This window comes from Ochotona princeps, chromosome 2 (assembly GCF_030435755.1).
Source record: "Ochotona princeps isolate mOchPri1 chromosome 2, mOchPri1.hap1, whole genome shotgun sequence".
NCBI lineage: Eukaryota > Metazoa > Chordata > Mammalia > Lagomorpha > Ochotonidae > Ochotona > Ochotona princeps.
Window position 1 is genome coordinate 33,499,568 of NC_080833.1, and position 68,927 is coordinate 33,568,494.

The 68,927-nt window shown below is 51.2% G+C and overlaps 4 protein-coding genes across 5 annotated transcripts in view; 3 read left to right on the forward strand and 1 right to left on the reverse strand.

The window, feature by feature from the left end:
- The first annotated feature begins 446 nt into the window (after positions 1–446).
- TIE1 (tyrosine kinase with immunoglobulin like and EGF like domains 1) lies at positions 447–16,582 on the forward strand. 2 transcript variants are annotated; one of them, XM_004591500.4, is made up of 23 exons: positions 447–673; positions 3,339–3,656; positions 3,781–3,891; positions 5,105–5,260; positions 5,416–5,547; positions 5,704–5,844; positions 6,022–6,150; positions 6,550–6,695; positions 6,934–7,078; positions 9,407–9,565; positions 9,679–9,816; positions 10,019–10,315; positions 10,772–11,062; positions 11,343–11,533; positions 12,345–12,555; positions 12,667–12,777; positions 12,896–13,086; positions 14,164–14,277; positions 14,378–14,448; positions 15,322–15,362; positions 15,438–15,534; positions 15,654–15,753; positions 16,371–16,582. In XM_004591500.4, the coding sequence occupies exons 1-23, from the start codon at positions 616–618 to the stop codon at positions 16,440–16,442; spliced, it is 3,420 nt and encodes a 1,139-aa protein (XP_004591557.2). In that variant the 5' UTR covers positions 447–615; the 3' UTR covers positions 16,443–16,582. The 2 variants fall into 2 exon arrangements, with proteins under 2 accessions (XP_004591557.2, XP_058535964.1); XM_058679981.1 differs by lacking the exons at positions 10,019–10,315; positions 10,772–11,062.
- A 24,040-nt stretch (positions 16,583–40,622) lies between these two features.
- On the forward strand, positions 40,623–55,963 carry MPL (MPL proto-oncogene, thrombopoietin receptor). The gene is made up of 12 exons (XM_004591499.2): positions 40,623–40,713; positions 40,887–41,019; positions 41,312–41,490; positions 41,987–42,285; positions 42,675–42,837; positions 43,092–43,218; positions 49,651–49,835; positions 50,001–50,143; positions 52,540–52,699; positions 52,889–52,985; positions 54,783–54,870; positions 55,042–55,963. The coding sequence occupies exons 1-12, from the start codon at positions 40,635–40,637 to the stop codon at positions 55,297–55,299; spliced, it is 1,911 nt and encodes a 636-aa protein (XP_004591556.2). The 5' UTR covers positions 40,623–40,634; the 3' UTR covers positions 55,300–55,963.
- Positions 55,964–64,622: 8,659 nt separating this feature from the next.
- CDC20 (cell division cycle 20) lies at positions 64,623–68,542 on the forward strand. Its single transcript, XM_004591498.2, has 11 exons — positions 64,623–64,728; positions 64,892–65,121; positions 65,236–65,384; positions 65,507–65,603; positions 65,762–65,890; positions 65,982–66,178; positions 66,259–66,353; positions 66,613–66,841; positions 67,002–67,127; positions 67,897–68,014; positions 68,301–68,542. Exons 2-11 carry the CDS (start codon positions 64,941–64,943, stop codon positions 68,477–68,479), a joined length of 1,500 nt encoding a protein of 499 aa, XP_004591555.2. The 5' UTR covers positions 64,623–64,728; positions 64,892–64,940; the 3' UTR covers positions 68,480–68,542.
- Positions 68,543–68,661: 119 nt separating this feature from the next.
- Positions 68,662–68,927, reverse strand: part of ELOVL1 (ELOVL fatty acid elongase 1) — a 4,903-nt gene continuing 4,637 nt past the window's right edge. The window contains 1 exon segment of the mRNA XM_058679993.1: positions 68,662–68,927. This exon segment is cut by the window's right edge and continues 447 nt beyond it. The gene's annotated coding sequence lies outside the window, so the exon portion shown is untranslated.

Below are 68,927 nucleotides of genomic sequence, written 5' to 3' on the forward strand. Positions count from 1 at the left end.
GCCCCCAAGCACCTACTTTCCAGTATGCAAAGCAGAAGAGGCCCACAGCAGAAACCACAAGGCTCTTGGTGGCTCTGAACTCCATGTCCATTGTCAGCCCCGCACCATCCTCCTCTTCAGGGTCCCCTGTCCCAGTCAGTGTCCTGGGCATATACCCGAGGAGTCAAGTGGGCTGTGGCATGTGTACACACAGGGAGGAGGGGAGGCCCCAGAACAATGTCCTCCCCCAATCCCTCCTCAATAGGCGGAAGCCACTGGCTTCCTCCATTTCCTGCCGGCCTGCTCCTGTGCGCCAGCCAGACACAGGATCCACAGGAGAGAGGGGATAGCAAACATCAGTCTCACAACGCTTGAAGCAGATCCCTCCCACCCTCCATTCCAGGGCTCTCCGGGCCACTCCCATCCCCAGCCTAGTGGGGGAAGGAGACTGGAGGGCCCAGAGGTTGGGCTGGGAGAGGACCTTCCCACCCTTCTCTCCTGCCTTCCCTCCCACCCAAGCCACCTCATTTCCTCTTCCTTTCCAACCCACTGGACAACACGGGCTGAGCACTCAGACCCACAACCACCGACCCCAGGCCCAGCTGGTCCTGGCTGGCCTGGGTCAGCCACCAGAGTATGATCTGGCTGGGGTCCCCTCTCCTGCTCGCCATCTTCTGTCTGACTTCTCATGTGGGTGAGTCTTCCCCGAGTGTTCCCACTGCTTTCTCAGGTCCCCAGGCCCTGATGTAGTCCCATGGTGGTTGCTGTGGCTGGAGTGGGAGGAGCCTGGTCTGATGGGGACAGAGTTTCCATTTTAACAGATGTAAAGGGTTTTGCAACATGATGGTGGCAACAGATGTACGGTAGTGTGCCTGAGTTTGGCAATCCTGAACTATATCTTTAAAAATGTTAAAACAGCAAATTCCATGGCATGGGTATTTTACTACAATAGAAACAACTGGGGACAGATAGAAACTCAACACTGCCATCGCTTTGTCCCATCAAAACCTGAAATCAGTGCCAGGAAAAGTCAGCCAGGAGCTAGAATTCAGTGGGGGAGGGGAGCTATCTGGGTCGTGTAGGATCTCAAGTGGGGTTGGGAGCAGCCAGGCTTGTGAGCCCGTGAAGTTTTTGGTGGGTGCCCTCAGGTATGGTGTGTTGGATTCATCCCGTCATCCACAGGACAAGAAGGTCTTGAGCACCAAGGACCTTGGCTACGTACTGGGCCCATTCCTTGAGAAGGCTGTCAGACTTCAGTGCTGGTGTTCCTGCGGCTCCTGCAGAGTTGAAGTGCAGTAACACAGGCAGCACACCCAGTGCAGTGCCCAGCACAGTGCCCAGCACAGTGCCCAGTGCAGTGCCCACCACAGTGCCCACCACAGTGCCCAGTGCAGTGCCCAGCACTCAAGAAGGGTTTCTGAGAAAGTGACAGCTGATTCTTCCATGCTTACAAGATTAAAACCCGAAGCTGTCTCTGAGGGGTTCAGGGTCCAGGGTGGCGCACAGGATCTGGGAGGAGAGCTGCAGATGGCGGGGAGGCACACTAGGGCAGGGGAGGAGCCGGCCTGCTCTGTCCTGAGTAGTCGTCTGAAAAGGAGTCAGAAAAGACCTCCTAGAGGAGTGCTCTTCATTCCAGGCAGCCAGAACTGTAAGTGTGAGTCTTGGAGGTGTGGGAGAGAAGGTCCCTGCGGGAGCAGCCTCCAAAAGGGTTCCATGCCTGTAGCTTACCCTGCAGGCAGCGGGCCGCAAGTGCTGGGGAAGGAGGAGCTGTGGCTTGCTAGGATGGCCAGGGTGAGTATGGATGCGGATGAAGTGAAGGAACTTTCAGGAAACAATTCACAGGATTTTGTGACTGGCTGGGACAGCCAGCCTACAAGTATGGATGCTTTAGAAACACACACACACACACACACACACCTGAGTGTCTGGCCTCAGGCAAACTGCTGAACTTTTCCAAGCCTTTATTCCCGCAGCAATAAAATAAGGATAATAATACCCACCTCCCATGATGGTTGATGGTCGGGAAGATCAAGTGAGAGGACATTGGGGAAGTACGCAAGGCATGACACCCAATAAACAGCGACTGTTGCGACAGGGGCGAGTCAGAGGTGGCAGGTGCTACCTGCTGAGTCAGGGAGCACAGGAGGGGACCGGTTGGGAAAAACTGATGGAAATACAGGTTGGAGCTGAAAGGCGGTCCACAGCTCCTGACTCAGACTGGACCAGCTGGCTCAGGGGAGCCTGGGAGACAATCCCAAGGACTGCCCCTGGCAATGCAAAGAGGGTTGACTTCCCTGCAGGTGGGAGGGGCTGCTGGCAAACAGGTGCGCCTCCTGTTCCAGTAGGCATCAGGAAAGTCTGGAGAAGGCTTTCCAAGCCTATTAACTGATAAGCTTAGTGCCATTTAAAGTAATTAATTACTGGATCATTGACAGGCAGGAACAGGGGAGGAAGGGCTGGGGGTGGGGATTGGCCTAGACTAGCCCCACCTAGTCTCATCCCCCCACCCCCACTCTCAACCTGGAAACCCTCCCTCCACACACCATCATCGTTTCCATTCTGTGCCTTACGCAGGCTGCTCTCTACCTAGCCCATCTCGCCTAGAGGGTCTCTCCCTTACCCCCAACCTGCACCCCAATGCCCTCATCCGGGGTCCTGGTTCAGCTTTAGAAACCCTCAGACTATATCTCCTAGGAACCACTTCTGTCTCCCCCGCGCTAGGCTGGGACCCCCCTTCCTCTGGGCTCCCACTCAAGGTGTCCTGCATTGCAGTGAGTTTTTTTGGAAGTGTGGGTCCTGGCCCTCTCTGTTTCCTGGCCTGGCCAGGACCTGCGTCTACTTCACACCCACAGGGCTGCAGAACCCAGCCTCCCCACCTGAGGTTCACCTCTATGGGCCACCTCTGTTGTCCACTGCTCTCCCTGCTGCCCGCTTCTGGTCTAAGCTGCACAAGGGAATCAGCTGTCCCTGCACAGAACAGCTTTAAGCACAAATGGGGAAGGGGCCTGATGGGGAATAATGGGAGGAAATAGGAACAGGGCACATAGCTCCCGCCAGCAGTAGGGGGAAGCCATCTGGTTAGAGAGGCGGGGCACTCAAAGGCCTAGAAGGATTTGTGTTTTTGTTTGTGCTCTTTGACGATGAAGACACTTGAGGGCAAGGGGCCAGTGCACGCGAAAGGGAAAGGAGGGGATGGAAATGCTGATAAAGCCCAGTGACACTGGGGCCTGAGGGACAGGGCAAGAGCGGGCATAAGACCGAAGGATGAGAAGCTGGTGGTGCAAAAACAAGACTGGGGCGGGGCGGGGGAGGCATGTGCTCCCTGGGTTATAATGGCGTCACTGGTGTACTGGCCCCAGGCGCGGCGGTGGACCTGACGCTGCTGGCCAACCTGCGCCTCACCGACCCCCAACGATTCTTCCTGACCTGCGTGTCCGGGGAGGCCGGGCCAGGCAGGGGCGCGGAAGCCTGGGGTCCCCCTTTGCTGCTGGAAAAGGACGACCGCATTGTGCGCACCCTCCCGCCGGGACAGCCGCTGCACCTGGCACGCAACGGCTCGCACCAGGTCACACTGCGGGGCTTCTCCAAGCCCTCAGACCTCGTGGGCGTCTTCTCCTGTGTGGGCGGCGCCGGGGCGAGGCGCACGCGCGTTGTCTACGTACACAACAGCCCAGGAGGTGAGGCTGGTCTGACGAGGGCCTTTGACGGGGTCGCGGTCCTAGAGGGAGGCTAGTAGGGTTAGCTGCAGGCTGCAGAAGAGGGTCGATGCCCTGGCCAGTGAAGGCTGTCTCCATCCCACAGCCCACCTGCTCCCTGACAAGGTCACACACACAGTGAACAAAGGCGACACTGCTGTGCTCTCGGCCCGCGTGCACAAGGAGAAGCAGACGGATGTCATCTGGAAGAGCAATGGTGAGATGCCCGTGGTTCTGGCCCCCGCCACCCCCAGCTCAGCCCTGGCCTCTTATGCGCCCATCACTGTAGCACACCTGTTACCCTCCTGGTCTCTAGTGTCCTTCCTTCATCACTCCAAGCCTTTCCGCAGTAATCAGAGAACCAGGAATCCATAGTCAACTACCTCCTCTATCACTCCCAAATAAGCTCTGTATTAAACCCCATTTTCCACTGTGCCCTGGGAGTTATCTGGCACTGCCAGTCACATAGCGCACCTGACAGAGAATCCCAGTCTCCATGGAGAAGAAAAACAAATGGTGACGAAGTGCACAAAACTGGCAAGGGGAAGTTCAAGCCTCTCCCAAAGATGTGCCCAGTCAGGATGCCAGGTTGGGCAAACCTATGGGATATCAGCCCCAGATGAGCCCCCCATGCCTTGACCTTCTTTGGTTTTTGGGAGGACTCATGGGAGGAAGCTTTTCCCTGTGTGGCTCCCAAGAGTCCTGCCCTGGCCTCAGAGCTGTAGGCTCTCACATGCCGAGCTCCTGAGGGAGAGGCTCTTTCTCTCAGACCTGGCGTCTGCTCAGGATTCCAGGGTCTCTGTGCAGCTCTGAGCCTTGAGGCAAAGAGGTGGGAGGGGGAGGGGGAATGGACCCTCCAGGGGAGCGGGAGAGAGAACTCAGAGCACAGGGCACCTGGAGTGAGCTCAGTAAGTGGGAAGGTCAAGAGGAGGGAGGGCATCCCAGGAGAGGGGCTGATGCGAGCCAAGGCAGGAAGGCCCGAAGCACCACGGTTTTGGAGAAGGGTAGCCAGCCGTTCTGGACTTCAGAGATATGAGGAGAGAGCCAGGGTGCGCAGATGGGGCTCGGGTGTGGCTCTGGTCAGCCTGGTGACAGTGATGACCTGAAGGGGAGTCTCAGAGCTGTCAGCAGTGGCAGGAGCATCACGCTGACTGCTGAGTGTGGGGCTAGAGGGAGACAACCTGCTGGAGAGGTTGGGGCTGGGATGCACGACGGTGGGTGTGGGAAGAAGTGGACGGATTGAGTGGGGCTTGGGGATCAACTGGGTGGTCAATGGAGCAGGGAGAAGAGGCTGTTCTGTGGTTCGTACCCCCACGTCTGATCCCAGCGTGTGGGGCACATTGATGTAACCTGGGCAGGGGTGGGCTGAGAGGGAGAGGTAACAGCAGTCCCCGTGTACTACTGAGCCCCCGATCCACTCATGTTCCCAGGATCCTATTTCTATACCCTGGACTGGCAAGAGGCTAAGGAGGGGCATTTCCTGCTGAAGTTGCCCAACGTGCAGCCCCCATCGAGTGGCATCTACAGTGCTACCTACCTGGAAGCCAGCCCCCTTGGCAGCGCCTTCTTCCGGCTCATTGTGCGGGGTGAGGAGCAGAGGGTAGCAGTCAGCAGCAGTCTGGGGTCATGTGGGTACTGGGCTGTGGTTCTCCCCAGTGCCCTGGCTCCCAAGAGCTATCCCGATCTTCAGCAGCAGAGGGTCGGGGGGTGAGGGTCAGTTGCTGAAGACACTTTCTGCCAGGCTGTGGGGCCAAGCACTGGGGGCCAGGCTGCACCAAGGACTGCCCAGGCTGCCTGCATGGAGGGGTCTGCCATGACCATGATGGCGAGTGTGTGTGCCCTCCCGGATTCACTGGAACCCGCTGTGAGCAAGGTAAGGAAGAGGCCAACTGGGACTCAGGCAGGATCACGCCCCTGGCCCTTAAAGACCCTTGATCCATGGGGCTGGAGCCTGGGGATGAGGGTACTTGGTGATTCCCGGACCCTAGTGCCTGATGGGCCCATGCACCCCATGTTCACCCGTTTCTAGCCTGCAGAGAGGGCCGCTTTGGGCAGAGCTGTCAGGAGCAGTGTCCGGGAACATCAGGCTGCCGGGGCCTCACCTTCTGCCTCCCTGACCCCTACGGCTGTTCCTGTGGGTCTGGCTGGAGAGGAAGCCAGTGCCAGGAAGGTAAGGACCAACCCTACTCATTATGGCCACACGCAGACTCAAACCCCTCATTCTTATTCTGACCTACGCACCAAGCACCCGCCGAAGCTCCTGTCCCCAACCTCTGGACAACTCATGTCCCATCTGTGTCCCTTGACCTTGTCCCCTTTCCCCCCACCCACCTCTTCTGTCCCCTAGCCTGCTCCCCTGGCCATTTTGGAGCCGACTGCCGCCTGCAGTGTCAATGTCAGAACGGTGGCACCTGTGATCGCTTCAGCGGCTGTGTCTGCCCCTCCGGGTGGCATGGAATGCACTGTGAGAAGTCAGGTGCGAGCCCCAGGGACTCCGCAGTGGGAACTCACCCTCCCCTCTCTGTGAACAGCCCAAATCCCGCCTCCAGGGTGCTCAAGGTCTGGCCCATCAGACCATGCCTGGTGGCAGCACCAAGTGCATGGAAGCCCAGAGGAGCCTCCTGGGGGCATCTGTAGCCAGAGACCTCACAATGAGTATCCTGGCTGTGAGGATGGTGAGGCACCTGCTGGCAGGCATTTTGTAGATGTTAAGCAATAGAAAGGGTGCTGGAGTCATGGATGGGACTTTGCAGGCTCCCAGGACTGTGTGACCGGGCAGATGGTGGCACGTCTGCTGAGATGCACAGCAGTGTGGGATGAGGGGCAGCTTGGCCTCCGGAGGGGCTCCAGGATGAGCATCCTTCCTGTCCCTTAGACCGAATCCCCCAGATCCTCAACATGGCCTCAGAGCTGGAGTTCAACTTGGAGACCACACCCCGGATCAACTGCGCAGCTGCTGGGAACCCCTTCCCAGTCCGGGGCAGCATGGAACTGCGCAAGCCCGATGGCACTGTGCTGCTGGTCAGTCCCCAGGAGCCCAGGCTCGCTGCCTCCACCCCCACTTGATCTCTCAGGCCCCACCCCCTCAAAAACTCCCCCTTGCTCTGCTGCTGGCCGGCCCGTGGCTCACATGCGAGTCAGGCGGATTCATGAGGGGCTGCCCCTGGGCCTCGGTCCCCTCAACGACCTTGACAGATACATGTGTATCTGCCTAGGGGATGTATACTCAATGTCTGACCCCTTCTCCCTTCTCTCACAGTCCACCAAGGCCATTGTGGAGCCAGATAAGACCACAGCTGAGTTCGAGGTGCCCCGCCTGGCTCTGGGAGACAGCGGGTTCTGGGAGTGTCGCGTTTCCACATCTGGTGGCCAAGACAGCCGGCGCTTCAAGGTTAATGTCAAAGGTCAGTGATAGCCTAGGACCGTGGAGGGTGGATGGTGAGCAGAGTGGGCACTACCTGATGCTGCCCAGACAGGCTCCTAGCAGGAAGGGCAAGGACATTCCAGGTCACAGGCTGACACCAGGAAAAGAAGAGGGCTTGTGGTCACCTGGAGGTGCAGGATGGGCAGTGGCAAGGCTGGAGCACAGCTGAGACCCCTCTGGAAGGATGTCTCATGCTCCAGAAGCTGGGAGAACCCCCGCTCCGACATCCTCACTCTGCCTGCTGCTGGGCCATGCTTCCCTTCTTTCTCTCCCTCTCTCTCTCTCTCTCTCACCCACACACACACACTCACTCACCTCTAGCTCACTTTTTAGAATGTTTCTTCCTGGCTGAGTCCCCCAGTGTGGGCCCTCAATTCTAGAGCAGGGTCATCCACAAAACAGTGGACCTCAGAAGGGACCTGCTTGGTTTCCCAAAGCTGACACCTGCCTGGAGTCTGCCAGTGCTCAGGCTTGCTTAGGGCAGGGCACCATCACCTGGGACTAAGTTCCTCATCACCTTCTCCCACCCCATCATTCCCCCTTTGGCTCCCGACCCTCTTGTCCTTTGGACAGCCCTCCCCCTGCCCTGCCCTTTCCTCACTGCTGCTTCCTGCCTCCTCCCAGCCCCGGTCCCACTGCTCCTCATCCCCCTCCACCACCAAGCTCCACCTCCCGCCTTTATCTCCGCCCACTCCCATGCTAGGCTTTGGACCTCTAGCCTGAGTCGGTGCTTTCTTCGCAGATTCCTAGCTCTTGTCACTTTAAGCAAGTTTCTTGGTCTTGTTTGGTTCTCCTTTCTGTCTCCTCTCAAACGTTAGCTCACTCAGAAGGCTGTGGAGATTAAATCAGGTGTACGCTCAGAGTGTGCTGAGCATACTTGTCGCTATTATTTGAAAGGCCATCTCGTCTCAGGGTTCCAGCTCTTTTCTGCAGGCCCCTTTGGTGGGGTCTCCTTGGAGTTGGGTGGCTTCTGTGCAGGTCTGTCTGTGAAGCCAGCAGACAGGTTCATGGCTCACTATCCCCTCAATGGGCCTTGAGCACCAGGAGCTCCCTGGGATCAGAACCCACCCAAATCAACACCTGCTCCTCACCTGCTCATTCCTGCCTGACAGCACCCTGCATCCTGCATCCTCTTTGACCCTTCCTTCCTCCTTTCCTCCCTCCCTCCCTCCCTGCATTCCTCTCATCCTCCTCCTCCTTCCTTCCCCTCATGCTTCTGTCCTTCCTCCCTTCTTCCCTCCCTTCCTTCATCTTAGAAAGTCAGTCTGGCAAATATTTGGAAGAGGCAAGAGACTTGAGTAGCATAACCTGGAGATCTATTCTGATGCCAGAAAAAGGACAGTGATCGTGGGGTGAGGACACTGGACAAGGCTCATGCAGCCTTGACTAAGCCCCGACTGGGTCTCCCGCTTGCTCTGAGTCCTGAGATAGGTTGTTTGGGGTCTCCAAAGCTGTTCCTGCACTGGACACACAGGGCTGGGGAGCCCTGGCTGAGAGCAGTTACGGAAAGTAGAGGTCACGCGTGTGAAGCCATGGGTAGTACAGGTGCTTCCTCCCCAGCGCTGTCCATGTTGCTGTTCTCGGGGGAGAGAGGTGAGCGGCAGAGGACAGGCAGAGCGAGACTGACACCTCCCCCGCCCGCTCCCTCCTTGGCTCCCACACCCACACTGCCTGCACGCTCTGTGCAGAGTAATTGCCTCTTTTTTTTTTTTTAAAGATTTATTCATTTTATTACAGCCAGATATACACAGAGGAGGAGAGACAGAGAGGAAGATCTTCCGTCCGATGATTCACTCCCCAAGTGAGCCGCAATGGGCCGATGCGCGCCGATCTGATGCCGGGAACCTGGAACCTCTTCCGGGTCTCCCACGCGGGTGCAGTGTCCCAATGCATTGGGCCGTCCTCGACTGCTTTCCCAGGCCACAAGCAGGGAGCTGGATGGGAAGTGGAGCTGCCGGGATTAGAACCGGCGCCCATATGGGATCCCGGGGCTTTCAAGGTGAGGACTTTAGCCGCTAGGCCACGCCGCCGGGCCCGAGTAATTGCCTCTTGACTCCGGTCTGGCCACATGGCTCCTTCACTTACCGTCTCTTGGGATCTGTTCATGTCCTTCTTGACAAATCCCTGTGCTCCAAGCCATCCAGGTAGTGGCTCCATCCTCCTCAGGCCTTGATCACTCTGGCTATCTGGTGAACTTGGCCTTCTCCCAGCCCAGGAGATCCTCAGATGTGTCTGATGCCCAAAGCACAGACTTCTGAGGACCAGCTTAGCCATGCTAGGCCGGGCCTCATGCTGAATCTCCTGGCAGTGCCTCCGGAGCCCGTGACTGCACCGCGGCTCCTGGCCAAGCACAGCCGCCAGCTTGTGGTATCCCCCCTGGTCTCCTTCTCTGGGGATGGACCCATCTCCTCCATCCGCCTGCACTACCGGCCCCAGGACAGTACCATGGCCTGGTCCACCATTGTGGGTGAGTGGGCAGAGCCCAAGGCAGGACAGAGCTGCTGGGTAGTGGTGAGAGGGGCAAAGGGAAAGGGGACAGAGTCGGACCTGAATGGTGTGTGCTGCACGCCCTGCTCCCAGTGGACCCCAGTGAGAACGTGACGTTAATGAACCTGCGGCCAAAGACAGGATACAGTGTCCGCGTGCAGCTGAGCCGGCCAGGGGAAGGAGGCGAGGGGGCCTGGGGGCCTGCCACCCTCATGACCACAGACTGTCCTGGTGAGAGACCAAGCGTCCCCCTACTCTTTCGCCCAGGGGAGTGGTTTGCTGCCCTGTCCATCCGGGGTTATCATGCCTTGTCCTCCCCAGGGGCCCCTGTCTTTCCCACTGGAGGTGGTCCAGGCCTGTCCTTTGGGAATCACTGTCCAACTTGGCCCCGAGGAGCCATCGGACAGTTCTGACCCCTGACCTCTGACCCCAGAGCCCTCGTTGCAACCGTGGCTGGATGCCTGGCATGTGGAGGGCGCTGACCGGCTGCGATTGAGCTGGTCCTTACCCTCGGTGCCTGGGCCTCTGGTGGGTGACGGTTTCCTGCTGCGCCTCTGGGATGTGACACAAAGGCAGGAGCGGTGGGAGAATATCTCATCCCCTCAAGACCGCACCACTCTCCTGACCGGACTCACACCTGGTGCCCACTACCAGCTGGATGTGCGGCTGTACCACTGCACCCTCCTGGGCCCAGCCTCGCCCCCTGCACACGTGGTTCTGCCCCACAGCGGTACGTCTATAATGGATAGGGTGACAGGTTGGGGACCAGGGCAGGACAGGGGACACAGGGGCATGGGAGGTTGCTGGAAACTAGGTAGATGCAGGAAATGCAGGACACACACGGGCATTAGGGAAAACATGAGCCACAGAAAAGGTCAGGAGATACTCAGGGAGACAGGGGTCATGTGAGGAAGTCATGGGTCATGGAAAGCAAAGGTCAGGCAGGCCCCAGGGAAACACAAGGCACAGGGGTGTGTGGGGGAGGGCTTGGGATATGAGGAGAATGGAGGAAGCAAGGCAGCCTGGGAGAGAAGAGCAACTTGGCCTGGAGGGAGAGGAGGAAGTAGCAGGTGGCTCCCACTCTGCGGTGCACAGAGCAGTGGGTACAGCTAGAATGGATGTGTCTCATATCTGTGTAAAGAATCTGGGCCTGTCTGAGTCCTGCCTTCCTACTCTCCCTCCCCAGGGCCTCCAGCTCCCCAACACCTGCAGGCCCAGGCCCTCTCAGATTCTGAGATTCAGCTTACATGGCAGCATCCGGAGGCTCCACCTGGGCCAATATCCAAGTATATTGTGGAAGTGCAGGTGGCTGGGGGCTCGGGGGATCCTCTGTGGATGGACGTGGACGGGCCAGAGGAAACAAGCACCGTGGTCCGCGGCCTCAATGCCAGCACTCGCTACCTCTTCCGCGTGCGGGCCAGTGTCCAGGGTCTTGGTGACTGGAGCAAAACGGTGGAAGCGTCCACCCTGGGCAACAGTGAGAGGACAGGGCCCCACAGCCCTTCCCCACTCCCTCCACCCTGGCCCCAGCCCTCACTCCCTGGGACAAGTGACAGACTCCTTCCCTCTCACAATCCACCATCCCGCACTGGGGGAGCCCCATCCTGGTCCTTGCTTTCCCGTGGCCCAAGTAACCTCGCCATGTTTAACTTCTGTTGCTGGAAGGTCCAACCTGAGCCTCGGGTTGGGGTGGGAGTATCCATAGTAGGGTTCTTTGACCTAGGCGTTCTGCCCTCTGCCCTTCCCATCCCATCCAGGATTGCTAAGTGAAGACCCCGTCCAAGAAAGCCGGGCGGCCGAGGAGGGCCTGGACCAGCAGCTGGTCCTAGCTGTGGTGGGCTCCGTGTCTGCCACCTGCCTCACCATCCTTGCTGCTTTGCTCACGCTGGTGTGCATCCGCCGAAGTTGCCTGCAGCGAAGGCGCACCTTCACCTACCAGTCAGGCTCGGTCAGTGGCTACTCCTGCCCTGGCACACGTGTCCAACTTCTGCGTGTCTGTGTGTCCACCTTTGCCCACCCAGGAGCTTGGGCACTGTGTGTACGTGCACACACGTCTGCTTGTCCCAGCCACAAGACTGCAACCAAGGAGACAGGATATTTACCACTGAACTCACCACCCCCATGCACCCTGCTTTTCTTTTCCTGAAGTGGGGGCAATCTCAATCCAGATGGCTCGGGCATGTCATGGAAGGGTGCCTGGGTGCCTGGGATTCCTGCAGGCCCTGCCCTTGCAGACTTGGCCAGCCTCCAAGGGTACCCCTCTGCCTGTGAAGGCCTCAGCATCCAGCTCTTTCCCGTCCCTGCCATGAACCTAGCGAGGGTGGGCCATTTCCTTCTCAGCTGGGGGACGTGTCTTTGTGACAATCTTGCTGTCCTCAAGGCCCAGGCTGGCTTTAGAGCTCAGGCTGCATGCCAGGTGGGTGTGCAGGGGTCATCTCTGCTTCTACTGCTGTGGAGAAGACAATAGTAACTCTGCCAGCTCCAGCATCCAGGGCTGCACCTGTGGTTCTTGCTCCATGAGTGCCCCCCAAGTCTACCACCCGGGGCTGGCGTCCTCACCACACCCTCTCCTGTCCTTCCAATGTCCCTCCCATGCCCCTGTCACCTACGATTGCTCTCACTCTATTCCAGTTTGTGTGTGTGTCTTGGCTAGCTCTGTCTGGGTCTCTGCCCACTTGTGTAGCCATTGGAGCCTCTCTCTGCATGCTTCCCTGTGTTCCCCACATGGGCCACCTGACCCTTCGTCTCGTTCTGTGAAGGGTGAGGAGACCATCCTGCAGTTCAGCTCGGGGACCTTGACACTGACTCGGAGGCCAAAGCAGCAGCCGGAGCCTCTGAGCTACCCGGTGCTGGAGTGGGAGGACATCACCTTTGAAGACCTCATCGGGGAGGGGAACTTCGGCCAGGTCATCCGGGCCATGATCAAGAAGGACGGGCTCAAGATGAACGCTGCCATCAAGATGCTGAAAGGTCCCCAGGAGTGACCCCTGCCCAGGCCCGACCCTCTCACCCTCTCATCTTGACCCCCACACTTTCTCCAGAGCTCCTTCTGACAACATTGACGCTGGATTCTCTACACAGAATATGCCTCGGAAAATGACCACCGTGATTTTGCGGGGGAACTGGAAGTCCTGTGCAAACTGGGTCACCACCCCAACATCATCAACCTCCTGGGGGCCTGCGAGAACCGAGGTAGGTCTCTCTTCTCCCAAACCCTGGCCACCAACCGCCTCCCCCACGCATCAGCTGTTCCCGGTTGGGTCAGGCTGCCCTACGTCGGTCACCAGCCACCTGATCGCCTCGCCTCCAGGTTACTTGTACATTGCTATTGAATATGCCCCCTATGGGAACCTGCTCGACTTCCTGCGGAAGAGCCGCGTGCTGGAGACAGATCCTGCCTTTGCCCGTGAGCATGGCACAGCCTCCACCCTCAGCTCCCGGCAGCTGCTACGCTTTGCCAGTGATGCTGCCAACGGCATGCAGTACCTGAGTGAGAAACAGGTGCGTGTGGACAAGTGGGGCAGGAGGGACTGGATAGGCTCCACCAGGTGAGGAAGCTGGGGAAAGCTGAGCTCACAGCTCTGGCTGCTGGCCAGGAGGCTAGGGAAATACAAATAGAAAAAAAAAGTCTGAGGGGCCTCCTGATGGAGGTGGCCAGGCAGATAGCGACCACGGCCTGGGAACTCTGAGCCCAGATGGCCACTTCCATGGGAAGAGGATAGGGAAGTCAGCCGGTGAAGGTGATGGGTGGAGGCCTGGGCCCGAGTCAGGAGGCACCTGAGAGGAGCAACTGCCTTCAGGGACACAAGTACAAGAAGGTATTTTAACGATAGCCATGCTTTTGTTTGCTTTAAACATTTTTTATTATTATTTGAAAGGCAGAATTACAAACAGAGAGGGAAAGATAGGAGTAAGGGTAGACACAGAGAGACAGAGAGATCTTCTACCTACTGGTTCACTCACCAAATGGCTACAGTCATCAAAGCTGGGCCTCACTGCAGCCAGAGCTCGAAACTCCATCTGGATCTCCCTCGTGGGTAGCAGGCGCCCTAGCTTCATGTCATTTTCCACCTGCTGTCTCTGGCACGTTATAGCTCCTAGAGCTAGCTAGGACACGGGGCGGCATAGATGTTGCATGTGGTGATCTAACCTGCACACCACATCCACCGCGATGGCTGTGTTTGGAGTACACTAACAGCGGAGGAGAAGGGGCCAGTGCTGAGGGCAGGGTTGCTGGCAACAGCAAGGTCTCCGAGAAAGGTTGTGAGCTGGATGGAAACTGGGGCTCAGAGGATAGACAGGGTCACCTGAGAGCCTTCACCAGTGAGGGGACAAGGAGCAGGTAGGGATGAGAAAAGAGCATAGAGCATGAAACAAGGGCAAAATGCAATACGCAAGAGAAATCCAGCTGAACTTGGCTGTGGCCTGCGCTCCCACATTGATTTTTCCCAAAAAGGCTCAGGGAAGAAAAAGAAAGGGGAGCCCTTGATGACGGCCAGTGGGGCCCAACCTGCTAGCAGCTCAGCCACCCAGGGCCCTCTGTGCCGCACCTGCCCTGATCCCGGGGCTGGCCTGCAGTTCATCCACAGGGACCTGGCTGCGCGTAACGTACTGGTTGGGGAGAATCTGGCATCCAAGATCGCAGACTTTGGCCTCTCTCGGGGGGAGGAGGTTTATGTGAAGAAGACAATGGTAAGTTCACGTAACCCTCCCCTTCAGGGCCCAGTTCCTCACCTGATCTCCCAACAGATGCTTCCTCCACACCTGACCCCTCAAACCTGTTCTCTCACAGGGGCGTCTCCCTGTGCGCTGGATGGCCATTGAGTCTCTGAACTACAGTGTCTACACCACCAAGAGTGACGTGTGAGTGTGCAGGTGGGGAGGGCATGGGGCCCAGCACCCAAAGACCGCACAGGCAAAACCAGGTGCACCTCTGTCATCGGACATCCCTGGGGTCGTCTGGCCGCGCCACAGGTGTCTTGGGTGTGCCTTAGCCATGCCCAGCATCTTAGTGGGAAAGTAGAGGGTCAGCCAGAAGACTGTTTCTTGGGTAGGACTGGCATAGACCTAGTTCAGGATTGAACTTGCAGAAGAGATGGGGACCAGGTCATTCCACCTGCAGATCTTGCCAGAGCAAGACCCCCCAAGACTCCCTCTCTGTGATGCACAACCCCAGATGCTTTCTTCTGAGCCTCCCCCATCCCACCCTGCAGCCCCAGCTCCTGAGCCATGCTGCCCTCCACCTCTGACCTGCCCAGCTCACCACCATCACATTGACTACACACAGCCACTTCCTGCTTCTGCCCAAGACCCCCTAGATTCCTTCTGTACCCTGGACCTGGGGCCTGGTGTGTACCTGTATAGGAGAGTGAGATGCCATTAGGAGCAAGTGTTCTGGAGTGAGGCTGCTTGGATTTGAATCTCTTGTCTGCCACATCCTAGCTGTGTGACCTCGGGCAACCTGGCTCACCATTCAGTGCCGCAGTGTATCCATCTATAAAAAGAGGGCAATGGAAGAAATGATGTCCTAGGGTTGGCGTGAGGGTTAAGAGGGACTCACAAGCACACCACATGCCTGGCTCATAGTGAGAACTCGGGAGACTGTAGCTCATAGCTATAGTGGTGTGGACCCCAAGACAATAACTGGCCAGAGAGGAGCTGTACGCCTGGGAAAGTTGAAGCAAAATGCTGGACCCCAGGGCCCGTGAGGTGACAAGTGCATCCTTGCCATTTCAGCTGGTCTTTCGGAGTCCTGCTCTGGGAGATTGTGAGCCTTGGTGAGTCCCCAGCCCCCCAAGCCCAGGCCCCATCCCCCCACGGACACCCCAGCTGACAGCCGTGCCCTGCTGCAGGAGGCACCCCTTACTGCGGCATGACCTGCGCTGAGCTGTACGAGAAGCTGCCTCAGGGCTACCGCATGGAGCAGCCACGCAACTGTGATGACGAAGTGTGAGTGCCTGGCCTGCGGCCTGTGTTCAGGCCACCGGTGGCCTCGGCCCTGACACCCCCTCCTGCCCCCCGCAGTGGGCCCTGAGCCTCCAGCTCAGTCCTGTCCGTCCCCTCCCCAGGTACGAGCTGATGCGGCAGTGCTGGCGGGACCGGCCCTACGAGCGGCCCCCCTTTGCCCAGATCGCACTGCAGCTGGACCGCATGCTAGAAGCCAGAAAGGTGAGGAGACCTGGGGGGCAGCACAGGGTGGGGCCTGGGGCTCCGGTGCTCACCCAAAACCCCTTGCTGCAGCCCCCTTTTCCAGCCCTCCCTGGGTTGGACACAGTCGAGCAAACAGCAAACCTCTGCACAGTGCCCAGTCCCAGACGGCTTCCCTGTCCCCCTCTTGCCTGCAAATGCGTGAGTGGGTGGACAACTGAGTGAACTGGTAGACTGATGATATAACAGTCATATGAGGAAATGCATGGCAAAATTATCAAATACATGTAAGTGAAGAAATGAGTGAAACAAGAGTCCTTCTGTGCGTTAACTGCTGATTCTGGAAGTCTTCAAGAATGAAGGGTTGTTGAAATAACCGTGGCAATGAGTGACTCAGCAGAAGTAGCCTTGTGAATGAGCGAGTAAGTGAATGAGTGCATAAGCCCACAGCTCCCTGGGTAAGCATGAGGAGTAACCCGTGTGGCAGTGATGTCAAGGCCCTGTCACCAGGAAGCCCGGCTGGGGCCCATCCATCTGGAGGCTCCAAAACAAATGCCCCACCCCAGTGGAAGTCCAGGGGCTGGAGGCCAGATAGCCCCTCGCTGCGGCAGCTCCTGCCAAGCATGCTCTGTCCACAGGCCTATGTGAACATGTCGCTGTTTGAGAACTTCACCTACGCGGGCATCGATGCCACAGCAGAGGAGGCCTGAGCGGCCGGCTGTCCTGCCGGAACCTGGCTCTGCTGGCCGGAGCAAACGCTACTTTCCACCCCATGGGACTTCTGACCCCTGCAGCCTCTGACCTGGGCTGCATCAGGTGTTTTGTTTTGTTTTGTTTTGTTTTGTTCTGTTCTGTTCTGTTCTGTTTTGTTTTAACTTGGCAGGAGGGAAAAGGATCCAGAGATGGGGTAGGCTTGGGGGAACTGCTCCCTGTCCTCTGCCGCTCCTCTTCCTGCTGCTCCCCACACACAAGCCCCTGTGTCGGCTCCTGTCCCCAGCCCAGCCCTCTGCCTCCCCTGGTGAACCCTCCTCAGCTAGCCCAGACTCCTTGCCCTGTGTTCAAAAAATAATAAATGCTCTGAGAAACTCCACTCAGTGTCTTCCTGTTGCTGCTACTCAGACCAGGGGGAATGTTGAACCCTAACAGAGGGAACAAAATTAACATTTTCAGGGCCTGGCATGATGACTCAATTGGCTAATTCTCCCCTTGTAAGCACCAGGATCCCATATGGGCATAGGTTCATGTCCTGGCTGCTCCACTTCCCATCTGGTTCCCTGCTTGTGACCTGGGAAAGCAGTAGAGGACGGCCTTGGAACCCTGCACCTGTGTGGAGAGACCTGGAAGAAGCTCCTCGCTCTCATTGCCAGCTCAGCTCAGCTCAGTTCAGCTCTGGTCATTGTGGCCAGTTGGGGATGGAAGAGCTTTGTCTCTCCTTTATTCTGTGAATCTGCCTGGGGCCAGTGTGTGGCATAGCAGCTTAAGTCGGCATCCCGTATGAGAGCACCAGTCTGTGTCCCAGCTGCTCTGCTTCCTATCCTGCTGCTGCTGGTGCCTCTGGGAAGGCAGTAGAGGATGGTGTAAAGTGCCTGGGCCCTGACACCCAGGTGAGAGACCCAAGGGGAGCTCCTGGCTCCTGGCTTCCACCTGGCCTAGCCCTGGCCATTGAGACCATTCTGGGAATGAAGCAGCAGCTGGAAGATGTCTCCCTTTCTCTGTCATTCTGCCTTTCAGATAAATACAATTAAAACAAACAAACAATAAATAAAACTAAAAAGTTGTCCCTGACAGGAACTGATGTGCAAACATTCCATTGTGGGGAGACATATGGAAGCAATCAGTGAAATCCAGTGGTGTGGCTGCACCTGAGGGCGAGGACCCAGGGCCACTTGGGACAGCAATTGGAGTCAGAAAAGCTTTTCCAGAGGAAGGGACATTTAGCCTTGGCTGTGAACAGCAAGCTGGATTTTGCTGGAGAAAGAGGTCCGGCGACATGAAGTGGTCCCTGTAACCCATCGGGTGCTGGAGCTGCACTTGGCTGCGTGTGGCTGCAGGTCTGTGAGGGACATGAACCAGGAGAGGGTGCACGCCACGCTGCGCCAGGCCCTCGAAGTGACGTCAAAAATGCGAGTCTTTGTCCTAAGTAGAGGTTAGCCACGGAGGAGTCATGGCAGAGTGTGTTGAGAGCTGCAGTTTTTAGAGTCACTCTAGTCACCTGTGAAGGAAGGCGTGTACTTAGACACCTGAGAGGAAGTGGAAAACACCAGTCATCAAAACTCTCCAGAAAAAGTAAACGATCTAAGAAAACTTATCATAGTAGAAAGACTGAATGAACAGTGAATAAAAAAGGCCAGGTCAGAGCTGGTGCAGCGGCACAGTAGACTATGCCAACACTGTGGTACCAGCATCCTAGATGGGCTCTGGCTCGTGTCCCGGCTGCTCCACTTCCCATCCAGCTCCCTGCTAATGGCCTGGGAAAGCAGTGGAGGACGGCCCAGGTGCTTGGGCCCCTGCAATCACATGGGAGTATCAGAAGAAGCTCCTGGTTTCAGATTGATCCAGTTTGGGCCATAGCAGTTACTTAGGGAGTGAACCAATGGATGGAAAGTCCCTCTCTCTGTCTCTCCTTATTTATAAAAATAAATAAATCTAAAAATATATACAGAACAGGGCCCAGTGCAGTAGCCTAGCAGTAAAAGTCCTCCCCTTGCAGGCACCAGGATACCATATGGGTACCTGTTCTAATCCCAGCAGCCCCGCTTCTCTTCCAGCTCCCTGCTTGTGATCTGGGAAAGCAGTAGAGGATGTCCCAAGGCCTTGGGATCCTGCACCCATGTGGGAGACCTGGAGGAGGCTCCAGGCTCCAGGCTCCAGGCTCCTGGCTCCGGATTGGTGCAGCACCAGCCATTGCAGTCCCTTGGGGAGTAAATCAATGCACAGAAGATTCCTCTCTGTATATCTGATTTTCCAATAAAAATAAAACAATTTTTTTAACATTTAAAAAGGCCAAAGTTAAAAATAAAAGGCTGCAGCGTGCTGGTGGGTGAGGGAGGAGGGGCAGAGGGAGGATCCCAGTGCTAGAGCTATGGCTCAACAGGCTAATCCTCCACCTTCGGGAGCTGCAATCACATATGGGCACCAGTTCATGCCCTAGCTACTCTGCTTCCAGTCCAGGTCCCTGCTTATGGACTGAGAAAGCAGTGGAGGATGGTCAAGTTCTTGGGACCCTGCACCCATGTGGGAGACTCAGAAGAAGCTCTTGGCACCTGACTTTGGATCTGCTCATCTCCAGGTGTTGCGGCCATTTGGGAAATGAATAAGTAAATGGAAGATCTATCTCTCCCCATCTGTGCTTCTCTCTGTAACTCTGCCTTTGAAATAAAACTAAAATTAATCTTAAAAATAATATTAAGAGGGCCCAGCGTGGTAGCCTAGTCGTGAAAGTCCTCACCTTGCATGCATTAAGATCCCATATGAGCGCCAATTTGTGTCCCAGTTGCTCCACATCCCATCCAGCTCCCTGCTTGCGGCCTAGGAAAGCAGTGCCAGACGGCCCAAAGCCTTGGGACCCTGCTCCTGCACAGGAGACCTGGAAGAAGCTCTTGGCTTCGTTTCAGCTTAGCTTTGGCCGTTGAAGCCACTTGGGAAGTGAACCAGCAGATGGAAGATCTTTCTTTCTGTTTCTCCTCTCTCTATAAATTTCTGATAAACATAAATTAATTTTTAAAAAAGGATACTAAAAGAATAGTCATTGGGTTTGTGGTTAAATCATCGGTTGGTATGCCCACATTCCATTTTACTGATTCAGGTTCTGGATGCTCTCCACTTTTAATCCAGATTCCTGCTAATGTGCACCCTGAACAGATGATATAGCTCAAGTGCTTGGGTCCCTGTGACACACACAGAAACCTAGACTGAATTCTAGGAGCCTGGTTTTGTCCTGGCCCAGTCCTGCATTTTATAGACATTTGGAAAGTGAACCAGCAGATGGAAGGTCTCTGTCTTTCTCTTGGTACTACTCTTCCTTGCAAATAAAATTTAAATTAAATGCTAAATTCGTTAAACACACAACTTACAAACAGAAGGAGACTTTGTCAGCCTGATAAAAGACATGTGTGAAAGACTCACGGCTAGAATACTCGGTAGTGACAGATTAAATGCTTTCCTCCTGCCTTGGAACAAGACAAGGATATATATTCTCCATGCTTCTGTTCAACAGTGCATTAAGGAATCTAGCCAGAACGTTTAGGCAATAAAAAGACATTAAACAGCAACCAGACTGGAAACGAAGAAGGAAAATGATCTCTATTGGCAGTTAATGTGGTTCTCTATGCAGAAAATCCTAAGGAATCTACTAACTTACTGGCTTAACACAGTATGTAAAACATCTCTGCTGTGAAAATTATAAAATGTTAAAGAAAGAAATAGAAGAAGACATAAAAAAAATAGAAGAATCTTCAGTGTTCGTGGATTAGAGGAATTATTATTATCAAAATGTCCATGCTACTGGAAGCAATTGACAGATTCAATACAATCCCAAACAAAATAAGAAAATTCTCAGATTTGGAAAAAAAAATGCTAAAATTCATATGGAAACACAGGAGAGCCTGAACCTCTAGAGCAACTGGAACAACAAAAACAAAGCCAGACGCATCACAATACCAGATTTTAGGACGTGTTACAAACAGTTATCAAAACAGCCTAGGATGCTGGTACAAAAATAGACATGTCAACCAATGGAGCAGAAAAGAAATCCCTGAAATTAATCCATATCTCTACAAGCAGCTCATCTTTGACAAATGAGCTCAATCCCTGAAGAAAACGACAATCTCTTCAGTGCTGAGAAGATTGGATGTACATGTGCGGCGTACGACACAAAAGCCCTACCTCACACCTTATACAACTCTACATGGTTCAAGAACCTAAATCTACTGCCTGGTATCATCAAATTACTAGAGGAAAATACCCGGGAAATTCTGCAAGACATTGACTTAGGCAAAGACTTCTTGGAAAAACCCAGAAGCACAGTTGATTAAAACAAAACTGGACATGGGTCCAGCATGGTGGCCTAGAGGCTAAAGTCCTTGCCAGAATCCCATATGGCTGCTGGTTCTAATCCCAGCAGCTCCACTTCCCATCCAGCTCCCTGCTTGTGGCCTGGGAAAGCAATCAAGAACGGCCCAAAACCTTGGGACCCTTCACCCATGCTGGAGACCTGGAGGAAGTTTCTGGCTCCTAGCTTCGGATTGGCGTAGCACTGGCCATTGCAGTCACTTGGGGAGTGAATCATCGGACGGAAGATCTTCCTCTCTGTCTCTCCTCCTCTGTGTATATCTGGCTGTAATAAAATAAATAAATCTTTTTAAAAAAATAAAAAAATAAAAATTTTTTTTAAATAAAAATTTTTTTTAAAGATTTATTTATTTTTATTACAAAGTCAGATATACCGAGAGGAGGAGAGACAGAGAGGAAGATCTTCCGTCCGATGATTCACTCCCCAAGTGAGCCACAAAGGCCGGTGCGCGCCGATCCAAAGCCGGGAACCTGGAACCTCCTCCGGTTCTTCCACGTGGGTGCAGTGTCCCAATGCATTGGGCCGTCCTCAACTGCTTTCCCAGGCCACAAGCAGGGAGCTGGATGGGAAGTGGAGCCACCGGGACTAGAACCGGTGCTCATATGGGATCCCGGGGCTTTCAAGGCGAGGACTTTTAGCCGCTAGGCCATGCCGCCGGGCCCAATATTTTTATTTTTTTTTTAATTTTATTTTATTTTTATAAAATAAAATATTTTATCCTTGACTGCTTTCCCAGGCCACAAGCAGGGAGCTGGATGGGAAGTGGAGCCACCGGGACTAGAACCAGTGCTCATATGGGATCCCGGCACGTTCAAGGCGAGGACTTTAGCTGCTAGGCCATGCCACTGGGCCCTAAAAATATTTTTTTTTAAAAAAAAAAAGATTGAACAAATAGGATTACGTCAGGTGAAGAAGCTTCTGCACTGCAAAGGAAATATTCAATGACAGGAAGAGGCAACCAAGACAATGGGAAAAAAACTGATCAAGAATTAATATCCAAAATCTACAAAAAGCTCAAGAAACTCAGCAGCAACAAAGCAAACAATCCAGTTAAGAAATGAGCAAAGGGCCTATTACAATGGCTCAGTGGCTAAATCCTTGGCTTGAGAACTCCAGGATCCCATAGGAGCGCCAGTTCGTGTCCTAGCTGCTCCACTTCCCTTCCAGCTCCCTGATTGTGGCCTAGGAAAGCAACTGAGGACAGCCCAAAGCCTTGGGATCCTGCATCTGAACGGGCGACCTGAGGGAGGATCCTGGCTTCAAATCAGCTCAGCTCTGGCCGTTGGAACTAACTGGGGAGTGAACCAATGGTTGAAAGATCTTTCTCTCTGTACCTCCTTGTCTCTGTAAATTTACCTTTTCAAGAAAAGTAAATAAATCTATAAACATAAATAAATAAACCTTTTTTAAAAAAATCCTTTTAAATTAAAAAAAAGCAAAAAACATGAATAGACATTTTTATAAAGAAATCTACCCAGAGGGGACGAAATCAGCATATGAAAGAGTTATCTCTACCCCCTTGTTTATTACAGCTCAATTCACAGTAGCTAAGATATAGAATCAACCCAGATGCCGATCAGCTGATGACTGATCAAGAAACTGTGGTATAAATACATTGTGAAATACTACCCAGTCATAAAAAGAATGAAATTATGTCTTCTGCATAAAAATGGATGCAAGTGGAAATGATTGTGCTTAGTGAAATAAACCAGAACCAAAAAAGACAAAAATGCATTCTCTGATATATGACACTTAATACAGAACTTAAAAATTGTATCGCAATGAATAGGACATCTTCTGACATAATGGTTGTTTTTAGCCCTTGTTGACAGTTTGGTAGAACTGTGTCTTCCATACTTTTCTACTTGTTGAGAACTGTGTGACAAATTAAGCCTGGCATTACAGAGTGGATTAAAAGTATGTCTTTGCAGAAATGAAAGAAAATGAAAAACCCAAACAAAACAAAACAAAAAGTCAACTAGGGAGTGAGCCAGTGGCGGGAATATCTTTAACTCTCTATCATTCTGTCTTTCAAATAAACAAATGTTTAAATATCTGTTAAAACTAATAAACAAATTCAGCACAGTTGAGGGATACAAGATCAACATACAAAAAAATTCTTTATAATTATAGCAAAAATCTGAATACTATAACTAAATTTCATTTGCAATAACATTAAAAGTAATAAAGTACTTATGAATAAATTTAAGAGTTTAAAAACCTTTTTTCTGGGCCCGGTGCCGTGGCTTAGCAGCCAAAGTCCTTGCCTTGAACATGCCAGAATCCCATATGGATGCTGATTCTAATCCTGGCTGCTCCACTTCCCATCCGCTCCCTGCTTGTGGCCTGGGAAAGCAGTCAAAGATGGCTCAAAGCCTTGGGCCTCTGCACCCGCGTGGGAGACCCGGAAGAGCTCCTGGCTCCTGGCTTTGGATCGGAGCAGCACCAGCCATTGCACTCATTTGGGGAGTGAATCATGGGATGGAAGATCTTCCTCTCTGTCTCTCCTCTTTGTATATCTGACTTTGTAATAAAAATAAATAAATCTTAAAAAGAAAACCATTTCCTGAAACTATAAAACACCAATGAAAGAAACTGAAGATATAAATAAAGAGAAAGGCATCTCATGCACGTGAGTCAGAAGACAACGCTGGGGAGATGCAGGTATGTCCGAGGCTGATTTCCACATCCAGTGCAACCCCCTCGCAGATGCCCGAGTGAATCCTTCGTAAAGACTAGCAAACTGATTCTACAATGAAAAAGGAATCAGGAGGGATCCAGAATAGCCAAAATAATCTGGAAAAAGAAGAACCAAGATGGAAAACTCTCTTGCTTTTGGGTTTCAAACGTACTACAAAAAAATCAACAAAAATCAAAACTGTGATACCGACCTAAGATTAGTTATAGAGAGCAGAATAGAATCGACAGTCTGAGAGTAAATCCATGAGTGTTGCCAACCCATTTTAAGTGCCAGGACCATTCAGTGGGAGGCAGGGTAGTCCTCAACAATTGGTGGTGGGACGACTGGACAGCCACATGCAAAAGAAGAATGTTAGGTACCTCTACCCAAACACCATGTACAAAAATAAACTCCACATCTATCAAAGGCCTGAAACAAGGTCCCAAAACTACAAAACCCTTACAAGAAAACATGGGGGTACAACCTCAGTACCTCAGTTGGCAATGGAATCTTAAATATGATAAAGAACAAACAACAACAAAAAAATCACAAGTCAGATTTCATCAAAACTGAAAAACTTTTATGCCTCAATAAACAGGATCAAGGAGAAAAAAAGGAACTGCACAGTGGGATAAAATATTTGCAAATCATATATTAAGAGACTTGTACCTAGAATATATAAAGAAACTTATCACTTAAAATAGAAAGATAACCCATTTTTTTTTAAATGGGCAAAAAAAGAGGGCTAATAGACATTTATCCAAAGAAGATAGACAAGTGGCCAATAGCACATGCAAGATGTTCAACATGGTTAGTTATCAGGAAACGCAAATAAAAGCCACAGTGAGATATCACTTCATATCCACAACAATGGCTCTAATAATGATAAGCAGGGTTGGCAGGGAGGACTTGGGACTCCAGCTCACTGCTGGAGGGCATGTGAAGCTACACCGTGTCTTTGCCAGCCAGCTGGTAGTTCCTTAAACAACTAAACATCAAGTTCCCATAATGTCTAGAAATTCCACACTCCTCTGAAAGAAATGAAAATATGTCCACAAAAACGCTCCTGTGAGAATGTGTGTATCAATGTTATTCTAATAGCCCAAACATGCAAACCAGCCAAATGTCCATCAATTGATGAACAAAGCATGATAGACACAAATGATGGGGATGAAGTACTATGCATTGTACAACATTGCTGAACACTGAAAGCACCAGGTTACACGAAATAAGCCACTTATTAAAGATCACAAATTGGGACCGGTGCAGTGGCGCAATGGCTAAATCCTAGCTTGCCAGCATTGGAATCCTATATGGGATCCAGTTCGTGTCTTGGCTGCTCCGCTTTCCATCCAGCTTCCTGCTTACGGCCTGGGAAAGCAGTGGATGATGGGACACCTGGAAGAAGTTCCTGGCTGCTAGCTTTGGATCAGCTCAGCTTCAGGTGTTATGGCCAAAAGATCTCTGTCTCGCCTTCTCTCCATAAATCTGATCTGTCTTTCCAAAAAAAAATAAATAAATCTTTAAAAAAAATAAAAGATCACATACCATATCTGTATTATATTTATGTGGAACTTCTGGAATAGGCAAATCCAGAGACAGAAAGAGTGTCATGGTCGCTTGGAACTGGGAGGAAGTTGAGGGAATAAGACGGTGAGAGCTAATAGATACAAGATTTTAAATTTAAAAAAATTACTTATAGATGTACTGACATCCTCGAAAGACAGAGTTACGGAGAGATGGGGAGAGACAGAGAGAGATCTTACATCCCCAAATGACTGAAACAGCTGATGCTGAGCCAGGCCAAGAGCTCCATCCGGGTCTCCCACATGGGTGGCAGAGCACCAAGAACTTGGACCATCCTCTGCTGCTTCTGCAGGTGCTTCAGCAGGGAGCTGGGTGGGAAGTGGTGCAGCCAGGGCTGGAACTGGTAGACATATGGGATGCCAACATTACAGGTGGCAACTTAACCCACTATACCACAATACTAGCCCCATAAGCTCTCTTCTTGAAGTTATAAAAATGATCTAATATATGTTCACTTTTGTTGTACATACCAGTGAATACAATACAAAAGAATTAACTGTGTACTATTTTTTTAAAGATTTTATTTGTTTATTTCAAAGACAGAGTTACAGAGAGATTTTTGATCCATTGCTTTATTCCCCAAATGGCCATAATGGCTGCGGCTGGGCCAGACCCAAACCAGGAACCAGGAGCTTCTTTGAAGTCTCTCATGTGGATGCAGCAGCCTGTGCACTTGGGCGATCCTCGGCTGCTTTCCCAGGCCATTAGCAGAGAGCTAGATTGGAAATGGAACTAGCACTCAAACTAGCACCTGTATGTGATGGCAACACCAAGGGTGGAGGCTTAACAAACTATGAAACATTGCTGACCCCAAACTTTTTAAGATTTATTTCTATTTATTGGATAGGCGGATATACAGAGAGGAGGAGAGACAGAGAGGAAGATCTTCTGTCTATTGATTCACTCCCCAAGCAGCCAAAATGGTTGGAGCTGCGCCAGTGTAAAGCCAGGAACCAGGAGACTCTTCTGGTTCTCCCACGCAGGTGCAGGGTCCCAAGGCTTTGGGCCATCCTCAACTGCCTTCCCAGTCCATAAGCATGCAGCTGGATGAGAAGTGGGGTCACCGGGATTAGAACTGGCACCTATATAGGATCCCGCTGTGTGTAAGGCGAGGACACTGGCCGCTACCGTGCCGGGCATATTAAAAAAAAAAAACAAAAACAAAAAAACCACAAAGTTTTCAAGGCAAGGTCATCAGTAGTGTAATGTGGTGGCGTGTGCGAGAAGAAATGCTGGGAAGAAGGACAGATAAGTTTGCAGAAGTGGAAGGGAGCAAAGAACCCAAATTCTCACCAAGCTACTGTATGGTGGTGGCTGTCTTTATATTTTTTCATTTTTATTTTTACTGAAAAACAGATACTAGAGACAGAAGAGAGAGACCTTTCATCTGCTGGTTCAATTCCCAAATGGCTGCAATGAGTAGACCTTGCCCAGTTCAGTCCGAGAGCCTGGAACTCAGTCTGGGTCTCTCGTGTGGTGGTAGGAACCCAACTACTTGAGCCGTCATTTGCTGCTTTGCAGGGCGCACTAGCAGGAAGCTGGAGTCAGAGCAGAGTCAGCACTACGATCAAGCACTCTGATGCAGGGGGATGAAGCCGCCCCAAGCAGCATCTTTTTTATGACTGGGTTGATGAAGATGCCCATCACTAAAAGAATAAGAACAGCTAACGCCAGGCATTGTTCCAAGCTCTATGAACACGTTATGTTACTCAGTCTTTAACAACCCACTAGGTAGGTGCTATTTTTATTCATTTAAGTTTACAAAAGAGAAAACAGACTCAGAGGTGAAGTAAGTTGACTGCATTCTGTCAGCTGGTAAGAGGCAGCACTGGTATTCTAACCAGAATGTTCTGCCTCGTATTTACACTACTTCTCTGGCACAGTGGGAAAGGGCCAGATTTGGGTAGAGAACATTCTGAAGTCCAGCAATAAATATGCTGATCACATACTACATGCCAGAATGCAGCCCTCTAGTCACCCTGTCCCAACAGAAGAGCTTCACATCCACACTAGGGCCCCACCTGATGCCCATGCTAGGTTCACCTGTGCTTGCTCCTGGTCGGGCAGGGTTGCAGCGAGAGATCAGCCCAGGGACCAGCACTGTGGTGTAGTGGAAAAAGTCACCACTGCATCCCCTATGGGTGCCGGTTCGAGTGGATTGGTTGTTCCACTTCTGATCCAGAGGATGGCCCAAGTCCTTATAGGCTCCTCACCAGCCCAACTGTGGCTACTGTGACTATTTGGGAGTGAACCAAAGGATGGATGAATCTCTTCTCTCTCTCCCCCCCTCTCTAACTCTGCCTTTCAAATAAATAAGTCTTTTAAAAAGAGACAGAGACCAGCAAGCAGCACAAACCTGTTTAAAGAGAAATGATGAAAAAAGCAGCAGGAATGTCCTCCTTGGGCAGAGCCTGGTGGGCCCCACTGCAGCCTGCGCTGGCCGCAGAAGCGGAACTCCTCCCAGTTAGCCTGAGTCATTCATTCCCCTGTCACTACAAGGAAGGAGCGATTTCCTGCAGAGCCTTCTGGGCAGCTCAGCCACCTCCCAGGGGCTGTGCAGTCTCTTATCTCACCCCAAGCCATGTGCAGGGCCAGGGAGGTAAACCAGAAGCTTGCTTCCCATGGACTGGTCTTCCTGAGCCTGTAGTAGGTGTGGGTTCCAGACTCAGGCAGAGCCCAGCAGCCTAAGTCAAGGCAGCCCAGGAGCAAGAATGTCTCATGGGAGACAGAAGGCAGAGGCTGACCAAAGAGGGTCCTGCACCGCTCTCTCCTTTGGACATACTGCTGGCCCTTTCCCATCAACTTGAAATAAACTCTTTATATTGTGGCAGACTTAACACCAGATCCTATACTAAGCAAGTTACAAATAGCATCAGCGTTAATAGGGTCCTAGGCAGAGATGTCTGTGCAGTGGCTAAAAGAACAGCACTGGAGTCAAACAGACCTGAATTCAAATCTCAGCTCTCCTTGGTGCTGTATATTATTATTTTTGTAAAAGAATTATTTATTTTTATTGCAAAGTCAGATATACAGAGAGGAGGAGAGACATAGAGGAAGATCTTCCGTCCGATGATTCACTCCCCGAGTGACCCCAAAAGCCAGTGTTGTGCCAATCCAAAGCCAGAAGCCAGGAACTTCCTCCAGGTCTCCCACACAGGTACAGGGTCCCAAGGCTTTGGGCTGTCCTCGACTGCTTTCCCAGGCCACAAGCAGGGAGGTGGATGGGAAGTGGGGCTGCCAGGATTAGAACAGGTGCTCATATGGGATCCTGGCGTGTTCAAGGTGAGAACTTTAGCTGCTAGGACATCACACCAGGCCTGCTGTATATTATTTTTAATGTATTTATTTGTTCTCATTTCTTTTGAAAGGCAAAGAAACAGACTGAGACAAATCTGTTTGCGGTTCCTTTCCCCAATGGTTACAACAAGCCAGAGCTGAGCCAGACTGAATCCGGGAACCAGGAATGCCACTTGGGTCTCCCACAAGGGTAGGAGGGATCCAAGTACTTAACCACTAAGGCAACTGTGCCACCCTCAATTCTGCCCACTTTTTAAACAATAACAACAAAAGCTTTATTTTATAAGTATTTTAAAATCAGAGTTACTGGGATGGGGGAGAAGGAGAAGAAGGGACATGAAGACAATCTTCCATCAACTGCTTCATTCCCCAGAGGGCCATAATGGCTAGGGCTGGACCAGGCCAGAGCCAAGAGTCCGGGGCTTTTGGTAGATCTACCTTGTAGATGCAAAGCCCAAGCACTTGAGTCATATTCGGCTGCTTCCCCAGGCACATTAGCAGGAAGCTAGATCACAAGTGGAGCACCCAGGACTCAACCCTTGTCCACACAGGATTCCAGTGTCACAGGCAGCGACACCAATCCTTTCCCCTTTAATAGTGACTTTGGAGGAGTCAGTTACTCCTTCTCAGCTTTGTCTCCCAGAAAGAGAAGACAAGGGCACCTGACAGAGTCACTGTATGATAAATAAAACAGCATGAGCACAGTGTTGGCAGGCAGCTGGGGTGCAGCTGTCAGGATTGAGAACCTGGCTGTTTACACCTCAACGCATGGGGAGGCACAGCTCAGAAGGAAGGATAGCACATGTGCAGCCCAAATGTCCTGAAGGTCCCAGGGCTTTGGAATGACCATGACCACTTTAGAGTCATTCGTCCCTGATTAGGACGGCTCCATCCCTCGTTCACAGACCCTGGGAAGGCCGACCCCCTTGGCATTAGCAGGACTCCCCGAGGGCTGACCTCCCCACCACAGCTGGCCAGTCTGAAGCCTGCCCTTGCCTGTCCTGCCCCAGTGTTTCTCCCTGTGTTTGCAGTACCTGTCCCTCTCTGGGTGTCCCCTGCCCCTACCATGGTGCGCTGTACATTTCTGGCACTTTCACGCTCCATGGGGGCAGCTCTCTGCTTCCCGCCATGGCCAGCCCCAAAGGTCCAGCCAGCTCATTCTGCTCACAAAACTGCCATGAGCCCTTGGGAAAAGGCGGGCGAGAAATCACATCTTCTCTCTCTCTCTCTTTTTTTTTTTATCTTTTTTTTTTTTCATTAACCTCTTGCTCCCTGGAGCTTATTTAACTCAGCAGAAAAGAAAAGGCTCTCAAGAGGTACTACCTGGAGAATAAGTCTAGAATTACAAAGAAAGTTCTAGCAGGCTGGTAAGCCAGGAGAGTTCTGTGTCTGGGGAAGCAGTGCCAGCAAGGCCCTGTGGCAGGCCGGGCATTGCATTCAGGGAACGGCCAGTGCATGATCCAGAGGAAACAACTCCAGGACAGCAGAGAAGCACAGTGGCAGGGCCCTGCCTTCCAACAACCAGAAATGGCTCCTGTCCCAAGGATCATGTGAGGCCATAAAAGAATTTTTATTTTTAAAAGTATATTTATTTTTATTTGAAAAAATTCTAGAGAATGGGACCAGTGCGTTGGCTTAACTGAGCAATCTTCCACCTCCAAGTGCCAGCATCCCATATGGAAGCCAGTTCATATCCCAGCTGTTCCACTTTCCTTCCAGCTCGCTGCTTGTGGCCTGGGAAAGCCTTGGGATCCTTCACCTGCATGGGAGATCCGGAAGAAGCTCCTGGTTTCAAATCAGTTCAGTTCTGGCCATTGTGGATTTGAGGAGTGAACTGGTAGATCTTTTTCTCTGTCTCTCCTGCTCTATAAATCTCTTTCCAATATAAACAAATAAATAAATAAATAAATAAATAAATGTTTTACAAGAATAAAAAATTACAAAGAGAAAGTTGGGGAGGGAGAGACAGAGACAGAGACAGAGATCTTCCATCCACTGGCCCACTCCCCAAATCGCCACAATGGCTGGAGCTGAGTTGATTTGAAGCCAGGAGCTACCTCCTGAGTCTCCCACGTGGTTGGAGGGGACAAAAGACTTGGACCATCTTCTATGCTTTCCCAGGCCATTAGCAGAGAGCTGGATCAGAAGCTGGGCAGGTATGCAGGACTCATACAGGTGCCCATATGGGATGCCAATGCCACAAGCTGAGGGTTAGCTTGTTACGTGATCTAAGAAAAAGCACTGGGTAAAGAAATCACATTTGTTTCCTATCTAAACAGCCAACTTCAAACAGCACAGCAGAGGTGAGGAACACAGACAGCACCCTAACAGATGACTCAGGGTATAGGTGGGGCAATCATTTCCAAGGAAAGTGGGGTCATGTTGAGAAAGGGATGCAAGGACAGAGCATTCCAGTGCCCAGAGCTACTTCTCCCAGTTTCTGGACTGATGAGAATGGTAAGAGTTGGGAAACCTGGAACAATAAATGGAGAGAGCATGTAGGCACAAGTATGGGCTCCCCAGAGCCCAGCCTCCTGCAAGCTCCCTGACAGCCAAGAAGAAGGTGGAAACTGGGAATGGCAGTAGAAGTATTTACACCACCAGAAGCACTGAATCCTTCCCCCGCCAAGCATCAGTTTATAGACATTACTGCCTAAGTCACCCTCACCCAGCAACCCCTGGCTACTCAGAGACCAGATACCAGTTTTTACTAACCAGGGTGTTGCCCTTGTATCCCAAAGGAAAAGTCTAGGCCTGTTAAGCTGGGTTGGAGCTTAATGAACATGCAGGATCCTTTAACCAAAGTCTTCAGCCAGGCACAGCCACCCTTCCCCTAGGCCTGTCCCAGTTCTGGCGTGGTTTGCTATAGAGCCAAATGACTAGGGCAGGCAGCTTTTCGTAGCTGTGTGAAGCAGAGGAAAATGATGGATTCCTAGGGACAGGTAGCCAGACCTCCTCTTGTGCAGGAGCATATGGCCCCCATCTCAACTCTGACAACCATGGACCAGACCTACATGGGCTCTGTACACCCTAACCATTACCATTACACTGCCTCCCAAAAGAAGCCAAGGACTTGGATTCAAAAGTAGAGGGAGAATCAGGATTTAAAGATCACTCAAAGGTCCAGTCTTAGATGTCTGAATCAACTATGTGAGATGCAGAACACGGGGGAAAAGATCCAAAAATGTGTGCAGGAAATGGCAGTGGTTCTGTCTGGGACTTGGTGAGTTTGAATGGAGTCACCCAACAAGTAGCTGGTAATTTGAAGGTCAAGAGGGTGATGAGGCCCTGTGAGCTACTGATACATAGAAAGAATCAAAACCATGCAATATACTCTGAAACAACAGCCCCAGGAAGAAACCAAGAGGGAATGTTACAGGAGGTAGGAGGAAACCAAGAGGGTACAGCACTGCAGAACCAAAGAACAAAATATGAAACTTTACGGATGAGAATGAAGACGAGAAACATAGGCAGACACTGGGAGCAACAATAAAAATACCGCTTGGCAGGGCCAGATTGCAGCACCTGCCTGCAAAATTTGGGACTAGGGGCTGGCTGGGCCAGGCCAGGCTACAGCATCTGAAGGCAAAAGCCAAGACAGGGGAGGGGCTATGCCAAGCTGCGTCAGAGCAACCACTGGCTCACACGAGATCAGTGACTGGGATTAGGTTTGGTTGGGGAGCAAAGAAGACATCCTGACTCGGTTGTGGGCCCCACTGGTGAGTGTGGGGGCCAGAGTGAGGGATGCAGTCTGGTAGGGATATGGAAGTAGTCTCCCTCGGCGTGAGTGTAGACTAGCTCTGGGGCATACATGACTAGGCTAGATTCCATCACCCATTGGAGCTCGTGAGAACCAGGGTGGGTGTAGGATGGGCTAAACTAAATCTCTGTCCCTGCTGAGCCATGTGTGAGCTGAGAGTCTGAGTTTGGATCAGGAAAAGCCACTGTGCCTGCTAGGACAGGAGGTAGATTAAGTAGGGCTGGCCCATGGACCCATCAGTGTGCGTGAGATCTGGCATTGGGAGAGGTTCTGATGGAGGAGCTAAGGTAAATCCTCTGTTAGGACACCGTCTCTGCAGGCAAGCACAAGAACCAAGAAAGGGAGCAACCCAGACCAAGCCAGGTTATGGTACCCATGGGCTTATCTTTGGCTCAGATCTAGGACAAGTCAGGCTGGGCCAGTTCATATCACTCACTGGCAAATCCAAGAGCCAGAATGGTGTGTGGGTCATGCCAGGTAAGACCGCAATACCAGCCAGTTCACATAAGGGCCGGGACTGGGGGCTGGCTGGACTGGATAGGCTGTAGTCCCCACCAGTGTGAGCTGAACTGGGGGTGGGCCGGGCTGGGCTGGGTCAGGCTACAGAACCCCCTGGCAAATGCTGAGGTGAGGCAGGCCATACATACTAGACTGCGCCACAGCACCCTACCAGCACACGTGAGACCTGGGGGAGAGTGGGCGAACCCAGTAGTGGGGGCTGCAGGGAGATTCCCTGCTGGGCCACTATTCCCACTGGTGAGTGTGAGAGCTGGAATCAGGGGCAGACCAGGCTGGGCAGGGCTACAACACCTGTTTGTCTGCATGTAAGCTGGATCAGAGACAAGCCAGGCTGGGCTGACTATTCCTACTGGTGCATGCATAAGCCAGAGGGGGTGATGGTTGGTTGGGCTTTGCTGCAGCATCAGCTGGCAGATGCTGGCACAGGGGGGAAAACTCTGTCGAGCTAAACTGCAGTACCATCTGGAGAATGCAAGACCCGAGAGTGGGAGTAGATCCATTAGGAAAACAGTGGGCACCTCCCTCTCAAGTAGCCACTCTGGTGAGCATGAGAACCAAACCAGGACAGGCATTGCTAGACAGAGAGTGGCACCCGCTGGCAGGTGTATGGGCTGGATAGTGGGGCTGGTTGGGTTGAATGCCAACCAGGCTTTAATGCCCATTGCCAAGTATGAGAACTGAATGGGATGTGGGACAGACAGGACCAGTCTGCTGTACATACTGGCAAGCACAGGAACCATGGCAGGAGGCAGGCCTGGTGGGGGTTATTGTGGGTCACTCTGACTAGGCTACAACTTCCACTGGTTTGCATGGGGACTGAGTGTGCGGTGGACAGGATCAGGCTGGACTGCAATACCCAATAGTTTGCATTAGAAGACAGGTTTGGAGACAACTGACTGAGCAATTGCAACTAATAGTGTATGCATAGGCCAATTTGGGCAACAAACTGTGCCGGACCCTGTATTGGCATGCACACATAACAATCAGGTCTGGGATCACCTCAGATGAAGTTTCTTTGGGAATCCCACCAACTTAACCGCTGGACTCAAAACTCCAACCATGGAGGAAATTGCAGGTTCCATGGTTTGACCATGGAATGCATGTGTCATAGCTGGGCCTCCTCAGTGGCTTAGACAGAGCAGTGGACAGCATATACAGATGCAAATGGAGGATATGGCAGTACACTGGAGCCTGCAGAGGACACCTGGTACCATAACAGAGGACAGAGGGTAGAACAAATTGATCAACTACCCCAGCCCAGAGTTGGCAGTGAATATCTGGATAAACGGAGTCTCTAAGGTGGACTATGTCAGCCAGTGGATTCTGGAGAGATTTCATCGTGATTGGCAAAATCGGCAGCAATACAGAACAGTTGAACTATCAAAATCACTTGAGTGGGACCCTCGGAGCATGCCCCACACTGGGGACCCTGGGATAGTTGGGAGGCTGGGTGTGGCTTTTCCCTTTATGTCTCCCCTTCCCCAGATACAGGAAGGAAAAAACAGAATGTCCTAACAATGGTCACACCCACTTTCCGCTAGCACTATGTAAAAAATAGCAAAACTAAAAATTTATACAACATTGCTTCTCGGACTTTTGGCTAAGTTCAAGTGTAAAAATAAAATTTATACAATAAAAAAAGAAATAAAGAACAGCCAACTTTCCTTCAGCCTATAAAATAAATAAATAAATAAAGATGCCACTTGGCTCATCTGATTCTGGTCCAATTTTCTACTCTTGAACTTCTCCATAGCGAGCAGGTGATGGCTCGAGGACTTGGGTCCCTGCCACCTATACGGGAAACACAGATTGAGTTTCTGGCTCCTGGCTTTGGCCTGGCCCAACCTTGGCTGTTGCAAGTATTTGGAGAATGAATCAGTGAATGGAAAATTTCTCTGCTTGTCTCTCTCATCCCTGATCCACTCCTGTCTTCCAAATTAAAAAACTAAATATTTTTTCAAAAAAAAATTAGAGACATAGTGTGAGATTATTGTGGCTGATAGAGCATGAGGAAGAAAGTAGCAGGAAATGAAGTTTAGGACATCAATCAGGCAAAATCTTATAAAAGGGTGCTTCAAAATAAAGGTATCTTGATCCAAAATGAGTTTTATATCCATGCAGATGAGAATTACACATTGTGAAAAAAAATCTGTGCATTTTTAAAAAGTTTGTGCAAAAATAAGTTTCCCTTTTATTCCATTTTTCATGAACTTTTTGAAGTGTCCTCTTGTGCTTTAAAGAGGTGTTTGAATTGTATTCTGAGTGCAATAGTAAATCTTTGGAGGATTTTATGAGCAGAATGAAGAAATCTGATGTGCATTTTAAATATGCCATAAGGACCCACGGGGGTAGGAACGAAGGCAGGGATGCCAGTCAGGAAGGCTTCGCAGTGACCTGACTTGGACTAGGATGGTAGGAGCTAAGGTGGTTAAAAGTGATTCGATTCAGCGAACACTTTGAAGAAAGAGCCAACAGAATTTTGGAATTCACTGGATGTAGGACAAGAGAAAGACAAGCATCACAGGGTACTGAGGTTTGGGGTTTGATGGCAGAGTGGAATGTTACCATCACGGAGGTAGGCAACACCAGGGAACAAAGCAAATATGTGTAGACATGGGAACAGAATCAAGAATTACACATCAACCATCTTAAGTATCAAATGTTTATTAAGGCCACAGGAAAACTAGGCCCCGTGACCCACAGCACTTTGGCCATGGCCATGGTAGTTGTGAACTGTCCCAGAGTGGAGGGTGGTTCGGGATGTGTGGAAGGGGGACCACTGAGGAAGCACTGAGGAATGACTTCTGTGGGATTTCCATGGACCGGGCCACTACAATTGCAAGTAAATAAGGGGGCTAAGACCAGGTGGTTTAGAGTGGGGGAAACCGGAGGACACGTCTGGGTCAGACCGGGACAGCTGCCTACATGGGTTAGAGCCCACTGGCATACACAAAAGCTAGAGTTGTGGATCCTGCCTGGCAGGACTAGGCCACAAGATCAGTGAGTGTACGGGCAGGGTTTGAGCCATGTAAAGCTAGGCGAAGACACTAATCAGCACACAAGAGAACCAGATCTTGGACAGATTCTGAGGGGAATTTGCAGACTCGCTCCTTTAGTATTGCAGTATTTGTTGGTTTGAATGAGAGCTAGGGGTGGTGATGGCCGAGCTCAGCATGATCATAGAATTCTCCAACAATCATGGGAGCTGAGGTCCAGAGCAGGCCAGATTGGCCCAAGCTGTAGCACCTGCAAACATACCAAAGAATTGGGGATGGGGATGAGCCAGCTTGCAGCATCAGCAGCACTCACAAAGGCCAAGATCAGGGGGCTGAGGAGACAATGCTGGATAGGGAGCCCAAGCACTTACTGACATGCATGAGATCCAGTTCTGGGAGTGAGCCTGGTGGGGGAACTTGAGGAACTCCCTTATTTGGCTGTAGCTCTTGCTGGTGAGCACAGGAGTTGGAACAGGGTGTGGGCTAGACCAGGCAGGGCTGCTCCACTTGTCAGCAGGTGTATGGGCTGGCTAGGAAGGCAGATCAGACAAGGCCAGGTCAAGTCGTAGAACACACTGGTATGAACAGGAGCCAGGACAGGGTGCAGGCCATGCTGAGATTAGTTTCTGTACCCAGCTATTTGCATGAGCTGGGGATGGGGGCAGATAGGGCAGGGCTAGGTTGTATCACCCACCAGTTAGAGTTGGGACTAGGGATGGGTTGGAGCCCAGGACAGACTGGAGCATCTGATGACAAAGGCCAAGATGGGGGGATGGATCAAACTGGGCTGGGTCAGAGCAACCACCAGCACATGCAAAATCTGTAGCTGGGAGCAAGCCTGGTCGAGGGCTATGGGGATGCTCCTGCTGGGACTTCAGTTCCCACTGGTGAGCTTGAGTTGGAATGGGAGTGGTGAGCTTGGCTCAACATGGATGCAGCATTCCTCAGCATGTGTGTGGACTGAGTCCGGAGGTATGCCAGACTGGGCTAGGTTCCAGCATCTACTGGTACTTGGAAGAGCCAGGGTGGGCGTAGGACAAGCTGGGCTAGGTTTTGGCACCTGCTGAACTACATGAAAGCTGGATCTGGGGAGTGGGCCAGGTGAGACTGGGCTGTAGCACCCAATGCTAAAAGCCAGAATGTGTGTGGGACAGTCGGCCAAGGCCACTGCAGCTGTTGGTGAATGCCAGGACAAGAGGTGGGCCAAGTCAGGCTGGGCCAAGTACCCACCAGTCTGTGCAAGATCTTCACCTGGCAGGTGGCCTGATACAGGAGCTTGGGGAACTCCTCTGTCAGGATACAGTCTCTGCAGGTAAACACAAAAACTGAGGCTTGGAGCAGCCCAGACAGGTCAGGTTATAGTACCTGCTGGCATATGTGTGGCTCAATTCTAGGGGTAGGCTGGGCTGGGCTAGTTCACAACACCCACTGCTGAATGTGAGAACCAGGATGGGGTGTGAGACAGGCTGGCTTGAGCCGCAACATCAGCTAATTCACATTAGGGTCATGACTGGGACTGGCTGGACTGACCAGCAAACGTCAAGGTAAGGCTGGGCCACAATACCCACCACCACATGCAACACTCAAGGGGTGGGGGCAAGCCTGGTAGGGGGAACTGTGGGGGTTCCCCTGCTAAGCCACTGCTCCCGCTAGTGAACATGAGAGCTGGACTGGGAAAAAACCAGGCTGGGCAGGGCTATAACACCTGTCAACCTGCATATGAGGTGGGTTAGGGGGACAGCCAAGTTGGGCTAGGTGACCATATTTGCTGGTGTACGCATGAGCCACAGTAAGTGCAGGCTGAGCAGGCTTTGCTGCAACATCAGCAGGCAAGTGCCAGGACTGGGACAAGTCCGGTCAGGCTGGACCACAGTACCACCTGAAAAGTTCAAGAACCAGGGCTGGGAGTAGGCCCAGTAGGGAAAATCTGGGCACCGCTCTGATGGGCTGCAGCTTCCACTAGTGAGCATGAGAACCAGGGCTGGAGGAACAGGCAGCACCTGCCAGCATGAGTGTGGGTTGTGTAGTGGGGTCAGTTGAGCTGAGTTGGCTGAAGCGCCCACTGGTGTGTACAAAAGCCAAATGGGATGCATGAAGGACTGGACCAGTCTGCTGCACACACTGGCATGTGCAGAACTAGGGCTGAGGACAAGCCTCGTGGGAGGTTATTAGGGATTGCTCCAACTAGCTATAGTTCCCACTAGTGTGTGTGAGGGCCTAGTGTTTGGTGGGCAGGGTTAGGCTGGGCCACAGCATCCATTGGTTTGCATATGAGATGGGGCTAGAGACAGAACTGACCAGGGGACTGCAACCACTAATATGTGCGCTGGCTGATGTAGGTGAAGGACTGAGCCAGACCCCACACTGACTGGCACACACAGGAGTCAGGTCTAGGGTCACCTTTCAAGAGGTTTCTTTGGGGACCCCTGAACTGGACCACTGGACTCAAAACTCCAACCATGGGGAAAATCACAGGGTCTGTGGTCTGACCTTGGAATGCATCAGAATTGGGCCTCCTCACTTGCTGAAGACAGTACATGCTCAGATTCACATGGGGGACATGACAGCTCATTGAGGCCTGCAGAAAACATCTGGTGGCATGGTGGAGGATAGGGGGCAGAACAAATTGGACAGAGGATAGGGGGGCCATGCTTTGACAGCAAGTATCTGGCCTAGTGGAAACTCTAAGGTGGACTATGTCAACCAATGGACCTTGGAAGAATTTCCTCAACCTTGGAGCAACAAAATCAACAGTATCTTAGCATACCAAAACCACTTAAGCAGTACCTGTGGAACATGCTCCACATCGAGGGTACTGGGATAAAATCAAGTGGCCATCCCCAAGTACTGATATGATTACGATGCTGGGAGCAGACCTCTTCCCTTCTATTCCCGCTATCCCCAGACACAGGAAGAAAAAGAAAATTGGAAGCAATTGTCTCATGTACTTTCCTCCCATTCCTCAACCCTTCCCACCCTAATCAGTGGTTTACATGGACATACATCCTTTCAACTATGTAAAATCATCAAATAATAAATTTATTTTTTTTTAAAAAAAAGATGTTTATTGAGACACTCAAGTGTCTACTCCAGTGGGCAGTTGGCTATCCAACGAGTCCAGGGGAGAAGTCACACACAAGATAGTAGTGTTGAAGCTATCAGCATGTATGCAACACACAGAGCCAGGAGGCTACATGAACACTAGAGGTGTGCTTCCCCTCTCACTTGACCTCACAGAAGGCTGAGAAGGCGGGAGACTCCCAGAATTACTGCCATCAGTTCTTGTGACTTGAACACGAAGCAGAGCTTTGGACAAACCTGATGCAGGAACTCTCACAGACCAGCAGTGCTTCCTATCTCCCATCCTCACACCTCACATGCCTTCCTACAATTGTATCTGCTAGTAAAATTCACTTTGAAGGAGGAAGGGAGTAAGGTTATATCCAAGACACTCCCCAGATACTTGCTGTCAAAGCGTGGCCGGGGGAGTGTATAGCCTGCAATGGGAGCAGGAGCCAAGGCCCTAGAGTTCACCTGTAGGCCTTAATACAGCTCTGCCTATCACTCCCACTCCCTTCCACTTCCTACTCCCACTCTCTCCCTCACTCTACCCTCTCCCCATAAAAGTCAAAGCTCCCTGAAACAACATAAAACTACCCATAGCTAACAGCGCTTCCAGGAGGAGGTAGGGGTTCAGACACCGTGCTCCCGAAGAGAAGACGTACACAAGCTCAACTGAGACCAAGCATCCCCTGACTCAGCACAGCTTTTGGAGCACTGAAGACCCTTACCCTCCAAACTTCAGCAGGCAAACTTCTGGAGGTGGGGGTTGCAGAATGCAGATTCTCAGTTAGTAGGTCCAGGGCAAGGCCTAAGACTCTGCGTTTCTAACAGATGCTAAGGTAGTCCTTCACAGCTGGTGCACAGACCAACCATGAGCAGTCAGCAAGTAGGAGGCCCTCCACTGAGGCTGCCCACGTGGCCAATTCCAAGGGAAATGTGCATCTTTCTACAAGAACCTATCAAGGTGGACATATCAACCTTTTTACCAAGGTTGTAAGGCAGAAGGTCACCCCTCAACATGCTACGGATTCCAGCTGCATGACACAGTGGCCAGCACTTGGCTCCTGCGGGCTATGGATTCCTGAGCTTGATGTCCTCCCAGGTATGAGATCTTGGGTAGATCCTTAACTTTCTGCACCTGAGGGTCCCGTCCCCATCCATGCAAGGGAAGTAAGAGTAAGGATTAAATCAATTGAAATGTTGCTTAACACACAGTAGTGTGGGGAATGCTCAGTAAATCCCTGATTTTGGCCTTCTAGAACAGAAAACATTCACGTATAGACAGGCTCATTTTCCTTTTGGTGTTCAAACACATAACCCCCCATGTGGGTATTACGGCATAGCCAGTTAGGCCACTGATTGGGATGCCTACAGCCCATATTCCCATGCCTGTTTGAGTCCTGGCTCCTCTGCTTCTGATCTAGCTTCCTGTTAATGTCCCTGGGAAGGCAGCAGAAGATGGTCCAAGTACTTGGGCCTCTGCCTCCTATGTGGGAGACCAGGATGGAGTTCCTGGCTCTTGGATTTGGCTTGGCTCAGACCTGGATATTGCAGTCATTTCAGGAATGGACAAGTGGATCAAACTCTCTCTCCCTCCCTCCTCCGTATTTCTATGTTGCTTTGCCTTTCAAATATTTAGATAAATCTCAAAATATATGCATACACACACATCCACACACACGTGCGTGCACACCAACTTCATCTTCCTCCCCAGAAGGCTTACACCCTCCGTTTTAAATTCCTCCTACCCACTCCCCCTTCCCTGGCCCCTGGCCCCAGTGTGGTCTGGATGGGCCCCAGAGGGGCAGGGACAGGGACAGGACGTGGGGCTGTATCTGACAGGAACCTAAGGGGCTGGCGCGGGAGGGTATTGGGGCCCGGCTTCCTGAAGGGAGGATGGGCAGAGGCAGGCACACAGTGCCGGAGAAGATGCCCTCTTGGGCCCTCTTCATGGTCACCTCCTGCCTCCTCCTGGCCCCCCAAAGCCTGGCACAAGCTACCAGCCAAGGTGAGGTGTGCAGAGGGTATACAGATCACCTGTGCCCAGGGAGAGGGAGCCCTGGGAGGGGATGCAAGGCCCTGGGAGGTGAGGTAAGGCAGGAGACTCCACTGGTCCCTACTGGTGCCTGCAAGAACGCATGCATGGAACACACAGGACTCCACTAACCAGCTGTTTCTCAGATGTCTCCTCGCCGGCTTTGGACTCTGAGTCCCTCAACTGCTTCTCCCGAACCTTTGAGGACCTGACTTGCTTCTGGGAGGAGAAACAGGCAGCACCCAGTGGAACATACCAGCTGCTGTACGCCTACAGAGGGTAGGTGCTGGGCTGGGCCCCATTCCCAGACAGCTGCCCCTGGACACAGCTTAGCAGCATCCCACTCTGGGAGCTTCCCTGTCTTTGGCTGTATCGGAGAACCGCTGCACAAAGTAGCTTCCTCGTGAGTAGAAGTGCTTTGGATGTATGTGGCTCAAGCCTCTACTCCACCCCTACTCCCACCTGTCTCAAGCAAAGAAGAAACAGACTGGTGCTGATGGCGCGGGTCCAGGTCTGGATCCTCAGGGTGAGTACTGTGGCCCTGTAGGTAAGAGTGCTCCTGTGTCAACAGGGAGAAGCCCCGTGTCTGTCCCCTGAGTCCTCAGACGGTGACCTCCTTTGGAATCCGATATGTGTGCCAGTTTCCAGCCCAGGATGAAGTTCGCCTCTTCATGCCACTGCACCTCTGGGTTAAAAACGTGTTCCTGAACCAGAATGTAACCCAGCGTGTGCTGTCTGTGGAGCATGTGGGTAAGGGCTTCTTCTGCCCCCTGCCCTCCAGCACTCACAAGCCAGTGCCCACAAGCAGATTTGTACATGCTCTTTCAGGACACACCGGAAGCTCCCCCCTCCAAGGGTCAGACTGCCAGAGTCACCCAGAGAACCCCTCATCATTTCTTTCAGCCTTGGCATCCTGAGCTAGACTCAGCCCACAGATCATTCACACCAGGGATGCCCTGGACTCCCATCATTTACATGGTCATCTACTCACCCAGATCACAGTTACAGAATGTCTACTATGTGCCAAGCATTGTGCTATGTGGCATAGACTAGCAGGCATAAAGAGGTCCCTACCTTCCAGAGCACCAGGGGACTGTTAGACTCTAGTGAGGTCTCCTCCCTCCCTTATCCTTAGTCTGCAAACTTTAGGATCCAGAACCTTCCCTGGTTCAGCTCTCAGCCCCACTCTCCACAGAGCAGGACTGAGCTGTGGACTGAGGGTCTGACAGGCCCCACTCTTCCTCAGGCCTGCCAGCTCCCCCCAGCATCATCTTGGCCATGGGAGGGAGACAGCCTGGGGAACTGCAGATCAGCTGGGAGGCTGCAGCCCCAGCGATCCGCGAATTCCTGAGGCACGAGCTCCGCTATGGCCCCATGGATCCCAGGAACTCCAGCAGTCCCACAGTCATGCAATTGCTTACCAAAGAAACCTGCTGCCCCATGCTGCAGAGGCAGTACCCAGTCTCCGGTCTGCACCAGCCTCCGTGTGATCCTCACACAGTGCCCCAACAGGACAGACCAACACATGCCTCCACAGGTGGACAGGTATGCTGGCTTCCTTCCGCTCCGCCTTTCTAGCTCCTGCACCCAGGGAACAGGCAGGCCACTCGGTGAGCCAGTCCCACAGGAGTCACACGGGCTCTGACAAGCCCTTGGTGGCAGTGTCTATTCTAGAGGGTCCCCCACTTCAGGTCATTCACACTGACAACATTACAGGCCTCCAAACAAAGGAGATTTTCCTTAAAACAAGACAAAAACCTGAACACCACCTAAAAACCCACGGGCCTGGGTCCCTTGTCTCTGTGCCTCTCTAGCCGAGAGGTTGCTGAGTGAGTTCCACTCCACCGGGGGGCTGCAGGCCTTCTGTATAAGCAACAGAAGGTATCTCAGTTAGAGGCAGGCCTCGATGCCAATGCTGACACCTTCCTCCCAAGACCCCATCTGTGACAGTGACAAGTGGAAGCTGTCTCATCTCGGGGCTCCAACCTGGCAAGTCCTATTGGCTCCAGCTGCGCAGCCAACCTGACGGGGTCTCCCTTCATGGCTCCTGGGGAACCTGGTCCTTCCCGGTGACAGTGGATCTGCCTGGGGATGCAGGTGGGTTAACAAAGGAATTGGGGAAAATGGGCAGGAGGTGGGAGAGGTGGAAAAGCTCTCCAGGGAGGCTTGGGCTGGAAAGGCAGGCTCCGGGAAGCCTTTTTTCTATGCCCTCATCCTTGCTGCTGCACAGCATGATCTGTGTGCAGCGAGGGAGGAGTGAGCAAGAGGAAGTTTTCTTAGGTGTGTGGCGATCTAGAGACTGTCAGGACAGGGGCACATGGCCCTGATGGAACTTACTTCTTTGACCCCAGTGGAAATTGGACTGCAGTGCTTTACCTTGGACCTGAAGAATGTTACCTGTCAGTGGCAGCAACAGGACCTTTCTAGCTCCCAAGGCTTCTTCTACCACAGCCGGGCACAGTGCTGCCCCGGAAACAGGTGAGGGTTAAACTGCTGATGGAGTTTGGTGGCGTGGGAGAGACAGACACGAGCTTGCAGAAATGAAAGACCAGTCTTGGTCCTCTTCACCTTCCCACCTTCTACCAAAACAAACAGCCCCCACCCCCGGCCACTGTAGAAACTATTCCATCATCTTCCAGTGGGCTTTTTATCCTCTCAACCTCTTTCCATTTCCACTAGGAATATCCCAAGTTTTAGTTCAGCCTTAATTGTGACATCTGGATGACAGCAAATGCTTATAGTCTCACCTCCAATTTACTATCCTATGTTGCCTAAGGGGGACCTTAGTTAAGCTCAACCTTTTGCATCTTTTTTTGCAAAACTCTAACTTTTCATGCTTTTTCCCTAATCAAATATGTCTTATAATTTTCCATGATCTATCAGACTATAAGCAGCCCAGCCTGGCCATCCAGGACTTCTGTCAAACACCCCACCTATGCTTCACCCCTCTAGACAATCTATAAACAAGTTGGGTTGACTTTGACCCATTAAATATCCCTAGAATCTGTCATTACTTGCATATAAACCCTCACCATCCCTCTCTTGGGCTACTGAAAAGATCTATTAAGTGATCCTCTCTTGAGAATCAGCTGAGCTATCCTCCAAATAATTCTCCACATGGGAACTGGGATGATGTTTTAAAAGTGCAAAAGATTCTCATTTCAAAACCTTCAATAACTTTCCACTGACCTTAGGATAAAGGAAAGGACTCTATCGTGGACATATAAAGCTCTAGAACTCAGCTCCCACCTCCCTCCTCAGTGTCATTCTTAAAATATTTATTTACTTATCTATTTATTTATTTATTTATTTATTTGTTTGTTTGTTTGTTTGTTTATTATTTAAAAGGCAGAGTTACAAAAAGAAGGAGAGAAAGACCAGGAGTAGGGGAAGGAGAAATCTTTAATCCACTGATTCGCTCCCCAAATGGCCGCAACAGCCACGGCTGGACCAGGCCAAAGTCAGGAGCTGGGAGCCAAGAATTTCTGAATGTCTCATGTGGCTGACAGGGATCCAAGCACTGGATCATCTTCTGTTGCTTTCACAGGCAGGCCAGTAGCAGGGAGCTGGACTGGAAGTAAAACAGCTAGGACACGAGCTGGTACCTGTAAGAGATGCTAGCATCACAGGCTGTGGCTTTATCTGCTTCACCACAAACTAGCCTCCAGCAGCATCTTCTTCTATGCCATCCTTTGCTCTTCATGTTCCAGGACTGGCTTCTTGAGTCCCTTCATCTCTGCAATGTTCCTTCCTGCCTCTGGATCTCTGCGTGTGCTGGCCAGTTACCTCTCCCACCTAAACTTCTATTTCCTCACAGTTACTTCTGCAGAGAACTCGCCCTTGACCTGCCTCATCAGATGAAACACTACCATTTCACATTCCTGTCATGCAATGTACCTCTGCTTCTAAGTACTTGGCATAATTACAATTTTTAAGGTTTGGTTATTTACTTGAGTTACAGTGATAGAGGGATATAGAGAGTGGAAGAGAGATCTTCCATCTACTGGTTCACTCCCTAGATTGCCACAATAGGGCTGGGTCAGGTCAAAGCCAAAAGCTTCATCTGGGTCTCTCACACAGGTGGCAGAAACCCAGACACTTCTTCCAGCTTCTGCCGCTTTTCCCAGGCCATTAGCAGGAAGCTGCATTAGAAGTAGAGCAGCCAAGGCATAAACTGGTACCGATCTGGGATGCTAGCAACAGCAGGCGCTAACTTCACCAGCTGCATCACAATGCCAGTCCCCCAGTGATTACCATTTTATTTTATTTTTAAATATTTGTTTTATTTATTTGAAAGGCAGAGTTACAGCAAGACATAACAAGGTGTAGAGAGAGAAATATTTCTCTGCTGATTCACTTCCCAAATGGCTGCAATCACAAAGGCTAGGCTAGGAGCCAGGAACTTCTTCCAAGTCATCCACATAGGTACAGGGGCCATCCTCCACTGCTTTCCCAGGAGCACTAGCAGGGAGTTGGGTTGGACTAAACAGGTGCCCATATGGGATTGCAAGTGTTGTAGGTAGCTGTTTAGCCCACTATGTCACAATACCAACCGCAAGGTTACAATTTCCACATTTATACTTTAAGTAATTATTTTGTTGATGAAAATAATTGTCTGTCAGGGCAGGTGTTTGACCTAGCTGTTAAGGGGCTGGTTAAGATGGGACTTGGATGCACATCCACATTCAGTTCCAATTTCATGCTAATGCTGTTCTTGGGAGGCAACAGGTGATCGCTCCAGTGGCTGTGGGTCCTTGCCAAGGCAGACCTAGACCTGACTCAGCTCCAACCAACATGGGCCCTTGGGGAAATAAGCCAGCAAGTGGGAGCTTGCTGCCTCCCTCTCTCTGTAAGTCTCTCAACTAAATCTTTGAGAAAATTATCTCTCAGAATGCTAATGGAGGAAGGATGTCCCTGAATATAACAGTGTATGACCCATGAGGGCAAAGTCAAAGTGTTTTTATTCACAAATAGAGTCTCATCTCAAGAGTGCCTCCAATATAGTAATGCTCAGTAAAAAACAAACAAACAAAAAAACCTGTCGAATGCCTAATTTTAGAAATTTATTATTTTAAAGCATTTTTCTAGCTTTTTCTATACATTTACATATGAAGATACTCTTCAAAGTTCATGGGCGAGCTTACATGTGCCATAATAGCCTAAGCCTCTACCTACAATGCTGGCATCCTGTACGGATGCCAGTTCTAATCCTGCCTGCTCCTCTTCCCATCCAGCTCCCTGTTACTGCATCTGGGAGAGCAGATGAGGATGTACCCACATGGGAGACCTGAAAGAAATTCTAGGCTCCTGGCTTCAGCCTGGCCCAGGCCTGGCTGTTGCGGCCATCTGGGGAGAGACTCAGTAAATGGAAGAGTCTCTCATCTCTTTTTCTCTCTCCCTGTGTCTCTATTCCTTTCTTCGTAACTATTTCAAGTAAATTAAAATGAATGTTTCGAAGACCCCTTGTATGTCTCAAACAATATCTAATTTTATTGTTTTTTTTAAAGATTTATTTATTTTTATTGCAAAGTCAGATATACAGAGAGGAGGAGAGACAGAGAGGAAGATCTTCCATCCGATGATTCACTCCCCAAGTGAGCGCAACAGCCGGTGCTGCACCAATCCGAAGCCGGGAACCAGGAACCTCTTCCGGGTCTCCCACGCGGGTACAGGGGCCCAAAGCTTTGAGCCGTCCTCAACTGCTTTCCCAGGCCACAAGCAGGGAGCTGGATGGGAAGTAGAGCTGCCAGGATTAGAACCGGTGCTCATATGGGATCCCGGCACGTTCAAGGCGAGGACTTTAGCTGCTAGGCCATGCTGCCGGGCCCACAATATCTAATTTTAAAATATAAATTAGATTGAGGCCAGTGTGGTGGCATAGCAAAATAACCCTCTGCCTGCTAACACCAGCATCCCATATGGGATCTGGTTTGTGTCCCACCTGCTCCACCACCTATCCAGCTGTTTATGGCCTGGGAAAGCAGTGGAGGAGAACGACCCAAGTCCTTGGGACCCTGTACCCATGTTGGAAACCAGCAAAAAGTTTCTGGTTCCCAGTTACTGAATCAGCTCAGCTCTGGCCATTACAGCCATTTGGGAAGTGAAACAGCAGAATGGAAGACCTCTCTGTGTGTTTCTCCTTCTCTCTTTGTAAAACCTGCCTTTCCAATAAAAAAATGAATAAACATTTAACATATAAACCACATACATGGTTTCTTGCTTTTTACTTCTCACTTAAAAACTTGTCTCAGAGATCATTACCAAAAAAGAAAAAAAAACTGCTTCCTTTTAATAACTGACAGATGTCCGTAGTGTAGAGGTGCATGAATGGATTAATCATCATTTCCTCTACTGAAAACACCCTCTTCCGTTCAGTGTCCTCCTTCCTACCATTAGTGAATTTTTTCCAGGCTTGACCCGCTGAAATCACTCTGGACCTCTCCCATCCATACACTTTCCAGCCCCAAGTAGAAGCAGTCGGTCATTGCTACTCCTCAGTCTCTGGTTACCTCTTTCGGCCCTCTCTACTTCTGCCCTCAGCCCTGTGCACACGAAGCAGCACAACAGTTCTTCAAAAAGATTTCCCAGCTTCTACTCTCCCCACGCAAATCCCTTCTACAAACCGCAGGTAGAGTGAGCTTGCCTAAGTACAAAGCTAATCATGACATTTTGTTGGAAAGATCACCTGCCATCCAGGATCTGGTGTGTAACCTTAGCACCCTCGAGCACTGCACTCTGCTATCTGGGTTGTTCATCTCCTTTGCCTGTTCGTCTCCTTTACCTACCCTATTTATAGCCCAAGACTCCATTTAAACATTGCCTTATCCAGGAAGCAATTCCTGAGCCTCCCAGCCTGGGTTAGATACTTGTTTGATGTTCCTAAGTCAGCCCTTTGCACGCCATAGAAAAATGTGTTCCCATTGAAATGAGAGCTCCTTGAAGATGTTCCATGTCCAGACTCACCCAACAAGTGCTGTCAATCATTTGTTGAGTAAGTAGATGAACATAAATACACACATAGTGATAAGCAAGTCTAGGGACAATGAGCCCCCTAGGGATTATAATTTGCTCTATAAACTGTTGAGGATGACACCCTAAAAGGTGACGCCCTTTTAGGGATTGTATTTCAATAGTAATGAGGAAGAGGGAGGAGACAAAGAAGGAATAAAGTAACCAGGTTAGGTGACAAGGACTAAAGCGTGAGGTGGTGTTCATGGTCAGGAAAAGCCTCAGCAGGGAGGGGGCAGGTGAGCTGAGGTCTAAATGCCAGGCAGGACTGAGTCACATGAACACCTACAGACAGAGCCATCAGGCTGGCAGTGCATTTGGTACAACTGCGGCACAGAGAGAAGGCTCATGACAATGAGGGCATGATAACCTGCCTAGCGAATCCCAGGAGGTGAGAACGGCAAGGAAGCACGTCTCCAGAGTTCTACAGGCCCCTAGGCAGCTTGGATTTCATTCCAAGTGAGATGAGGAACCACTGCACAATTTTAAACCTAAAAGTGATGTAACATGATTTACATTTTTCAAATAAATGGGGGCCAACATTGTGGTAGACAGGGTTGAGCTGCCATCCCAGATGCCAGCATCCCTTAGGCCCATAGGTTCAAGCCTGGTTGCTTCACTTCTGATTTAGCTCCCTACTAATAGCCTGAGAAAGCAGCAGGGAGCAGCCCAAAGTGTTTGGGTCCCTGAAGCCACACAGACCTAGATAAAGCTCCTGCTCTTGGCTTGACCCTGGAAACCACCTGGGGAGTGAACCAGCAGGTGAACTCTCGCTCTCTAGCTCTGTTTTTCAAATAAATATTAAAATCCAAATTCTTTCTGTGAAATCATAAATAACAGTAAAAGCAGGATCACTAATTAGAAAGTTTCCTTAATTGAAGCAAGAACTAATGATAGGCCCATCTCTTGTGGTGGTAAAGATCAAAACAAGTAATATTTTCAGAAGCAAATTCTGGCACCTGTGTGTGGAACAAACTGGTGGCAGTGGTTAAATTACAGGAAAAACAAACCAGTTAAAGGAAGCTGTTGTAAGAATCTAGCAGTGGGGAGATGGAGGGTCGACACAAGGCTCAATTTGCTAATACTCCACCTCCAAGCACCAGCATCCCATACAGGCACCAGTTCATATCCCAGCTGCTCCACTTCCCATATAGCTCTCTACTTACGGCTTCTAGGTCTCCCATGCGGATGCAGGGTCCCAAAGCTTTGGGCCATCCTCAACTGCTTTCCCAGGCCACAAGCAGGGAGCTGGATGGGAATGAGCCTCCAGGATTAGAATCGGTGTCCTTATGGGATCCCGGTGCGTGCAAGGTGAGGACTTTACTACTAGGCCATGGCACCGGGCCCTGTTAACTGTTGTTTTTAAGATCTTTTAAGGATCTGTTTATTTTAAAGGCAGACAGGGGAGAGAAACAGAGAATCTTTCTTCCATCTACTGGATCACTCCTCAAATGGCTACAACAGCCAAGGCTGGAGCAGGAGCCAGGAAATTCATCCCAGACTCCCCTGTGGGTGTAGGGACCCAAGGACCTGCAGCATCTTCTCCTCACTTCCCAGGCACATCATCAGAGAGAGCTGTACTGAAAGTAGAGCAGCTGGGACTCAAACCATTGCCCCTCTAAAATGCTGGTGTTGCAACATGCTTAATCCACAATGCTGGCTCCAAGCCCATGCTGCTTTCACACATCATATCAGCCTTTTCAACAGAAACAAGCTAGACAGCAAAGTAGACTCCCGGAAACAATACCTCGTGGCATGAAGATGGATGGAAAGCCCTAGAGCCCGTCCAAGAGAGAGGGTAGATGATGATCCATGCAGGCCCCAGGTCCCATGCAGAGGTCAGATGGGACTGACAGAGCCCGTATAGGCCTGAGTCAATGCCTCTATGTGGATGGTTCTCAGGGACCCACGGTGGGAGAAGTGTGAAGAGGAGGAGACAACAACCCCAGGACCACAGCTCCCCCAGCTCTCTCGCTGCCACTTCAGGTCACGAAATGACAGTGTGATTCACATCCGTGTGGAGGTGACAACAGCCCAGGGTGCTGTTCACAGCTACCTGGGCTCCCCTTTCTGGATGCACCAGGCTGGTAAGAATATTCTTCCCCATTCTTCCCACACAGTTGTCATGCCCACCAAGCCTGACCCTATCTTGGCCCAGAATCCCCAAACCCGACACGTCTGGCCCCTGCCCTGGTGGCATGGTGCCTCATGCGCAGAAGGAGTTAAGCTGGTCCCTGCTGAAATCCCTGTAGTGCTCGTCTCCACACCAAGCCTGCACTGGAAGGAGGTCTCCAGTGGGCACCTGGAGCTGGAGTGGCAGCATGCATCACCCTGGGCAGCCCAAGAGACCTGCTATCAGCTCCGTTACACAGCAGAAGGCCTTCGGGACTGGAAGGTATGGTCAGCTGACAAACGCTCACAGATGTCACCACACAAGCTATTCTGTCATCAAGGATGACTGTCCATACATCCCTGTCTGCGCTTGCATGTCTATGTGTACCTGATTGAACCAGTACCTTAATCACCCCAGGGCATCTGTCACTGTTGGCCACTGTCACTCAAAAGCTTCTCTTCCCTTTGCCTTGGGAGTTCAGTCTCATCTGATTTTCTGCCTCCCTCTCTGAACCTGATCTTCTCCTTTCCTGGTTCATCCTTGTTCACACTTCCAAAACCCATTGTGGTTCCTGGAGTGGGAGGTTGTTTTCTTTAGAAACACGCACACACATAAATGTGCCCTCTTTGGGTAAGTGCTTCAATTCTACACTTATTTAAGATTTATTTTATCTGAAAGGCAGAAGAGAGATCGAGAGGGTAAGTAAGCTCTCCTTCTGGTTCACTCCCCACTTGGGCCTAAGGGCTAGTGTTGACTCAGGCCTAACTCAGGAGCCTGGAACTCCATCCAGGTTTTGACAGAAAGTTCAGGGGCTCAAGCACTTGGATCATCTTCTACTGCCTTCCCAGACATGGATCCAAAATGGAACAACTGGAAACCCACCTGGTACTCATATGAGAAAGATGGCAGCATTGCAGGCAGCAGAGTAACCTGTTGTGCCACGAGGCTGGACCCAACTCCACACTTTTAATGACTACACATTAACAACTCCAATTATACCATTCCAACTCCTACATGGAAATGAAATTGTGAGTCACAAGCAAATTATCTAAACTTTTAAAGTTGGGGCCGGAGTTGGGACATGCAGGTGGAGCCACTGCCTTCGACACTAGCATCCTACCTGAGTGCTGGTTCACATTGCAGCTGCTCTACTTCCAATCCAGCTCCTGCTAATGGCTTCAGAAAAGCAAAACAAGGCCCAAATGTGTGGGTCCCTGCCACGCACATGGGAGACCCAAAAGAAGCTTCTGGCTCCTAGCTTCAGCCTGGCCAAGTTCTGTCATTGCAGCTATCTGGAAAATAAACCAGTGGATGGAAGATTTCTCTCTCTCTTTTACTCTTTCAAATAAATCTGCTTTGAAGAAGAAAATAAGCTCAGGATGAACAGAAATTTATTTACTTTTAAAGATCTATTTATTTTTACTGGAAAGCCAGATCAGATTTACAGAGAGAAGGAGAGATATGCGGCCACAATGGCCGGAGCTGAGTCAATACAGGGCCTGAAGCCAGGAGCTGCTTCTGGGTTTCCAGGACAGGTGGAGGGTCTCAAGGCTTTTGGTCATCCTCCACTGCTTTCCCAGGCAGCTAGAAGGGAAGTGGAGCGGCCGGGACACGAACCAGAACCCACATGGGATTCCAGAACCTGCAAGGTGAAAATTTAGCCATGGAGTCATCCTGCAGGCCCATATTGTCACTTTCATGCAGCATATGGATTTGGCATTTCTTACCTGTACTCTTCAGAAAGTTCAGATTTAAAGCATCCAAAGCTGATCCTAACCTTCCTCTCCAAATTGCACCTGTATGCACAGCCACATAACCATTGCCAAGGTTAAAACACACCCCAGAAGCTCCTTACACCACTCAAGTCACCCTCCTGCCCCCATTATCCTGACACCCCATTCATAAACTGGAACCGTCAAGTAGCTCTTCAGTTGTTCTCTGTCTCCACCACTTACCCAAGCGTGGAGTCACCCCGATATTTCTTACTTTCCCCTTTCCCCTGCCCTCTGTTTATCAACATGTGGGTAGGATCATGTACTCAGTGTTCAATTCTCTGATCATAGCCTCAGCCTTGCCCTCCGTGCTTTTCCGTGCTTGTAGCTGCTGTAACGCCCAGCCAAGCAGCTGAGGCAGCAATGTTTTGTGTGCTCCCGCGGTGACTTGCACTAATTAATTGTTGTGACTGTTTACTTTTTGGATGTCTCCCTTGTTAGACACGTGAGAGACCATGTTTTATGTCTCTTTCTTTCCCCCAGCGGCTTGCTAATGTTTGGCATATTACGAGCAGTTCATAAATGCTCGCTAAGTGATTAAGCCAATAAATCGCTGTGTGCACACACGGGACTCCTACTCCCAGCACCTGGCACCTGTTAGTCATCCCCGGCAGCTTGCGTGTTCCTGGAGCTCAGCCTGTGCGGGTTTGAGTGCGCGTGTCTGGGTCTCCAAGGCCCATCTGGAGTGGTGGATGGGGCATGTGGGATGTGTGTGCGAAGTGGAGTCTGTGTGGCCAGGCTGTGGTGCAGACAGGGAAGAGACTGAGATGCTCTCGGTCAGGGCGTGCCTGTCGCCAGCAAGGCTCTTGGCAGGGAACCCAGGCCGGCGGGAGCTTAAACAGACGTCGAGAGCCAGAGACCGCCCCCCAGGCCAGCCCACCCCAGGATTCCCCTCCCTCTACGTAGGTGCTGGAGACGCCTCTCGGGGCCCGGCGAGGGACCCTGGAGCTGCGCCCGCGCTCTCGCTACCGCTTACAGCTGCGCGCCAGGCTCAACGGGCCCACCTACCAGGGCCCTTGGAGCTCCTGGTCCGAGCCAGCCCGCGTGGAAACAGCCTCGGAGACCGGTGAGCGCCCAATCTGCGCCTGCGCGAGGGGCGGGGCTCTGGGCGCACCGGGCTGCGGCTGCGCTCTCGCGTGCCCTGCCAGGTGAGGGGCGGAGTCGGGGCGGGGCCTGGCGGGCTGTGGGCGGGGCTCCGGTTAGGTGGGCGGAGCTACTACCTTTCCTGTCCTCTCCGTCCCACCCCCACCCCCAGCCTGGATCTCCATGGTGACCGCTCTGCTCTTGGTGCTGGGCCTTAGCGCCCTTCTGGGCCTGCTGCTGCTGAGGTGGCAGTTTCCTGCGCACTACAGGTACCGCCCGCGTTACACGGGTGACGGGGCCGTGGGTCGGGCGAGGCTGGAAGCCTCTAAAGCAAGCATCCTAGGATCACACCATGTATTGTCATGCATGGACACTCACTCGCCGCCGCCCTCCCCGACCTCCCGAGCCTGCACCCCTGTGGTCTCAGCCACACAGTTCTCTTGAACGTGCCGGTAGAGGGGACACCCCAAACCGCCCCACCTCCTGGCTGCAACGTCCCAGGCAGGAGACTGTGGTCCGCTCTTGCCCCGTAGCCAGGACACTCCGACGCCTGTCTGCCAACCCCACCTCCAGCCCCACCCCGCCCAGTCGGTCACCAGATCTGGTCATTCTGCCTTCCAAATCCAGCTCAAACAATGGCCCCCTTTCTGTAGTCCTGCAGACAGACGCTACCCGACTCACTGAAACAGGGTCTGCTCTTCATGAAGCCTGGCCTCACACATCCACCAGAATATTCCTTCTGAGGTGCACGCGGGCACCTAACATTCCCCTCCTTAAGTTCCTTTCACGGCGTCCCAGGATGGGGGCCAGACTCCGTAGAATGACAAGCGTGGCTTTAAAGTCTGGCCTCTGCCCGCCGTCCAGCCCCTCCTGCGTTGAGTGCCAACCCCTAACTCCGTCCGCGTCCGCGGGTCAGGCAGCATTCCTCCCAGTGGCTCTGCCCTGAAGCCCCCTCTGGCGGGAGGCTCCTCCAGGCTATTGCTCCTTATTTGGTCACCTTTAAATCCTTAGCACGGGGCCTGCCAAATAACAGGCCCCAAAATAAATGTTATTAATGAATGAGTCACTTGTGTGAGGGACTGAGGCAGAGGGGAAATGTTGTGGGAGGTCACTCCTGGGCCGGGTGACATCTGTCCCCACCCCCACCCTCAGGCAGATTCCCCAACAAGTCCTGCAGCGCTTCCCTGCCCGGGCAGTGTCTCAGGAGGATCCTAGGCTGGCTCAGGGCCTAGGTGGCCTCCCAGCTCCCTTGGCCCTTGAGTAGAAGCACACTGCATTGCGGCCTGTAAGCAGGCAGCAGATCCTACAAAGGGCTGGAGGAGGAGGAGGAGGGAGTTGGTGCTACTGAACCAAGCATGCTGGCTGCTTCTCCCCATCTTACCAAAGAAATCGCTCTCCCTTCTCCAGGATAGTGAGGTCGGGGGCGAGGCCTGAAATCTGCAGCTGGAGAATTGCAGGTCGCCCCCGCAACCTTGAACCCCATGCTCCTCCCAGAGGGACCGCCTCCTGAGTAACTGAGTAATAACCTCCACCGGCTTCATTCATTTATTCACTCTTTCATTCAGCTAGGTTCTGGATCACTACCAGGCCAGACACTGGAGACACATGAATGAACCAATGGACATGTTTTCTACTCTCACGGGGCTTATTCTTTAGTGGGAACACAAAAAACATGTAACAGTATAGCAAATGTGCAGGAAGTTACCTCTCATTAACAGAAGTACAAGTAGGAGACAGGCGTGATGAGAAAACGAGGCAGTGCTACTTCAGGCAAGGTGGTCAGAATGGCATTGGAGCAGAAACCTAAATGATGTGAAGGAATAAGTGGAGTGCTCCAAGCGCAGAGAGCAGACAGTGCAAAGGCCCTGTGGTAGGAATGGTTGAAGGAACTCTGTCCTATCCTTAGCTGACTTCCCCATCCCACCTGAGATTGTCAGCTACACCCCTCTGCCTTACTTCATTGCCTTCACTAGATTCCTCTAGGAAGCTGGCCTCCTTGCTACACTCTCCCATGATGCGCCACCTCTCTCCCATGCCTCAGTCTCCTCCCCTCCCTTCTCCCCCAGGAGACTGAGGCATGCCCTGTGGCCCTCACTTCCAGACCTGCACCGGGTCCTAGGCCAGTACCTTAGAGACACTGCAGCTCTGAGTCCGGTGAGTGCCCTCCCGCCTGCCCCTACCACGCAACTCATTGAAGACCGATAGCTACCAGTGTACCATGCACAGGCACCGCCCCCACCCCGCAGCCCAAATGCCCTTCCTCCACACCCAGTGCCTCCTGCCACAGTGTCTGCTACAATACAGCTCGTCTCCCATCTCTCCCAGCCGAAGGCCACAGTCTCAGAGGGCTACGAAGAAGTGGAACCCAGCCTCCTCGAAATCCTCCCAAAGTCCTCCGAGCAGACCCCCTTACCCCTGTGCTCCTCCCAGGTCCAGCTGGATTACCGAGGACTGCAGCCCTCCTGTTTAGGAAGCCCGACCCTGTCTGTGTGCCCACCAATGCCTGAGCCCCCGGGGACCTGCTGTACTACCCACATTGCCAACCACTCCTACCTGCCACTAAGCTGCTGGCAGCAGCCCTGAAGGCAGGACACTTACTCCCAGTACCCTGGACAGATCCCAGCCCTCTAGACCTATCTGTGAACCTCCTCCAAAATACCACACTTCCCCCCCCATAGACACCCTGGGCATCCCCTCCGTGCCCTCTGCGGGCCTTCCTGGCACTGCGCTGCCCATACTGCTGCTGACAGGACCTTTTCCCCACAGGCAATCCAACACTTGGGCTCTTTTCCCTAAGTTCCTCTAAGGTGTACCTTCTTTCTCCCTTTTAATGTCAAACTCCTTGAACATAATAAGTCTTCGTTTCCCCACTTCCCGTTTACAAACTCTTCAGATTAAGTCAATGAGTTCTCCTGCTGCTCTTTTGCTCACAAAATTGCCCAGGCAAAGTTCACCTTAAAGCGTCTAATTGCAAATCTAATAGAATCCTGTTAATCATCAATTTCCCCCCACCACACCCCACCTCCCTTTCTCTCTCTGCCCTTTGATATGGCTGACTACTCATTTCTCCTTTAGGTTCTCTCCCATTTTGGCTTCCATAACCAGAAAATCTCTCCTGGCTCCATTCCTGCCTCTCTGACTACAACAGTAGTTAGGAAAATAAACTCTGGAGTCAGAACTAGGTTCAATTCCTGTTTTTCACTTTGCCAGCTGTGCAAATTTGAGCAAATAATGTCTTTGTGCCTTGGTTTCCTCATCCATATAGTGTTAGTTATTTAAAAAGTTTGGGAGAGTTCTAGTTCATAGGATATTACGATATTACAATATTATTACGCGCAGCTAATTCCCACAACCTGGTTCTTTACCGTGAGCTGAAACACGCCAGACGCAACGAGGTATCTTAGGAGGTTTATTCCAACGGGGCAGGAACAGGGTAGAGGTGGTGAAAATCAGGAGGAAAAAGGGGAGAGAAGAGAGAGAGGACAGAGAGGGGGAGAGAAAGAGGAGATAAGAGAAAAAGAGGGGAGAGACCAGAGAGAGAGAGAGAGAGCAGAGAGACAGAGACCAGAGAAGGAGGGATAAGAGAGCGAGCCGCACCTGGGGTAGGGAGGCCTTTTTGTCTTCCAGGTGTAGGGGGTAAGGATTGGAAGGGATTGAGGCCAGGCCCCCAGGGGATTGGTGCCTGCAGGTGAATGCCTAGGGATGATTGGCGAGTGGGCGGAGTTGGGGAGGGGGCTGGAAGATTGGGGTGGGATTCTCAGGTGGAATGCCAGGTTACATCTGATTGGCGGACGGCTGGACCGGCGCGAACTTCGTGAGCTGTGAGGAAGAAGGAATGGCGCCGGGTCCAGGGAAGGATGTTGGAATAACTCCTTACATATAGCATGGATGATAACAGTACCCACTGAACTGTGAGAAGGATTGAGGTCATCTGAGGAAGGCACAGTGCCTGGGACATAGTAAAGTGTATACTTAGTTTAATACTTAGTTTATACTTAGTTTAATACTTAAACTATTGTTGTTGTGCTTTCCTACTTTCTTATTCTGTCATCCCTTAATTATTACAGCCCTTTGCAATTCCATTCTTCACCCAGGCTCTAATCCTATCTATTCATTGTCCTTACTAAATGCTAACCATTCTGAAGTCCTTACCTCTGGCCTAAGCTTTCTGCTTTGGTCCTGTGATGTGTCATACGAGTAACTTGTTAACACATTTGTCTCCCACTACTAGATCGTGAACTCCTTGAGGCCAGGGTCATGATTTACTTGTCCTTTTCCCCCAGGACCTAGAGTAGTGTTTGCTACATGACAGTTGATCCTCAATAAATGTTTTCTAAATAAATGAAATCTTTCCGGGCTATGTTATTTTAATCCATGCCAATTTCTTTCTTTTTTTCTTTCTTTTTTAATATTTTACACTTTGAGGATCCTTTTGCTGCTGTTGCTTCTTTTTTTTATTTTTATTTTTTTTAGAGATTTATTTATTTTATTGGAAAGTTAGATATACAGAGAGGAGAGGAGAGACATAGAGGAAGATCTTCTGTCCGATGATTCACTCCCCAAGTGAGCGCAATGGCCGGTGCTGCGCCAATCTGAAGCCAGGAGCCAAGAGCTCTTCTGGGTCTCCCACGTGGTGCAGGGTCCCAAGGCTTTGGGCCGTCCTCAACTGCTTTCCCAGGCCACAAGCAGGGAGCTGGGTGGGAAGTGGAGCTGCTGGGATTAGAACTGGCACCTATATGGGATTCCAGATCGTTCAAGGCGAGGACCTTAACCAGTACGCTATCGCACCAGGCCCAACCCATGCTAATTTCTCTTCCCCTCTAAGCCACACATAGATAGCAGTAAACATTCTTAGACCATCCTAGTTATAGATTCCATTCAAATTCTGAAACAGGTAGAGTGATTTTTTTTTTTTTTTCTGGCTCCAAACATACCCACCGTATCAGTCACGGTCCTGGCAAAAGTACGTGGTACTGTGTAATGGAATGAACACTTATTTAGGAGGGCCATATTTACAAAGAGGAGGGCAAGATAAAGCAAAATTACCCAGGAACACAGCAGTGCCCTTTCTGGTAACTAACCATAGGAATCGGGCAGTACTCCTAGAAGTCAGGGGATGGGGGAATGAAGCAGTAACCAGAGCTGAAGAAAATGGCTATAAAAGAAGGTTCTTTGCAGGAGCTGTGGCCATTGCTAAGGGATACACCCAACCTGGGGGGATGGGGAGGGAGCCAGGAAAATACGGAGCTCAAGTTTCTTTTCCTTTCACTCTGGTCTTGAGTCCCCAGGAGCAGAATTAGACTCTAACATGGCCTGAAGAAGGACTTATGAGGACTTATGGAAAGCAAGAATACTCAAAGTTACCCATTTGCCCATCCAGACCTTCACCTTGCCCAGGGCTCTGCAAGACTGATTTGCGTGATCTTTATTAATGCATTCCCCAGGATCTGGTTTTATTTTGGATTCCACCAACAGGATATTATATGTTGAGTTTAATCTCCCCCAACCCCAGCAAATTCATAAGCTGACATCTTAACAACTTAAATGTGACTTTATTTGAAAATAGCTCACTCATTGTAGGTACAATTTAACATAAAGTCATGGACCCTAATCCAATATGACTGGGATTCTTACAAAAAGGGAGATTGCAAACAGCAATCCAGTCAATCGAAACCCAAAGAGGAACAAATGGTCATTACCCTGAAGTTCATCCGTTAAACTGAAGACCTATGTCCCAGCTTCCCCAACAACATAAGTTATCCTAAGAGACACGCAACGAATAACCTGGGCACACTTACAAAGGTGCAGATATTCACCTTTCCCTGGCTTCTCTGCCCACATTCCATCACTGATAGGCTTCACCTCTCCTGAAACTCTCGAAAGTACACACATTAGAAATACAAAGCATCTTAGTAATGCTGTCTTCATTGTCCCGCCTAAGCAGTGAGCAGAGGGTGAGGAATACAGAATACAGGGCCATGCTCAGGGGATACCTGTCCTCAGCCTGTCCTTGGGAAGCCGGAGAGCAAGCAGGTACTGGGGAGGTCAAGAGTCGAGAGCGCCTGAACCATGGAGGCACAGGATCAATAGAGAGAGCCATTCCGGATCATGGGCCTTTATAGGGGGTAGGGATTGTGAGGGGCAATCCCGCCCCCTCTGAGGTTCCAGGTGAGGATAGGTGACCATCACAGGCAGGCAGGAGGGAACACTTAGGTGGTGGTAGGAGAGTGGTTTCCAAGCTCCTAAACCTGAACCACTGCCTAAACCTGAACTGCCTACCTCACTACAGTCTGATACTAGGAGCCAGGAGCTTCTTCCAGGTCTCCCATGCAAGTGCAGCTTCCCAAGGCTTTGGGCCATCCTCCACTGCTTTCCCAGGCCACAAACAGGGAGCTGGATGGGTAATGAAGCAGCCGGAACACAAACCGGCTCCCATATGGGATCGCAGCACATGCAAGGCGAGGGCATTAGCCTGTGGGCTACCATGCCAGGGCCTAAACTAAACAATTCTTTAAAATTAACTAATTAATTAAAAGGGAGATTTGTATACAGATAAACACAGGGAGCCAAGTGAAGATGAAGGCAGACACTATAATATTTCTTTTTTTTTTTCTATTCATTTATTCATTAATTACATTGCATTACATGACACAATTTCATAGGTACTGGGATTCTCCCCCTTTCACCCCAAACCCTCCCCCATGGTGAGTTCCTTCACCTTGATGCATAACCACAGCTCAAGTTCCGTTGAGATTCCCTAATTAAAAGCTCACACCATACAGAGTCCAGCATCCCACTTGTCCAGTCAAGTTCAACGGCCTCTTAGGGAGGCCCTCTCAGGTTTGAGGGCAGAGCCAGCAGAGCATCATCTCGATCAATCAGAAGCTCCAACATGTCATCAGCAACAATCCAGGTACGATGAGGCTGGTGCAGAGTCCACTGATTGACATAGTCCATCTTAGAGTTTCCCCTTGTCCAGTTTTTCGCTGCAAACATATAGCTGAGGTGGACACTATAATATTTCTAAAAGCCTGGAATGCCAAAGATTACCAAGAAGCCACTAGAAATTAGAAGTAGTATGGAATACATTCTTCTCACAGTCCTCAGAAGAAGCCAACCCTGCTGACACTTCCATCTGACATTTCTAGACCCCAGAACTGTGAGACAACACACTTTGTCATTTAAGCCATCCAATTGATGGTGCTTAATTCTAGCAGCCCTAGCGAGATAAGACAGAGGCCAAAGGCTGGGCTATGTGAGGGCTGTGCTCTTGGGGCTGCACACTCTCCTATTGCGGGCTGAGGAGCTGATTTACATTCCTTTAGCTGAGCATTCAGGAATCGGGCCTACGGTAGTAGCATCTGGCCTTTGCAGACTCATTGGCGTCCTATTGTCCTGTTAATGGGCTTGGGGGGAAGAGGATATAATATGGTAATAAAGAGGTTTAGGGGAGACGGCTCCCAGCACTTCTAACACCATCACGGTCTCCGTGTGTCGGTGATTTTCGCTCGGACATTCGCCGTGCCTACTGTGCCGGCTCAGCTAGCCGCGACACTCCCCCTGTCCCTCCAAATAGATCTCACACCCCTTTCCTGATTTTGCTTCCTCCAGAGTCACCTATGATTTGTTTTTCAACAGTAAAATCTAATCTTTCTGTTCTCATCTTAACCACTTTCTACGATGTAGAGTTCCTCCCACTTCACAATTCATGTTCATGTCTTCACTATGGACTGCCTTCATTCTTTGAAAAACAGTTTTTAAAAGAAAAGTTATTTGAGGACCCGGCGCAGTAGCCTACCCGTTAAGGTCCTCACCTTGCATACGCCTGGATCCCATATGGACACCTGTTCTAATCCCAGCAGCCCCACTTCCCATCCAGCTCCCTGTTTGTGGCCTGGGAAAGCAGTCGAGGACGGCCCAAAGACTTGGGACTCTGCACCCACGTGGGAGATCCAGAAAAAGCTCTTGGCTCCTATTGGCTCAACTCCAGCCATTGCAGGCACTTAGGGAGATCTTTCCTCTCTGTCTCTCCTCCTCTCTGTGTATCTTTCCAATAAAAATAAAATAAATCTAAAACAAAAGAAAAAGAAAAAAATTTTTTAAAGATGTATTTATTTTATTACAAAGTCAGATATACAGTAAAATAAATCTAAAACAAAAGAAAAAGAAAAAAATTTTTTAAAGATGTATTTATTTTATTACAAAGTCAGATATACAGAGAGGAGGAGAGACAGAGAGGAAGATCTTCCGTCCGATGATTCACTCCCCAAATGAGCCACAAAGGCCGGTGCTGTGCCGATCCGAAGCCAGGAACCAGGAACCTCTTCCGGGTCTCCCACACGGGTGCAGGGTCCCAAAGCATTGGGCCGTCCTCGACTGCTTTCCCAGGCCACAAGCAGGGAGCTGGATGGGAAGTGGAGCCGCCGGGATTAGAACCGGCGCCCATATGGGATCCCGGCGCGTTCAAGGCGAGGACTTTAGCTGCTAGGCCATGCCGCCGGGCCCAAAAAAGAAAATTTATTTGAGTGTCCAGCACAGTAGCCTAGTGAATAAAGTCCTCGCCTTGCATGTACTGGGATCCCTCTGATGGTTCCACCTCCCCCCCTCCCGCCCCAAACAATTGTTGTGGCTGGAGCTGAGCTAGTCCAAAGCCAGCAGCTTCTTCTGGGTCTGCTACCTGGGGCAGAGACCTGAGTCTTTGATGGGCCATCCTCTGCTACTTTCCCAAGCCATAAACAGGGGTCTGGATATGAAGTGGAGCAGCCAGGATTCAAACCCGTGCCCACATGGAACGCTGGTGTCACAGTGGTGTCAGCCCCTCTTTTATCTTTAAATGCAGAGCTTGCCCTTATTCTTCCCTACAATACCCAAAGTCTGGAAGTTGTAAATGGTAGCTATGCCCCACGATTTATTTTGTTCAGGCCCTTCCCTACTGGTTCCACAATGCAATGCCTTGCACATGAAGTCCAAATTCTTTTTTTTTTTTTTTATTTTTTTCTTTAATATTCATTTATTCATTAATTACATTGTATTATATGACACAAATTCATAGGTACTGGGATTTCCCCCCCCCCCTTCACCCCAAACCCTTCCCCCATCATAAATTCCTTCACCTTGATGCATAACCACAGCTCAAGTTCCGTTGAGATTCCCTAATTAAAGGTTTACACCATACAGAGTCCAGCATCCCACTTGTCCAGTTCAAGTTCATCGGCCTCTTTGGGAGGCCCTCTCAGGTTTGTAGGCAGCGATGAAGTCCAAATTCTTTAGCTTAACATTTAAGCCTAACCACCCTCATCCTAGAGAATCTTCTGTTTTCTGGGGCTCAGGGGTCCTCACTTCCCACCCCAAGACATCAACTCATCGTTATCTAAACTATGAATAATTGAGTCAAGAATGCTAACACCAAGTATGGGCTAAGAGTCCCACAATTTCTCTATCATCACCAGGGTACATGTCAGGGTAATGATTAAAGTTCTGATTTTTCTCAGGACCAGCATATTGCTACGATTCATGGGGATAGTCAAATTGAATCCTATCTCCACATTTACTTAGTGGCTGTGTGTCTTTGAACAAGTTTCTGATCTCATTCTGATGCAGCTTATTTTCCTGTCAAATGATGGCAGAGTACCTGATTTGATTAAGGGTTGAACTCAATAACATGAGCAAACTGATTTAACACAGTAGTTAGCAGGTGGTATGTAAACCCATCACTGTTTCTATCATGGCTGCCTCAGCTGTCCACACAGTCCCACAATCCATTCAAGTCATTCTGTCATGGGAGTGAAGGGGAATCAGACCTGGATTCCTGACAATTTCTTCCTATGACCTCAAGCTAATCCCTCCCCTGGGCCAAGGTTACTCTGCATGTAAAATACAGGTATGGGGGTCCAGCACAGAGGCCTAGGGACTAAAGTCCTCTCGCCTTGAACACGCCGGAATCTCATACAGGCACCGGTTCTATTCCCGGTGGTCCACTTCCCATCCAGCTCCCTGCTTGTGGCCTTGGAAAGCAGTCGAATACTTGGGATTCTGCACCCTTGTGGGATACCTGGAAGAGCTCCTGGCTCCTGATTTCAGATCGGCTCAGCTCCAGCCGTTGGGGTCACTTGGGGAGTGAATCATCAGAAGGAGGATCTTCCTCTCTGTCTCTCCTCCTCTCTATGTATCTGACTTTCCCAATAAAAATAGGTAAATCTTATTTTTTAAGGGTGCAGCTGCCCCTAGGAGGGCGCCATAATGGATTCCTGACAGTGCTAAAGCCTCCTGAGGGTAACAGACAACGCCCATAAGTTGTTAGTCTGATTTAACCTTCCAAGTAAATGGGCAGGTTTGAATCCTGACCCTGGTTCTTTATATGTATACATATATTATATATTAAATATTTTTAATTGATTACATTGCATTATGTGACACTGTCACATAGGCTCTGGGATTCCCTCAACCCCTCCCCGTACCCTCCCCCCATGATGATTCCTCCACCTTGGTGCAGTATTACAGTTCAAATTCAGTCAATATTCTTTCATCACAAGCAGAGTCCAGCATCTTATTGTCCAGATAAATTCAATGATTTCTTGGGGAGACCATCTCTGGTCTGAAGGCAGAGCTGGCAGAATATCATCCCAATCAATTAAAATCCACAACATAACACCAATAACAATTTACAACATTATGGAATTAATTGACATGATATTGAGTAACAGATATGTTAAAAAATGCAAGTTCTTGGGCCCTGCAGCGTGGCCTAGCAGCTAAAGTCCTCGTCCTGAACGCCCCGGGATCCCATATGGACACCTGTTCTAATCCCGGTGGCTCCACTTCCCATCCAGCTCCCTGCCTGTGGCCTGGGAATGCAGTCGAGGACGGCCCAAGGCTTTGGGACACTGCACCCGCATGAGAGACCCAGAAGAGGCTCCAGGTTCTCGGCTTTGGATCGGCACAGCACCGGCCGTTGTGGCTCACTTGGGGAGTGAATCATCGGACAGAAGATCTTCCTCTCTGTCTCTCCTCCTCACTGTATATCTGGCTGTAATAAAATGAATAAATCTTTAAAAAAAAATGCAAGTTCTTAACCATATCCTGTGATTACTTCATTGACATTTTAATTTTAGTTTATACACAGAACCAGCTGCTATAACACCTTAAAATGGCTATAGGGTAGTATTCAGCTGTCTCGTGTCTATTTTCATTTTAGCATTCAGCAGTTTATAGTGCTGAAGCATAATTTTGCTGAACTTAGCAGATTTTAGGGTAGTCTAAACTGGCTTATAACTCTAACAAGACATATGTCAACAGTTGAAGTGCAGAACAGTTTTAGGAGGGGTGTGCAGAGAAATCTTCAGTACCTTAGTGAGGAGTAACTAATCTTTGTGTCCTGCCTAGTAAGGCATGTGTGAGTCCACGCTGACCGTTTCCTGTCTGGTTCCAAGCTTTCCTTGTTGTTCTAATGTGTGTGTGTGTGTGTGTATGTTTAGGGGTGGGGGGCTCCGGAGCTACCCTGATGGTCATTGCAAGAGAGGGTGGGGATCCAAAGTTGGAACTAAGTGAGGACCAGAGAAATGACCCCGGTTCTTGACCTAAAGGAACTCATTTCTCTTCCAGAGAGCAACAGGGCACGCCTGCCTTTCCAGCAGGGTTCCTAGCCGGTAGCCGGCTGCCTCCCGCGCCCCACCCTTTCCCCGCCGCCAGAGCCTCCCGATGGGCAGTGGCGAGGACTCGCCCAGTTGCTAATGGAAGCGAGTCGGGAACGCCACGCCTCTGGGATGGGATTTAAACCACGGTCTCCCACCCTTCGCATCAATCACCCTCTTCAGCTACACACACTCTCGTGAGACCGGTGACGTATTCCGGAAGGCCCGCCCCTTGAGCCGCAGCTACCAATGGGCTAGGGGACGGTTGCGACGGTTGGTTGGGTTTTAAAAGAGCCAATGAGCGCTCAGAGCGGAGAGTTTAAGAAGCGTAGCCCAGGCGTGCAGAAGCCGGTCTGGGATTGGAATCTGTTCCCGGCTCACGGTGAGAGACCTGGTGGGACAAGCCGGTAGGGGGTGAGGGGTGGCGGCCCGGGCGGCCCACAAGCCGCGGGCAACTGCCGTGGACCCGGGCCCTGATGGCCTGCCGGGAACGAGGGAGCTCCGCATCATCCCTGGAGCACGGTCGGTCGTTTCTTTCCCCGTAGGCTCGGCTGGTACCAACTCCAAGGACCCCCTGCCCCTCGCGGCGCTGCCATGTCGCAGTTCGTGTTCGAGAGTGACCTACACTCGCTGCTGCAGCTGGACGCACCCATCCCCAATGCACCCCCTGCGCGCTGGCAACGCAAGGCGAAGGAAACGGCGGGACCGACCCCATCACCCATGCGGGCAGCCAACCGATCCCACAGCGCCGGTCGCACCCCGGGTCGCACTCCTGGTCAGTGGGGCGGGGCGGGACCCCGGGAGGGACTGGGGTTGATCCTGAGCAATCAGCCCCTTTCCTTCAGGGGCCGCCCGGGCAGACGCTCTGGCTTCTCTGTCCCCGCCTCAGGGAAGTCTAATTCCAAGACGCAGACCACCCCTAGCAAACCGGGCGGTGACCGCTATATCCCCCAGCGCAGTGCCTCCCAGATGGAGGTGGCCAGCTTCCTCCTGAGCAAGGAGAATCAGCCTGAGAACAGCCAGACACCCACCAAGAAGGTATGCATCCGGCAGGGGGCTGGGGACAACCACCTCCGCCTCTCCCACACAGACACACACACCTGCCCGTGCGCTTGGGGTGGTAACCATTGTGCCTCCCCCGCCACCCCCATATCCGCCAGGAGCATCAGAAGGCCTGGGCTCTGAACCTGAACGGTTTTGATGTGGAGGAAGCCAAGATCCTTCGGCTCAGTGGCAAACCACAGAATGCCCCAGAAGGTGAGACCCGCTGTCGTTGGTCCTTGGAAGGAGGTGTTGCCCATTGCCAGGATCATGGAGGAGGTGTGAGCGCCATGCCTGCCTGTTCCAACCAGCCTGAGCTGAGGGCCTGGAAGGTATCAGTTGCCCCAGCGTCTACACCTATTTGGTTGCCACAGGTTACCAGAACAGACTGAAAGTGCTGTACAGCCAGAAGGCCACACCTGGCTCTAGCCGGAAGACCTGCCGCTACATTCCTTCCCTACCAGACCGAATCCTGGATGCCCCCGAAATCCGGAATGACTACTGTAAGTGCAGCCCCACCCTTGCCCCATGCATGGAGAAAGGGGGCCAGGCAAGCTCGGCAAGCTCATGTTCTTCCCCTGTGCCTCTTGGCAGACCTGAATCTGATGGACTGGAGCTCAGGGAATGTCCTGGCGGTAGCCCTGGACAACAGCGTTTACTTGTGGAGTGCAAGCTCTGGTGATATCCTGCAACTGTTGCAAATGGAGCAGCCTGGAGACTACGTGTCCTCTGTGGCCTGGATCAAGGAAGGCAACTACCTGGCTGTGGGTACCAGCAGTGCCGAGGTGCAGGTGAGGCTGGGGGCCCGCACCGGCTCTCCAGGCCCCCGGGGTACACCCGGCTCCATCTCTAACCCTTATGGTCTCTCCAGCTCTGGGATGTGCAGCAGCAGAAACGACTCCGGAACATGACTAGTCACTCTTCCCGTGTGGGCGCCTTGAGTTGGAACAGCTATATCCTCTCCAGGTAGGTGGGCTTTTTCTTTTTTCTTTTTTTTTGGAGGGGGAGCTTTTTCAATAGTTTATAGAAGAGTGGAATTCAAATATTGAAGTTAGTTGGGTGTCCTCCCCATCCCCACTCCCATTTGAAATCCATATCCAGTGTTTGGTAATATGCATTTTCCTTGAAATATTTGAACACCCCACGTACATCCCTGAAGAGAAGCCGCTCTGGCTGCCTTGCCTTTTGTAATGCCATAATCCTGATTCCCTCCTTCCTCCTCTAGTGGCTCACGCTCCGGCCATATACACCACCATGATGTTCGGGTAGCAGAACACCATGTGGCCACACTGAGTGGTCACAGCCAGGAAGTGTGTGGGCTGCGCTGGGCCCCAGATGGACGACATTTGGCTAGTGGTGGCAACGATAACGTGGTGAACGTGTGGCCCAGTGCCCCTGGAGAGGCTGGCTGGGCTCCGCTGCAGACATTCACTCAGCATCAAGGGGCTGTCAAGGTGAGAGCTGGGGCTCGGGGTGCCAAGTCTGCCGGCTCTGATTTGAGACCTGGTGCGGAGAGCGGATGATGGACTGGGCCTGGGTCCACAGGGACCTCTCTGATTCATTGTCATCGTGCTAAGCTCTAGTACTTGCTGACCCCAGCTTTATCCTTCCTAGGCTGTAGCTTGGTGTCCCTGGCAATCCAATATCCTGGCAACAGGAGGGGGCACCAGCGATCGACACATTCGCATCTGGAACGTGTGCTCGGGGGCCTGTCTGAATGCTGTGGATGCCCATTCCCAGGTAATCTTCCCGCCTGTGCTAACTGTGTGTCCCCTGTGGGCAGCTCTGGACTTCATGGCTCTCAAATTTCATTTCCTTCCAGTTCATGGTATATCTACAACCCTGAGTCCTGAAGCTCCCACATCACTTCAGTCTGTCCCAAATTACACTAGTCACTTCCCCCTGCCTCCCGAAACATGTTTCTCTTCCTCTTTCATTGCTTTGTAATGGAAAGACAAACTCATAAATCTAGAGCTTCCTAGTATCTTCCTTACCACCAGACTTTATTGCTCAGTTTTACCTTGGAATATCATTTCCATCATCCTCATCCCTCCAGCTGTGGCCCCATAAGAGCTGCTTCCTCCCTGGTAGCCAGTCAACACTCCTGTGCATCTGCACCGTTGTCTGTTACCCTCCTGAAACCTGTAATGGCTCCCCATCATCCACATCATTAGAAGGCTGGCAGCCTTCCCTTCCCCCACTTGGCTTTCCTCTGCTTGCCCGCCTCCAGAGACAGCACGCTCTAGACCTGGGCTCGAGGAACAGATGGCCCACATTTAAACTGGCTGTTTCCTGCTAACTTCACTTGCTTGTGCCCTGGGGCAGCTTGTTGAACTTCCTTCTGATGGATTCCTCATCTGTAAAATGAAGATTGATCCTCTCCAAGGACTGCGATCATTCAAGCCTAGTCTGTGGCACCTGGCAGAGTGCCCAACACTTTAATGGATTGTGTTCTCATTTGAGTAGCCTTGGCTGAAGATGTCATGCCCGTGCTGTCCCTTCTCCACAGGTGTGCTCCATCCTCTGGTCTTCCCACTACAAGGAGCTCATCTCCGGCCACGGCTTTGCCCAGAACCAGCTGGTTATTTGGAAGTACCCAACCATGGCCAAGGTGGCTGAGCTCAAAGGTAGGTGGCTCAATCAAAGGCAGGCCACATACTGAGTGACTACATTTTTTGAAGTGTCCAAGAGGCAAACTCAGACAAATTGGGTTCATGGCTGCCAGGGGCTGGAGGGGAGGGGTAACGGGGAGTGATGGAAATATGCTGGAATTAGGGAATTGTGAACAAGAACCACTAAACTGTACACTTTATAGACTTCCAAAGGATACTTTTATGGCATATGAGTTCAGTGTCATCTAAGTTGGAATGCTAAGGATGTGACATTCACATGCATTTTCCTCACTTGCCACAGGTCACACAGCCCGCGTCCTGAGTCTGACCATGAGCCCGGATGGGGCCACAGTGGCATCAGCAGCAGCAGATGAGACTCTACGGCTGTGGCGCTGCTTTGAGTTGGACCCTGCACGGAGGCGGGAGCGGGAAAAAGCTAGCGCGTCGAAAAGCAGCCTCATCCACCAAGGCATTCGTTAAGGCCCCACCCAGCACCTGTTTTTTTTTTTTTTTTTACTTTTTTAATAAAGTCATGTCTTCCTTTCTTCTTGCATGCTTTCTTTCCTAGCAGCTGTCCCAGGGGTGGACAGGGGAGCCCTGACCTCACTGTCTCCCGGCCGCGTACCCCACCTCCATCACACATGCACACACAGCCTTAGTGGTTTCCTCTGTCACTTTTAATTAATTAAGACACTAGTGAGTAAGCAGCCTCCCCGGGCTGCCTGCCCAGGCTCCCCATTCACCATGACCTTTGGCCAGAAGCTCCTGCTTCAGTGTGGAGTGGAGGAGGGAGCCTGGGGTCCACAGCGACAGATTATTGCTGACCTCTTCAGTGTGAGGAAAAAGGCCACCAGGCCCTGGTGAGGGCCAGCCCTGAGTGCTCCTCTCCCACATTTAAGGCAGGGAGGTAAGTGTCCAGCCCTTTGAG

Excerpts from the sequence above, each read along its gene's own strand:
- MPL (XM_004591499.2), top strand. The coding sequence starts at position 40,635 with ATGCCCTCTTGGGCCCTCTTCATGGTCACCTCCTGCCTCCTCCTGGCC. Across the intron at positions 40,714-40,886 it reads GGCACAAGCTACCAGCCAAG|ATGTCTCCTCGCCGGCTTTG; the intron begins GTGAGGTGTGCA and ends GCTGTTTCTCAG. Across the intron at positions 50,144-52,539 it reads AAGGCCTTCGGGACTGGAAG|GTGCTGGAGACGCCTCTCGG; the intron begins GTATGGTCAGCT and ends CCCTCTACGTAG.
- TIE1 (XM_004591500.4), top strand. The coding sequence starts at position 616 with ATGATCTGGCTGGGGTCCCCTCTCCTGCTCGCCATCTTCTGTCTGACT. Across the intron at positions 6,696-6,933 it reads CCGATGGCACTGTGCTGCTG|TCCACCAAGGCCATTGTGGA; the intron begins GTCAGTCCCCAG and ends CTTCTCTCACAG. Across the intron at positions 9,817-10,018 it reads CATGACCACAGACTGTCCTG|AGCCCTCGTTGCAACCGTGG; the intron begins GTGAGAGACCAA and ends CTCTGACCCCAG.
- CDC20 (XM_004591498.2), top strand. The coding sequence starts at position 64,941 with ATGTCGCAGTTCGTGTTCGAGAGTGACCTACACTCGCTGCTGCAGCTG. Across the intron at positions 65,385-65,506 it reads GCCAGACACCCACCAAGAAG|GAGCATCAGAAGGCCTGGGC; the intron begins GTATGCATCCGG and ends CATATCCGCCAG. Across the intron at positions 67,128-67,896 it reads CTGTGGATGCCCATTCCCAG|GTGTGCTCCATCCTCTGGTC; the intron begins GTAATCTTCCCG and ends CCTTCTCCACAG.